At 38.8% G+C, this 72,089-nt stretch overlaps 4 protein-coding genes across 5 annotated transcripts; 1 reads left to right on the plus strand and 3 right to left on the minus strand.

Annotated features, from left to right (window-relative positions):
* Positions 1-3,334: 3,334 nt before the first annotated feature.
* gmnc (geminin coiled-coil domain containing) lies at positions 3,335-5,906 on the minus strand. The gene is made up of 5 exons (XM_057351788.1): positions 5,837-5,906; positions 5,055-5,232; positions 4,680-4,762; positions 4,471-4,587; positions 3,335-4,302 (listed from the first exon to the last, which is right to left on the minus strand). Exons 2-5 carry the CDS (start codon positions 5,224-5,226, stop codon positions 3,502-3,504), a joined length of 1,173 nt encoding a protein of 390 aa, XP_057207771.1. The 5' UTR covers positions 5,227-5,232; positions 5,837-5,906; the 3' UTR covers positions 3,335-3,501.
* Positions 5,907-29,470: 23,564 nt separating this feature from the next.
* Positions 29,471-36,928, plus strand: ostn (osteocrin). Its single transcript, XM_057351430.1, has 5 exons — positions 29,471-29,596; positions 31,358-31,456; positions 32,481-32,701; positions 33,482-33,595; positions 33,746-36,928. Exons 2-4 carry the CDS (start codon positions 31,358-31,360, stop codon positions 33,561-33,563), a joined length of 402 nt encoding a protein of 133 aa, XP_057207413.1. The 5' UTR covers positions 29,471-29,596; the 3' UTR covers positions 33,564-33,595; positions 33,746-36,928.
* A 655-nt stretch (positions 36,929-37,583) lies between these two features.
* On the minus strand, positions 37,584-49,775 carry masp1 (MBL associated serine protease 1). Of its 2 annotated transcripts, XM_057351989.1 has the most exons (12): positions 49,642-49,775; positions 49,095-49,317; positions 45,897-46,074; positions 44,743-44,874; positions 43,690-43,886; positions 42,531-42,678; positions 42,323-42,441; positions 42,143-42,221; positions 40,667-40,786; positions 40,506-40,577; positions 39,586-39,657; positions 37,584-39,455 (listed from the first exon to the last, which is right to left on the minus strand). In XM_057351989.1, exons 1-12 carry the CDS (start codon positions 49,653-49,655, stop codon positions 38,584-38,586), a joined length of 2,226 nt encoding a protein of 741 aa, XP_057207972.1. In that variant the 5' UTR covers positions 49,656-49,775; the 3' UTR covers positions 37,584-38,583. The 2 variants fall into 2 exon arrangements, with proteins under 2 accessions (XP_057207972.1, XP_057207970.1); XM_057351987.1 differs by lacking the exons at positions 37,584-39,455; positions 39,586-39,657; positions 40,506-40,577; positions 40,667-40,786 and adding an exon at positions 41,384-42,044.
* Positions 49,776-62,764: 12,989 nt separating this feature from the next.
* Positions 62,765-64,088, minus strand: sst1.1 (somatostatin 1, tandem duplicate 1). Its single transcript, XM_057351415.1, has 2 exons — positions 63,870-64,088; positions 62,765-63,261 (listed from the first exon to the last, which is right to left on the minus strand). The coding sequence occupies exons 1-2, from the start codon at positions 64,005-64,007 to the stop codon at positions 63,055-63,057; spliced, it is 345 nt and encodes a 114-aa protein (XP_057207398.1). The 5' UTR covers positions 64,008-64,088; the 3' UTR covers positions 62,765-63,054.
* Between the last annotated feature and the right edge of the window lie 8,001 nt (positions 64,089-72,089).

A 72,089-nucleotide genomic window follows, 5' to 3' on the forward strand; every position in this document is an offset into this window, starting at 1 on the left:
GCTTTTTAAACCGCTCCGCCGACGCCGTCGATTTTTCTTTTTTCACTTTCTTTCCCTGCTGAAAACAATACAAATTTGAATGGTTTCCTTTGCATCTGCCATTTTAAAACATTAAGCTGTTTGCCACTAAAACCATAGGCTATGTAGTGTTTGGGCCTTAATTCAATAGGATTTAATGGTGGTTTCCATCCGCCAAATAACATCCACTAGATCCCAACAGAACCAGTACTAGGGACCCACAGAGACCATTCTAGATTCTATTAAACTAGTACAATTCCCATTATAACCATTCATTAGAATTTTTTGCAATGGGTTTGATGCAGTTTTTCAGTATTCTTTCTTTTGCACTTAATCATTTTTGCACTAAATCAAACCAATGATAATATAATATAATATTACTCTTTTTGTTTGCAGCATTTTTGTGTGCAAAAGTTGTGTAGCCTATTATGTAAATATAACATTGACATATTTATATATTTCATGTGCATTTTAGGCAAATATTCTATTCAACAAGACTGCAAACAGGTGGCGTATTAAATTAAAACTGGATCAAAATTAAAAATGAGAAGTATAGGCTAGTTGTTGTTATTTCCAAGACTGGGTGCATGTATCTTTATCACTGAAAAACAGAGCTTTTACAGTTAGACTTTATATGGTTTATAGTGTACAGTTACTCATGCTTCACAGCTATAGACACACATTAACTATTACACCAGGCAGAGGAGCATTCCGGCATACTCTCTCCACCTTATACATGATGTATTACTGCAGACCTATTAGAGATCAAGATAACAGGGCTTCCTTAATTAGAGAGGCACACACTGCCTGTTTAAACTTTAACTTCATCTCTCTGGAGCAGTCTCCAAATGTCTAACATTTCCATAATCACACACTTTTACGCATAAAATTACCATTTATATGATTCATATTTTTTGTTTCTCATACAAAGCTATTTGGAAACTGAATTGTGTAAGCCTTTAGCCTTTTTACATTTATATTTTATGCATTTTGCCGACGCTTTTATCCAAAGCGACTTAAAGTGCATACATGTCTTATATCAGTAGGTTTTTTTTATTTTTGACTATTCTATTCTGTTAGAATCGAATCGAATAGAGAGACAGACAGGTTTTACCACATTTGTGCATGCACCATTAACTTCCGTCTCTAGAATTGTCCAACTTTTTTATTTATTTTTACATTAATGTTAATGTTTTGTTGGTTACACTAATACATTAGAATTAAAGGCACGTACAACAAAAGTCTGTTATGGCTCTGTTTAGAGATTTGTTTTAATGCCTGTTAGTTTTTTAGTGAATTTTAGGGAGTTCTGCTGTTAATGTTACACCCTCTCTAACCAGAAACAAGCTCGATGACTGTCTTCAAGAATGTGACGAAATCACTTCAATGTGACACATTATCTTTCACGTTTCTCTTATTTCTTTTAGCCCTTTGGGTGGAGCTGATTGTGTTTATCAGATGAAGCGAGTCACATATAGCATTCAGAAGAAGACTAGATCATAACTGAAAAATCACTGAAATAAATCTTTTAACACATCATTACCCTCTCTGTCTGTAAATGAACTGTGAAGATCCTACAAAAGTCTGCCTGTTGGCTTATTGTGTCAATTTCATATTGTTTGAATTTTCCATTGGGTGAGTGAAAGACACGACTGGGACAGGAGAATGCTTTTCATCTCAAAACGTGTCTTTATTTACAAGAACTATTTTGCACTTTACTACTAACACAATCCTGTCAATCACACTGCAAAAAGTGATGTGTTAAAAATGACACATGTTGTGTCAAATTTTAACACATGTAGGGAGTGTGTTCAGGGACAACACATGTTGTGTAAAATTTAATACAATATGTGTGCAAGCCATTTTAACATACAAATTGTGTCAGATAATTTAACACACAAATGTGTGTTTTTAAGCAATTAATGTGTTACCATGTAAAGTATTTTTAGTTTTAAAATTACGCCCTCCCTTCAGGAGATAACACATTTACTGTGTTAATCTTTCCAGGGGTATTTTTTTAATAAAATGCACACTATGTGTGTAGTAATCTACACAGCATGTGTCATACTATTAACACAGTGATGTGTGTTGTTTTTTAACACATCAGTTTTTGCAGTGCATTTTGTAAAAAAGCAAAAATCGTTTTATCTTTTAACACAATGACTGTAACACACACACATACATAAATATTTACATTTATGCATTTGGCAGACACTTTTATCCAAAGCGACTTACATTGCTTTATCCTATACATTTATACATAGGCATGTGCAATCCCTGGGATCGAACCCACAACCTTGCGTTGTTAACCCTCTTACCACTGAGCTACACGAAAGCTATAAATATATATACACAGGCTACAAAACCACACACACAAATATTTTTGTATGTCTATATTACACACACATATGTACAGTACTTTATATATAAATTGGCAAAAAAAATGCATTTATGGCAAAACCTGTCGATTGTGTAACACATCCTGTCAAGTTTCCCTTTTCGTCTCCCCAAACAACATAATACAGTATCATCATCTTTCCTTGTTCTTTCCCCGTAACTGTATTTTTGCAGGTTCTCGTACCTCTCAAGGTGCTCTTCCCTGTCAAACTCTCAATCTGGAGGCCATCTGCAGGGGGCTTAACCGTGTCATTAAAGATAGACCACTCGCCCCGGCTTCTCCATGGCTAACTCGGGCTCCAAACTTTCCCTGCCGTCCCCAGCTCCCTGAGGGCAGAGCAATGAGCGAGAGGCTGGGCAGAGGGGTGGGATAGAGGGGTGGTAATATCCCATGTTAGACCCCCATGGGGGTGCAGCCCATCTCGGGGAGGAAGGGTCCCTCGAGACCGACCGGCCCCGTCTTTTGTTTCCCAGTGGCGGGAGAATGGAGAGATGGTGACGGAGAGAACCAGAGGGAGGGAAATAGGTAGGGAAAGGAGGGAAGGTGAGCGAGCTGTGGGAATGGCAATGATAGGTTTGGAATATCATCGTAGCAGGAGAAGATTCGGGCCGCGCGACGTTGATACTTAATGCGCCAGTTCGCAATTAAAAAGAACAGTTGTTATGCCTGGCGTTTCTGTCATGGCTGTGATTTTGAATGGAAGACATATGCAAACTGTTCCGATGGAGGTGTCATATGCGACATATGCCACGTTCATAAACTGTCGACGTGACATGAAGGAGCGGGTCATACAAGGTCATGTGAGACAGGAGCGTGAGAAATCTCATACGGGCTGAATCCACAATCAGACGGCGATGGTTTTTAAAAATAATTTATTACGACAAAACATCTGATTTTCATTCACTCAGTTGTGATCAACATCAATGACAAATCATGACGCAACACTATGTACAAGTTTCAAAAAATGTATCACAAAGCTATTGAATTATGCTTCATTAACCTGGACAGTTGTGCGTTTTGCAATTATGAGTCACAAACTCAAATAAAGATGCATTTCGTCGCAAAACATAAATAGTTATAATTCTCTATGAACATTGTTTAGGCACCCAGGTGAACTTCCACCCTCCTTGTGCATCTCTGCGTGTAAAAGCTTGTCCTTGAGGAAAACTGTGCGTCTTGACGCTGTTTTGTGGACTTAACGACATGCTAAACGCTAAGTCTGTCCTGCTACGGGACATACGAGGTGTGGAGAAAATCTGACTGTCACCCCCTGGTGGACTGGAGGACTCACAGCCCGGTGTGCGGTAATATGGGCTCACGTCGTGGGGCCGATATGGAGTTGAGGCTGCCCGTGGTGGGGTGAAGTGTTGAGCAGGTGTCATCACCGGTGAAGAGCTGACCAGTGACCCTGTGGGTGTGACAGTGTACAGAGCTGAGGGGTCAAGGGTCGTATACTCTGAAGCTAGGTTTTGGGAAGTGCTGTAGCCACTAGAGGTGTCCAGACTGCAGGGTGAGTCTATGATGCTATTGTAATCACAACGTGCATCAGCATTAGGGCTGACTGCATTGCCTATAGATGCCGTACTGTAATGGTCCTCTTTAGGCGGCGCACAGATGAGAGAGCCATTGTGGTCATTCATAGAGCTGTTGAAACTCTGCTGTGGGTCAACTGTGTTTTCATCTTGCAGGCCTAGTGTCTCCAGTATCCACGAGTCCAAAGGTGGGGTGTCCGCCAGCTCCTCTGCAGAGCAGAACTCTAAAGAAAGATTGCGACAGGTCCGCTTCCCCTCTGCACCGTGAAGCAACTGGCTCAGGTTCTGGAAATCACTGTGCGCTCTCTTTCGGTGGCTCAACCCATCGTGATCCTTGCAGTTTGAAAGAAGCTTCTACAATTGGGCAACAAAGTGGAAAACGTTCATTACAAATACTTTCAGAAAGATAAGAAAACGAAAACAAATAATTACTAAGTAAACTATTGTTTTTAGTGAAGGTTTTAGGATATTTGAAATTGTGCAGCAGCGTGAAGTTCTTAAATATATCACTTCTTTCATTACCTTACTTTTTTCCTCTAAAGACTTCACATACGATGAGTTCAAAAACTCTTTGAGTTTGTTATTCTCTTCTTGAAGTCTGGCCAGCTCCTCCTCTCTTTGAATTAGGGTGTCTTGAAGCTTTATGAAAAAAAAGACATTAATTCCTTAACAACATGTCACGAGTTTTCCGTGAATAATATAGTTAAGGATATAAAAACCTCTATAAGTACCTGTTTGTTTCGTTGAAGCTGAGGTGACAGTTGGTCTGGCCAGGTGTGATGTCCCAGTCTATGCTCAGACACAGGCATTGAATCTAAAACAAAAGGGACAATTTAAAATCGAGTCATTATCTGGATTAGTAATGCTTTAGGGATGATGTTTGTGTGAAAAGCAAGAAAAGAAAAAAACATCAATGAAATCAAAAGACTGCTTTAAAAACAAAAGAAGCAAGGCTTAAAAACACTTTGGAGGTGGCCAGATACTCCACAGCTAAGCTAACAAAACACGAAGAAAAAAGTCCCAGATGGAAAAATTCCAGTTTGTGAAGGCGCGGTGCAGCCGGGAAGGCTCTCGCGCCGCTCATCCCGGCATATTGCAGGACTTACCCCGCCGCGGTGGCTCGTGCTGGCGGGTAGCGTTGTCCAGGGGACCGGTGTCCCAGAGGGAGACGAGCGTTGCCGTGGAAACGTCAACACTGCCGTCAACTGACGTCGAGGCGGAGTACGGGCAGTCGTAGCGCTGCCCTCCTGCAAAGCTCAGATCTTGGCATGACAGCATGCTGCTCTGTACAAACACCGTTATAAGAGTGAGACATTTTGCTTTTTTAATAAGAAGTTAATTCAATTTCATATTGGTCTCAATGATTTGCTCTCTGCAACCATTTAAACTGCACAGCGAAAGAAATGTATTTTAAACATTCGAACTCAGCATTTAATGACCATTGCGCAATATCTACATTAAAGTCTTGCAAGCAACTTATCATCCAGACAGTATAACACAACTGTAAAAATCTCTATAAACTTATGCTGTTCACAACTGTTTCAACACTTACTAATAAAATTAAAACTAAAAACCATTCCACGTTATTCATTTTCACCCACCCACGTGTTGCACTGGCTGCAACAACCTGCTATTTTAATTGGCTAAATATTCTTGTCCTGGCATTACTTTTATGTGCTAACTGAGCATATCCATAAACTGTCAAAGTGTCATATTCATAATAAACATCAAGATTCACGAACTTAAATCAGAGACTCAAAACCCCAATTAACCCAGAGGTGCGCATAAAAGCGCAACCGCTATCAGGATTCCCAAGTAATTAAATGTTTTACGTACGTAAATAAGAAGGAATAATACAAATATCTATATATTTGACAAAAGTACTCACCGTTTCTTAGTGCAGGATGAAAATAGTATAGATGCGAGCTGGGGTGCGAAACCTTTGGGGTAGAGAGGCAAGTGCGCAAAACTTCATCCACACGAGCGCACCTCTTGAGAGCGCAGCAGAAACCTGATTCGGTGTGAAGCTGTCAAAATCGTGACGTGACACTTTCAACCGTTGGATCGCAGATGCGCAAAGACGGGGTGAGCGAGCAGATCGCAAAGATTTGTTCACCTCAATGAGCGTGACACAACCTTTCCAAATCAATGCACAGTGGAAAAAACACGAGGTTTGGAGATATAGATGCGCCATGCTCCTTTGCGCATCTGGCTCCAAATGGTTAATGTATAAATTGCTCAACAGATTGCTCAGAAACATGATGAATTAATTTAACCAAACGAGGTAAAAGTAGACATGTTCATGACCCCTTCTCAGAGTTAAATGAAATGTGCATACCACCGAGTGACACATTAACATACTTTTGTGCACTTCTGAAAGTCCCCAAAGATGATAATGTTGATGCTTTTGAACTTTGGACAATATTTGGAAGGCTTCAAGATTGTGTCAGGAAAGAAAGATCATTTGTTGATACTGAATAATCACAAACATTATCATAACTGGAACATAATATAATATGCAAAATTGTTAACTTTGTACAAATTAGATTTTAGCCAGTCCACTGCAACAGTGTTTCAAATTTAAAGAGTACTTTCAACTTTAAGCTCAATTTTATTTCCAGGTAGTTAATTAATTAAATTAAGTGAATAAATTGACACATGAATGGTCTGATAAGACTAATATAACATATAGTAAAATTAAAATATGTAAATTATCATTTGCATGAGAACATTGTTTTTTATTTCATCTGAATTAATATTAATCTAAATTAAATATAAAATAAATTGTTATATTATAACCAAACACAAACCTGAAGTCAACTTTGGGCCAGGCACGTGCGTCCAATGAAATCCTGTATACTGTAGGTTTGCTTGGCCATCAGCATCATGGGTTAAATTCTTAGTTAATACTTTAAAATACACCTTAAATGCACTGTATCTCTTGGCAAAATTCATAAAGGTAATCTAACTCGAAATCTGTAGAGAATGGAAGTTTATGCAGTTTGATCTCAAACTCTTAGATTCACTTTTAGTACAGCAAACAACCAAAACACATACAATACGATCAGAAGGAGAGGTGTACTGCAACAGAGCCATAAAATCAGAGCTGTCAATGAACAAAACGTCAGACCTGCGAATAAACTGCTCTGCCGACAGACAGATTGATAAACAGCCAGACCAGCTGACAGCAAGAAAAGAGGCTGTTTAATAGAGGAGGAGGAGAGTGACAAACTGCCATTCATGTCATAATGAGGCAACCTGACAACAGCTCTGCTCTTAATTACCCAAGCTGCCACCTCTGAGTGAGTTAGCACATCACACACACACAGAGCCTTTCAACACACTTTCCTCCATAGACTCGCACACATGCACTTGAACTAATAGTGTACTTACTGTAGGGCCGTATCGTTTGATGTATGGGTCCTTATATTTAGTGCACAGGTTATACTGTCCTGAGTTATGGATGCATGTTGGCGCTCCATCTTTTCATAGATTGGTCATCTGTCACTTCTGATGCAGGTCCACCTCACTCTCATGTCATTCCAAACCTGTATGACTTTCTTTCTTCTGCAGAACACAAAAGAAGAAATTTTGAAGAATGTCGGTAACCAAACAACATCGTCCCTCATTGACTTCCATTGTATGGACACAAAACCACTGAGACATTTCTCAAAAGATCTTCGGTTGTGTTCCACAAAAGAAAGAGTCATTTACAGATTGAGTTGGTCATCTGATGATCTCATCACTTTTTTCTAATATCTTCCCTGTTATGGGTGAGGGAGGTTATACAGAGGTTTCAGATTAAACGATAGAAAGCTATTAACTCTTTAATTGGCGGTTATAGTGTACCGAATAAACACTAATACTAAATCCCCCCCACCTCTTCTCCTCTCTTTGCTCCCGGAAGCCTGGACAAAGTCATTCTAAAACCCTTTAATTAGTGCCCGTGCACCCCTCACACACACAAATGCACACAAGTGTGTTTCACAATATTAGTAAGGACATCCTCCATTGTTTTCATACCAGGCTAATGATGTTTTCGATTACCTAACCCTCACTCAATCCTGCTGACATTAGATGTAAAGTAAACATGATTTGGCTGGTTTATAAGTATTTATTTGCATTTACTAAAGAGCACCACCTGAAATCTTTCACTGTATTTGTGAGGACACATTATTATTTGAAGTACTTAAAGTTTGCAGTGCTTTACCGTTATTGCAGATTAAGTTTTAAGAAGGAAATTCCTGCATGCTTGGTATACTGTAAGTACACTTGCAGTTTAGTGCGTGTAATCCATGTTTGTTAAATATATAGTTTTGTATATTTTTCCTAAATGATGGTGAGTTCTGTGAAAGAAGGCTGTCAGGGAGTTTTTGGGAGTAGGGTCACGATGATGAACACAGAGAAAGATATTTGGAAGAATGCTTGTAACCAAACACTTCTTGTCCACCATTAACTACTATATAGGAAAAATAGCTTAACATAAAAATAACACAAAAGGAGATATTTCGAAGAATGTATGAAAGCAAACAGTTCTGGGGCACTTCTGACAACCATTGTCATTTTTATGTGGTAGTCAATGTTGGCCTAGTACTGTTTGGTTACAAGCATTTTTCCAAATATCTTTCTCTGTGTTCATCAAAACAAAGAAATGTATACAGATTTGGAACAACGCGAGGGTGAGTAAATGATGACAGAATTTTTGGGTGAACTGTCCCTTTAACTTCCGGTAGACCTCCACAAAAAATCAATAACTGTTGAGTAGTTTTAATTTAATACAATGAATATGCAATAAAATATTAATCTAAATTAATATTAATATAAATTAAATATAAAATAAATTGTTATATTATAACCAAACACAAACCGGAAGTTAACTTTGGGCCAGGCGCGTGCGTCCAATGAAATCCTGTATACTGTAGGTTCTCCTTGCTTGGCCATCACCATCATGGATTCTCTTGGCAAAATTCATAAAGGTAAACTAACTCGAAATCTGTAGAGAATGGAAGTTTGAGATTCACTTTTAGTACAGCAAACCACCAAAACACTATACGATCAGAAGGAGAGGTGTACTGCAACAGAGCCATAAAATCAGAGCTGTCAACGAACAAAACGTCAGACCTGCGAATAAACTGCTCTGCCGACAGACAGATTGATAAACAGCCAGACCAGCTGACAGCAAGAAAAGAGGCTGTTTAATAGAGGAGGATAACATTTGCAGCATAGCACATTTGTACGTCTCTTTGGATAAACGTCTCTGGCAGGTTAATACATTTAAAAATATCGCCTGTTTCACACAAATATTCAACTTCATTGGAAAGCTTATTTCATGTAGATTGTTTAATGCTCTTTTAGATTCACGTAGTACAAGTTATAAATAAAAAACCATCGTGCTTTGAAGGATACGATACAAGTCACTAAAGGGTTAACTCACCATAGGAGAGAGTGATTGACGTGTGATGCGATCGCTTTTCTCTCACACATATGCAATATTAACATATCATTTTTTTTTTTTCAGAAGGTTATGATGACAGTGGGGTTCAGACAGTACACTGATAGCGTAACGCGATCGTTTTCCCTCATTCATATGCAATATAAGCATAACATTTTAGATACTTGTATTATAAATCCTTTAAATGTGCTATTGTGGTTTTGGCCAAAAAAATGGAAGTCATGGCGACTGTTAAAAACACATTAGACACCACTTACATGCTTTAAAGGTAAAAGTGTTACTCTTTCCTGTCAATCCATCTGCATTTTGACTGTAAAGAGTGCACTGTCGCTTTAATTGAGCGTGAGCAGCGCAGCAAAAATAGACCTGGCGCCGAATTGACCTCTGCACTGCTGCTTACGCCGCTTCTGCTCCGCGAGCATGTGCTGCTTACGCGTGCGGTATGCTCTCATCTGTAAACATGGGAGCCAAAAATAATATGCGCTACTTACGCGAGCGGTGTGAAACGGGCATTATACTGTATAACATGTATGGGACACAGAGTGTGTGTGGTGTGTGGGGGGTCTCCAGCTGACAGAGTGGACAGTGGGAGTGAAGAGGAGTGTCCGGGGGCCTCAAAGAGAAAAGACCCCTGCTTAATCAGACAAATCCAGAAAGTCCCGTAAAGACGGAAAGCATAAAAGTCTCTTCACCACATACACACTCAAACATCTCAAAAATCAAAATTCACATACACATTCATTCATTCACCATCTGAGCCTCCCACCCGATCCCCGTGTACACACCCCACTCTCCCTCCCTGCTTCAGCAGTTGGACAATTAATTGCCTTCTCTCCGAGTTGGCGATGACGGTACAGGTGGAGATACCTGGGCGTCTAACCCCTCTGCCCCGGGCCAGCTGTCTCTCAGTCCAGGCCTTTTTTCCTGGGCAGCCCCCCACCGAGGGCTCTAATAACCAGTCACTGCTGCTCAGGGGTTGTTGGCCAACAAACTGGACTCATGGGGGCTGGCAACCTGTTAGATATGTTAAGTGGAAGATTAGCTAGTATAAATGTGAGTGTGTGTGTTTGTGCTTGTGTACATGGTTTACGAGGACACAAATCTGTGTAATGACATGTGTATAACAACGTGTGTGTGTGTTTGTGACATGCAATGAGCCAAAGGTTATGCAAGACACTACAATAAAAAATAAACGTCATAAAACAATTAAAATGCTTAAAGGAAGGTGATAACCAAAGATATTCTTTACATTTTGCATTTGGCAGATGCTTTTACCCATGGTGAGATGCAAAGTATACGTTTGTGTGTAAAATAAAATTTTAATTTACTATGAGTAACAGAGCAGAGCTGAAGGCCTCCGGTACTCTGGAGCACGAAGGACCAATTAACTGAGAATCACACGTCGATATACAGTCAAAACAAAGTCAACGGAGCCCTTGACTTCTTCACAGGGGTTTCTCCTCCAGCCCTCCTTCCCCTCTCCACTCCACTCAATCTCATTATTAACAGCCCCCTCCCTCAGAGAAAACTGACCCCCTTCCTTCGCGATTACGCTCCATACGCGTGTCAAAGCTGACTCGGTGTGCTGTTAGCATGCTGCGATTCTAAGCCTCTTTTACCTGAACAATGATCTCCAGCAGAGCACACGCTGCCAATTAAGCCCAGGGCTCTCTCCTGCATCCCCGCGGCTGCCCGTGTTCTGGTCCAGTCTCCAACGCCCCTTCCCTCACTGCAGGCGCATGTAGGGCAGCCCTATGCAGGGGTCCCTTTGTGCGGCACGAGGATGACCATATTGGTTTCGGCGGGATATACGCGGCCTCCCTCGCAGACGGAACATGGCGCTTTGTAGATGAAATTACCACCAAGCGGCGTCCCTTTCGCTCGCTTACATCCGTTTAATGGCCCACCTTGTTTTCCCTCTGCCAGGCCTGTAATCGCTAAATGCCAGCTGACTTTATCCGTACTCAACACGGCCCCCTTTTTTTCATGTCTTGGATGTGTGGCAGATTGCTTTTATATGTGGGCTAAATGCCAGCTTTACATTTGGACAAGTACAGGACTGACAGTCAGGAGGATTAACATGAGTCGAATAAATTGAAAAAGTATACCAATTCCAAAGTGTAGTTAAAAAGTTCCAAAAGTATCAAATTATTTAAGGGTCCAGTGTATGAAATTTAGCGACATCTAGCGGTGAGGTTGCAACCAACGGCTCACTCCACCCCTCCATTTTGAAGCACTACTGTGGCTGACACAGAACTAAGATGTCGTCACATTTTCGCTTCTGTGCCAAAGGAGATAACGTATTTACGAAAAACACTCTGTAGAGCAGTTTGTCCGTTCAACCCAGCGTTATTTTATATTCAATCAAACAATGTATTCCAACAACCCAGCATTTGGGTTGAAATAACCCAACATAGGTTAATTTACAACCCAAAGGTTGGGTTTGTCCCTTTTTGACCCAATGCAGCTGTAAAAAATCTGTAAAAAAATGGGAATTTTCTGTAAACTGAAAAAACTGAAATATACCGTAAAATATTTATTTCCCTGTAAAATTATAGGATGTAAAGATATACAGTATATTCAATTGTTTTCCCCATTTTTCTTGTAAATGTGTTGTCTTGTTCTGTAATTTTATAGTATTTGACCGTATTTAAAAAATAAACTGTAAAAAAACGAAATCTTGTTTAAAAAAACAGAAATTTTCTGCAGCTGGCCACAGCTGGGGCGCCAGAAATAAACTGTAAAATAACAGGTTTTCCCTGTAAAATTACATTTCCCCCCGTTTTTCTTTTAAATTTGCGTTTTTGACCGTATTTAAAAAACAAAATCCGTTTTTTACATTTTACGTGGAAAATCTGTAAAAAATAACAGACTTTTTTACAGTGTGCATTTAAAATAACCCAGCATGTTAGAAGCTGCTTTCTATCAAAGCAGCTTATTTATGTATTTTACAGGCTCTGTAAATAAAGTGCAGCTCAAGAAATGGCCTATCAAAACTTTTGAATGCATATCTGTGGCATGCAATATCTACAGTATAGCGCTTTACTTTCCATAAAACGCTATTGCAACGTAATGTTTTGTTAAGAGTAATTCAATAATGTGACTTGTTTTGCATTCTCTAAAAACTCCTTTCATCTGGGGGTATGTTATAAAATACAACAATTTCCATATTGGAATGTGGAAGACCCAAAGAAAATTTGAGTAGACTTTAAACAACCTGTTTTGCTGGTGCGGAATTATATACTGACTTGTACTGCACGTTCTAAAGGTTTTTATCCAGACAAAGAGGTTGAAGCATGCCAATTAAATACATTTACCCTTAAAGAATCAAATTACTAATCTCAAACAAGATATATAGACATAATACAGCACCTTTCATCTCGACATAAAATTCGACGAACAAATGTTACTTCATAACGAAACACTTGTATGAAGAAATAAAAAAATAGATTTCTAAACCACAGACCACAATCATTTCATTGCATAACGTAATCGCTCAGCTTCCGGCGGGTATCGATGTGTGCAGGCTGGGTGTTTGAGTGCGGAATGTAAGGAAAGATTACCGAAACACGATCCGCCCTTGAACGCTGCCTCTGATTATATGCTTGTGTTTCAATTCATCTCTTTATTCTAATGAAACTATTAGATGATAAGTGAAAAGACAGATTACGGTGGAATGCCTAACACCCTCCCCCAGTCTGGCACCTACAACATAAACTTCAGCGAGAGCACACCTGATCTCAGGTGACACCCAGCGCCCGACAACACCTCCACTCGCCCACTCAGTTCCCCTCGAACACAATGGACCTGCCGCCTATCCGTGACCTAATCCCCTTCTCGGCTTCGGATTGGCTGCCCGGCTGATCATGTGACATGAGGGAAGTTGCAGGTTGAAATTTCTGCGAGACAAAGCGTTCTACGGGAGAAGCCGAGCGTGAGCGATAGAAAAGTTCCTGGAGGCCTGGCAGGCAGCTGAGCACGACCAAAGTGATGTCTTTGTCTTTAATCCATTTCTTGGGGTGCTTGCCAATGTGTGTGTTTAGGTTATGCTGTTCCTCATCTGGGGTCATGTTTAATTACTAGTTTTTGCCAATTTTTTGTGCTTAGTGTATTTTGAATGCAACTTCCGAAGAGAATTATTGGTTTATAATGAGCTTTTACAATTTTATTGGCAATAAAAAAGTGCCAATAATGTGCCAGTTTGGTCAGCACAATTGAGATTTGGTCATTATTTATTCATAGTTAACCTGCATGAGTGACCAAAAACTATTATCTAAAAAAACACTTATAAAAGTGCTTTTTTTCTCTGGTCATGTCATAAAATTGTTATCTCAGTTATCTTAAAGCACAAAGTGAGCCCAGACTACTGCCCCTTAAAAAATGGTGCGTGACGCCCCTGCATGTCATTTGGGCATTTAATAAATCTCCATGAAATGTCTGCAAGTCAGCCAATGATAGAAAACAAAAACTGAAGGAGCAAAATGTTCTGAATGTTTAGCACCAGAGCTCAGCTGATATAACTTATTAGAACAGGTCAACGTGAAAAATGGCCAATATCATTTCATATCACTTCACTACTCATAGTGTCATTTTATTTTGTTACATACCTGTACACACAGCTGTCCAGCCAAGTGTCGCCTCCCCACGACTCATTATTAATTCCAGAGGTGGGTAGTAACGCGCTACATTTACTTCGTTACATTTACTTGAGTAACATTTTGGAAAATATGTACTTTTTAAGTAAAATTAAAAGTGTGTACTTTTACTCTTACTTGAGTAAATTTCTCATAGAAAATCTGTACTTTTACTTCGTTACATAACTTACATTGCGTGACGTTCCTTCGTTCCTTCATTTTAAAATATGCTTTTTAAAACGCGTTGTTTATTTCAAGGTCGTCGTCTCTTTTTACGGGCATTCCCGAGTGATCGATTCTTTTGAGTCGATTCTTTTGAAAGCATTAATTGAACAATGGGCAAAACCATTTGAATAGGCTAATGAATCAGTTCAAATGATTTGTTCAGTTCGCAGCACGATCTGAATCATCTGAAGCAGGATTACTCACTCCTCGTAGCGCGAAACTTAAGAACACGCAGAACACAAACAGCGTTGGATGAAGTGGATATTAATCTATATCTATACAATCAAAACTGCAAATGTGTCATATTGTTTGCCAGCAATGATAAATGCCCGCCATATGCGCGCACCCGCGCGACCTGTTCGTCAGACACAGCAACATGCGCGTTACCTGTCAGACACAGAGACGTGGGCTTGCAGAAATATACATTTGAAGAACAGAAGGAAGAAAACTTGTTGATGGGCGTGTGGTTCACTGTTTACTGTTTGTTTACAAGTAAGAGCGTTTCACAACACACACGTGACACAACACGAGAAAACATGAGCTTTGTTCAAAAATGTGTATTTCATTTAAGAGAGCACTGCAGATGTTCTAGATCATCTTAGGAAATGCTCTGAGTTTAGTTCATGCTTTAGTTTGACATGGTCTATTATTCTAAATAAGTTGTGTAAACTACATTGACATCAGGACTGGATGAAATTACAGAAATGCTCGTCTCTTCTGTGTTTGTTTATTCTTTAGTCTCTAGTATATTGCAAAGATATCTGCTTATGATAATTAAAAATATGGATGAAAATGTAATATTAAAATATTGGCGTTAATATTAATTTTATGTAGTAGGCCTATATAATCAGATACAAAGTAACTAAGTAACTAGCTACTTGAGTTGTTTTTTCATTGCATACTTTTTACTTTTACTCAAGTAAAATTTAAAATAGTGACTTTTACTTTTACTTGAGTAAAGATTTTGGCTACTCTACCCACCTCTGATTAATTCAAACTTTGCTATTTGTTTAATTGATAAACACCAACTTAACCCTAAACTCAAAAAACTGAATTTACATTTAATACATTGACCTATTTGCAGATAAAGCGAATTCAAGGTTTTTTGTATGTTCCCTGGGAAACAAACCCACAACCCTTGTACAGAAACACACTTAAAAAGCACAATAAAGTGTTAAGTACCCTTAAAAGGACAGTTCACCCAAAAATGAAAATTCTGTCTTCATTTACTCCCCCTCAGATTGTTCAAAATCTGTCTGAATGCCTTTGTTCTGATGAACACACAGAAAGATATTTGGAAGAATGTCAGTAACCAAACAGATCTTATCCCCCCCATTGACTGCCATAGTATAGGGAAAAGAAATACCATGGGAGTCAATGGGAGATGGGATCTGCTTGACATTCTTCCAAATATCTTCCTTTGTGTTTAGCAGAACAAAGAAATGCATACAGTTTTGGAACAAATGAGAGGGTGAGTAAATGATGACAGAATTTTCATTTCTGGGTTAACTATCCCTTTAATGCTAAACTTATCTAAGCGTTTACTGTCAAGTCTTTTGCAAATATCTTTGACAACACAGTATTTAATCATTTCAAAAGTACAGTGTTTTTTCCATTCCTGAAAACAGTGAATTTGGACTTACTAGGTTTTGAGTCAGCGCTGCTTTGAGTTTTTTTATTGAGATTAACCTTTTGACAACCTTTGCCAATTATGCAACTTGTTGAAGAGTCTGTTTTTCCTGAATAGTCATGCGCTTTGCATGTGTGTGTACACTGTACGTACCATCCGAAGGGCTCCCGAGTCAATCTTCCGTCCGGGAGTGTCTCTAAGACCTAATGACAGAGAAAAAGAGAGTATTTTAAAGGAATCCTTTTACTTTTAGACGTATCAATCAGATAATCTGACATAACAAAAGCATTCAGACTACATGTGTTGAAAGTCTCAGAGCAAACATGATCCCATAATTGATAGCTTGTGAATCCCACACACTCGTACAGAACATTGAACATTAAAGGCAAACAAATGATGCAGAATGTTTCTTGACAGTGGGAGGGAGAAGGCAGGTTTAATTGTCTCGTCTTTCTAATCCTGTCTTCCAAGACCATCCATCCTGGCTCAGCTCCATCCATTTATCGCCCACTTTTTCTTTTCTTTCGAAACGTTGAACCCTCTGTACGTGCTTTAATATTTTGCACAGACGTTATGCTGGAGAAGTAGAAGTGAGGATTTCGATGTGACGTCGTGTCGGGGAAATGATCGGTGCACACTCGGCCAACCGTTAATGAACGATTTCAAAGGTCTCTGTAGGGACTCCACCCTGTTTGAAATGTAAAACTAATTCTTATATCTTAGGTTACACCCTTCATGGATCATATCTTTCAACGATTGTTGACATAACAGAATCATGTTTTGAGATGCAAAGGGCTTGGAACAAAGTTTCATACGAATGAATATTGTAGAAAATTAAAAGACCACTTCATTTTTCCTGTTTCTGTATTTCTGCATGTATTGCATGTATTTCCGTCATGTCCATTGAATCTAAAGGGAGATATTTTCAATTTTGGGTGAACTATCCCTTTAACAAAAACAAACCTCAGGAATGCCATAAAGTCACCCAACAGCAAAGTGAAAAAACCCATCATACATTTATTTTTGAATCGATCTTAAAATGTGAAAACATTAGTATTGTGTTGTTTAGACATGAAAATGAACTTCAAAATCAAAAGCTGCAAACATTGCTTCTTTTTTGTTATTTTGTCCAGTTCGTCCATATTAAATTTTCCGCAAATAAAAATATTTTCATTTGGAATTGGGGAGAAATGCTGCAACCTGTTCAGCATTTAGAATTGGTTTCTGTGCTTTGTGCCAAGAGGTCAATCTTTTTGCTCCATAAATTCGCAGGTCAGGGGTCATCAAACTTGAACTTTGGCATGCAACGGAAGACGAAACTCCTTTGCATATAATACGACTCCCCTCTCCTGCATTCATGAATAGAAGTGAAAAGAGCACAAAGTCTTCTGACCGCACCCTAATTGTTGAGACTTCAGATGGATAATGAATGCCTTGGCAGTTTAAAGTGGCCTCATTTATTGAGAGATGAAGGAGTAGATTTATCAGGGAAGTATCGCAGGTCAAGACCTTAGAAGTTTACTCACCTCTGATCACGCTATAGGATCAAACACAGCAGTGCTCAGGGTTGTATGTTTGTTTAATGTACATACAGTACATCCGCTATGTGGGTTAGTATTTGCTTTGTATAGTCCGGAGGGATCATCTTTGCCATGCTGACCTAAGGTGCCACCATTTTATAAATTTATATAAGTATGTGTGTGTATGGGGACAGAAGTATGTTGGAGATAGATTGGGAGGGATAAGGGGTGTGGAAGTTGAGAGAGTTCAAACATTTGGGGGTCTTTTGAGGGGGTCTCTACGTGCCCCTCCTCTTACCCTCTCTCTGTCCAAACACATACACACAAACAAACAAACACATAGCATTCACATAACATTCGCATATTTAGTGCAAACTAAATGTAAGTTTTGATTTCCTTTTGTTTTTAATTGTGTTTCGTGTTTGTATTTAACCCTTTAAAGAACAAGACCTAGAACAAGTGTTGATGGCGGGCTTTTATACTATCAGTGTTATTCTAAGTCATACTTACAAAACTAAAATGATATTTAGTGTGAAAGTGCCTGATTTAGAGAAATAAAGAAAGTAAGAGTGTTTGTGTGCGGCTCATCACCAGCTGTCAGCGTCGCTCGGATGGTGACCCTATTGTCCAATCAGAACTCCTGATTGTTGTGCACTTCTTCCTTCGAGGGGGCCCTGGCACGCACCCCATTACCCATGAACTAACCCCCTCTGCAGTCCATAATGAGACCCCAAACCTGTCCAAATTTCAATCAGTCTTTCCATTAAATGAAGACTAAACCTACACGCTGTCAACCCACAGAAAAAAACTGTTAATGCTTATATGTTGCTCTTTCATGGCTTGTTGTCTCAGACGTTTCTCATAAAATGCCTTGAAGAAATCGAAGAGATATGTGAGCTCAAATTAAAATGTTATATTACTTTTGATGGCAGAGTATCTTAAATCTGTACCAATCATAAGAATGTGAGATTATATGGTCTCAGGAGAAAAATCTCAAAAGCAAGAAAAGTACAAAAAGAACTTCATGCTCAGTAGCCTACAAAGGAAAAGGGGATTTTTCCTATTGGGGGGCAATATCCACTCAGCAATGCCTTCAGTTTTGTATCAGAATATTATAACAAACAGCCATTAAGTGACACCAACAACAATAAAAGTGACACAATATCAGAATCAGAAGAGCTTTTATTGCCAAGTGTGCTTGCACACACAAGGAATTTTCTTTGGTGTTGGAAGCTTCTAGTACAGACATTCAACACAATGACAATACAATATAATACGATTTACAGTCTAAAAGATATATACACAACAATTCAATGCACATTGTATACACAGCCATTTGCAATTGAATTAATACTAGAAGACCACTCTGCTCTACAAATTGGAGATGTGTGTGTATACAAGACTTGGACCACAGAGTTTGTGTGCGTGCGTGTGCGTGTGCGCGCGTGTGTGTGGAAAGAGGCCAAGCCAGAAGGGGTGACATGAGAAAGAGGAGGCGCAAAAAAAGATTCAAAAGGAGAAAGAAACCAATCCAGAAATTACAAGCTTTTTACAAACCTTATGGGAAGAGTTCCAGCACATGCTCGAGTACACACGCCCACAACATGAATGAAATGCCGTTAGTGTGCGACGGTAAGGGTACAGCGACATCTGCTGGTGGAAACCGCTCTGCGTCCAAAAGACCAGCAAAACTAGGATGAATAAATTTCAGACGTTACTTTAGTGTAAATGTTAATAATACATTAATATTCTCATTCTGTCGCCAAAATATTCAGGCATTTTAATATCCAAAGCATCTTCATGCTGTCCCAAATGCAAGGCTTTTTCGGGCTAAATAAAAACTGTTACAATAAACGTTTGCCGTATTCATTAATAAACAAAGTGCGATTTAATCGTAATGGATAACAAAATATTTCTTCAAACAGCAATACAGCATTGCAATCAGAGATGTATTATACGTATTAAATTACTTTTGAGTATTTGGACATTTATTTTCCTTAACAAAAAAGTCAAATGTAATTTGTAATTAAATATTTTGAGAGACTGTATTTTGTATTTTAAAATACTTAAATACTTTTTCAAACATGTCATTTTATTCTTGCGTACACTGACTGGAATACACTACAAGACTTTTAAAATCTGAACAGATTTTTTAAAAACTAGACACCATACACTTGCAGACTTTTTGAAAGTTTCAGATAGAAACTGATGAAATCTGCAGACCGGCACAGACTTTCTGCTACAGGTCCAGACTGAAAATCTGGGCAAAATCTGAGCAGAAGGCTTGTAGTGTATTTTAGCCTTAACTTTCATCACCAGGCAGGGGTGGCACTACTGCTCCGAAAGTGGTGGGGCAAATTTTGATACTTAAATATGTAATAAATGTGAGCTATCAATAATAATTTGAACTAAACAGCTTGTGGCACAGCAAATGCAAGCAGAACACAAATAAAAAAATATTATTAAAATTAATTTTATTAAACAGTAAAGAACGTGGAAAAGACGCGAAATGTGAATCGGGCCTTAGAAATTTTGATTGGTTTTTCAACCGAGTCAGGCCTGTCTGTTGTTAGGTTCGTCTGACTTATTCCGATGCTGCGCACGCAGACCGATCGGCGTATGACATTAATTTTCAAATTTCAAAAGCAACTTTTTCCAATCACTCTCGCGGTACTTTGATTTAAGTAAAGAAATTAAAGAAACTGCTTTTGCGCTCAAAGTGCTTTAAGGTAAAGTATCTAGTAAAATATACTATCAGATATCATTCATTGAAAGTCATAGGACAAACGATTAGCGTAAATAGCTAGAATTTATCTGCTAGCTAAAGAGTGACTTGTGTTGTCTGATGCCGGATTGCAGTTATATCCGCGAGCAGGTGGTTCAAGTAGTAAAAAATAACATTCTGATTAGTAAGTAAGTAAGTAAACTTATTTACAAAGCATAGCCTATTTACATTTAGATATTACACTGACCAAAGTGCTGTACAAATCCAACAGTAAATACAACAACTTCTAAAATTCCATAAACAGAGAGAGCAAAAAAAATGGTATATATATATATATATATATTAAACCAATTTAAAAGCCAGGAAAAGCAAGAGAATAAAAGGGCTTAAAAATAAAAACAGAAGGAGCACTCTTAATATCAGGTGGCAACTGATTCCATAAGCGTCGAGCAGCAACTGCAGAGGCTGTCACCTTTGGATCTACGACATGTAGAGAGATTTGTTAGCAGACCTAAGGGACCTAGGAGCTGAGTGCGACTGAATAAGATCAGAGATATAAGATGGTGTTGTTCCATTAAGAGCTTTAAAAACAATAAGTAAAATCTTAAATTGAATTCTAAAAGAGACAGGGAGCCAATGAAGGGACGCAAGGATAGGAGTATGGTCACTTTTTTTGGTGCTAGTTAAAAGTCTAGCCGCCGCATTTTGTACCATCTGCAGTCGTGAAAAGAAATGTTATAGTTCCTTATGATATTACCAAGCGGGAGCATATACATGTTAAAAAGTAATGGGGCCAAAATGGATCCTTGAGGAACCCCACAGAGAAGAGAAACAGATCAAGAGAGAAACTGGCCAACAGACACTGTAAAATATATATAGATATGACTCAAACCAACGAAGTGCTGTACTCTTAATGCCCACCCATTGATTAAGACGTGACAAAAGGATATTATGATCTACCGTATCAAAAGCGGCGCTCAAATCTGATCAAACCAAAACTGCATTATCCCCACACTCTAAAAATGGCTGGGTTATTTTTTTTAACCCATAACGCTGCGTTGAGTCCGTTGGGTTGTTTTGTTGGGTTATTTTTTGGGGGTAGTTTTAGTTTTCCAGGTGTTGGGTTAAACTCGCTGGGTTAATGTGCTGGGTTGTTTGAAGAGGCTCACGCGCTTCCCGCCCTGAAGACGCTGAGTGTACTACGCAACTTTCATTTTTATAAAGAACAAAGGGGCAAAGCCACTGCTTGGAGCAATTTAAAGGTACGTTTTTTACGTCTTAAGTGAATATTTATGATGTGTTTTTCTTCTTTATAGATTGGAACAAACATGGTGGAATTTCTTCACCGGACAGAATTAACAAAGCCCTTTCCTTTTGTCCTCGCTATGGGAAACATCCGGCATATATCTCAGGCTTTTGTCATTTTTAATGGACAAGCTCTGAAACAAACCACGCTGCTTTCAGCTGTTGATGTATGTTTCAAAGCATTTTATGTGTTTGATGTTAACTTTCCCAGACAATGCGCTTCTACCTGGGAATTTTTCAAATGGAGGGGAATGAATCATCTGCTATTCGATTTCTTCGCTGCTCTTTGCTTGCTGAAGAATAACTTGTATTTTTTTGTATTATATTTTGTTGATAATGTTTTGACATTTTTATTTATTATAATTTAACTATTTTCTTTTATTTAAGCAAATCTATGACAATGAAGCACAGGAGAAATTAAGAATAACCCAGCAAGAATAACCCAGAATTAAACACATGAATAGTTAAAATGACTACATTTTGGGTTTTTTCAATAACCCAGCATGCTGGGTTAAAATGTGTAACCTAGTGTGCTGGGTTACTTTAACCCAGCATGTGTTCTGTCCAATATTTACCCAGCGCTGGGTTGCCAATTGGGTTGTTTTTAACCCAGCCATTTTTAGAGTGCAGAGTCAACCGCCAATAACAAATCATTTATTACTTTCAACAGTGCTGTTTCAGTACTATGATGGGGAGTAAAACCTGATTGAATAGGTTCAAGTATATGATTTGAGTTCAAAAAAGGGACCAACTGTGACAGGACAACTCTTTCCAAGACTTTTGAGAGGAATGGAAGTTGTGAAATATAATTATTCAAACAGTTAACAGCAGCATTTGGTTTTTTAAGCAATGGCTGGACAACTGCATGAAAACACAGGGACAATGCTGGAAACTAGGCAGGAATTAATAATTGTTTGAATACTAGGACCAAAAGTCTCAAAAGCCTCTTTAAAGAAGCCAGGAGGAACAACATCATGAGGGGAAGTTGAAGAATTTGTCTGTAACACAAAGTCCTTTAACTCAGAAAGTGAAACCAGCTGAAAACTTTGCAAGGTGGCAGTATTAACTGGGCAGTCAACCAGAAAAACAGAGCAAAGAGGAGCAAAAGAAGATCGAATATCATCGATTTTTTCAATAAAAAAGGTCACAAATCTCTCACAAATATCAGGAGATGGTTCAACTTCCTAGGAGACTTATGGGTTAATTATCGAATTTATAGTGCTAAATGGAATTTTTGGAGTATGAGAATGTTTACTGATGATATCAGAGAAATAATTAGCTCTGCCGTTTTTTGCTGCCTTCTGAAATTTCACAAGGGAGTTTTTAAAGATTTCAAAAGAAACAGTGAGGAGGTCTTTCTCCCATCGCCGCTCTGCTTTCCGGCAGATCTGTCTAAGTGAATGAGTGGAATCATCAAGCCATGGTTGTGATTTCAATTTTGGACACTTATATTTAAGAGGTGCTATAGAATCCAGAATGTCTGAACATGAAGAGTTAAAAAGTGAAATTAAATCATCTGGACTTGAGGAATGCTCAGCAACAGCTGAAATGACTGTTGACACTTCATTACTTTGGAACATATCAGAAAATGTATTAATTGCGGGTGGGTCGCGGGAGGATGAGATAAATCAATGATGATGATAATATTAAAATGACGTGAGGCCTACATGTGTATGTACAGTAAGTGTGTTGCTAAAATCTGTGCGTGCGTTTGATAGACTGCCGTTTAATGGCTGGAATACACTACAAGACTTTTACAATCTGAACAGATTTTTTTTAAACTAGACACCATGCACTTGCAGACTTTTTGAAAGTTTCAGATAGAAACACACTAACTGATGAAATCTGCAGACTGGCAGACTTTCTGCAACAAGTCCAGACTGCAAATCTGGGCAAAATCTGAGCAAAAGTCCTGTAGTGTATTTTAGCCTTAAAACGTTTCTCTCTTTCTTCTGTGTGTCTAATTCCACTGTTACAGCTGATTCTAAGCAGACGGTTGATTCGCGTTGTGTCATGGGAAATATGAGTGGTGTACACTCAAAATCAGAATGCATTGTGGGTAAAAAGTTCTGCACAAATGTAAGGAATGAGTTGTTTACTCAGAATTCGGACAACACTACAAAATGGCGGACACCCGATGTAGTGCACTATATAGGAGATAGGGGGCGAATTCAGACACAGCCTATAGTCTTAATTTAGCGGATATGTTTATGCAACTGGCCCTAATAAAAAAGCGGTTTACATCTGATTGTGGCTGAGATTCTGAGTGCTGCCCTGAAGCCTCTCTGGTTGCAACGCAAATCAATTTCGTGACAAGGAAGTGAACTCATACTGTAGATCATGCTGATGCACGTTTATGACAGGTTAAGTCAAATGTTCAATCATTTATAAAAATATTCTGGAAAACAATTGTATTAAATAAATCTATAAAAAATCGCTTGAAATGAAATGAAATAAGGATCTATTATTAATTAAATATTACGATCGATTGTCTCATTCAGTTCTGTTTGCAAGAATCTCCATAAATCACTTCTTAATATGGTGTCATAATCTCACAGCTCATATCATAATAGGTTTGCCTGTTATAATCTCTGTTATCCTTCTCAAATGTAATCAGTCCGTCATGATCCCATCTGCTGTTATCTGTATTTCCTGTCATTAGTTTGGCAAACAACAAAGCTCTGAAATTCCACACCTCATTTTTCTATACAGCATGTTGTATAAACTGTTGATGTTGTTTCCTACAGTAGATCACTACATCTTTATCGTAGACTTTTACTCATAATTTCTCTCACACATGCTGAGCAGGGCCATTGGCTCTGTAGCCACACACGCTGCGATCCGTCAGTGTTTTTCTGAGGAGCCCCAGTGGGCTTCTGGGAAAGAGGAAGCGTTCGTGTTTTCCTTGTCAGCCGATGTTTACTCAACAATGAGCGCAATCACATGCCTCACTGGCTCTACGATCCTCAGCCCACACCTTAGCTCTCTCTCGCTCTCTCTCTCTTTTCGTTCTTTGACTCTAGAGTCATTAAACCCTTTTCAGGTAAATATGGTGATTTTAAAAGTAAAAAATTATAAATTATAGCATCATGTTGCCTTCAGCAGGGTGACAGGGTTGCAGTTTATTTTCTTTACTATATAAACCAGCAAGGTGCATCTTATTTCTACAAGTAGTCACTTTTAAATCATAACTATTTGAAATGATGAGAAATCATAAACTTTTTTTGCTTTTTTATACTTTTTCATGTGCTTTTCAGCTTTTTCATAAACTTAAAGCCTTTGTCATGAACATTTATGTTTGTATAGAGTTGGCATTAATTGAATCTAATCATTGTTAAAGTAATTTTTTTTCACATTTATATATGAGGAACACAAATTTCACTCTTTGCACATTAATGTCATCTGTTTTTTCACCCTTTCATTTTTGTTTTCTAGTCTTTTCTCTGTCGTTCTCTCAGTAACCTGAGGGACTCCTCTGGGTTTGCTTCTTTCTCAGAATAAATGTGGGGAAACTTTAGATTTGGCCCGCTGGTGGGAGCGTAACCCCAATTTCCTCCCAGAGAGGCAGGGAGAGAAGCCGGGAGGTGGGTGGAAAGGAAGTTTACCTTAAACTGGGGTAACCACTGCCCGTTTCCAAGGTGACGACTGTCATCATCATTTTTCTCATGCTCTCGTTCGTTTCTCTCTCTCTCTCTCTTTGCAAGGTGGTCCCAGAGCAAGTGATTATGGGTTCAGAATGGGAAAAAGTGTGTCATGCTAATCGCTTTGTTCTTTTTGTGTTTCTAGCAATGTCACACCGTTTACAGCTTTTCCCCTTTGTCCTTTCCTAGATACTGTCCCAAAACTATCTGTTGTCAATTACTCACCCTCAGGTTGTTCCAAACCTGTCTAAATGTCTGTGTTCTGCTCAACCCAAATGAAGATATTTGCAAGAATGTCAGTAACTAAACAGATCTCATCCCCCATTTACTGCCATAGTAGGGAAAATAAATATATGGGAGTCAGTAGGCATGAGATCTATTTGGTTATTTGACATTCTTCCAAATATCTTCATTTGTGTTTAGCAGAACAACGACATTTTTACAGGTTTGGAACAATCTGAGGGTAACTAAATGAGTGAACCGTCGCTTTAAAGCCTCTAGCCCCACCAGTTCATAATATTGTGTGCATGTTAGCTCTTCATTTGAATTTCCTAAAAACATTCTTTCCCTGATTCCTTTTTTTTACCACTTATGGCATTCATATTTATTATCAAGCATCCACAGACAGGTGCACAGATGCCTGTAACCTGCTAAATACATGTAATACAACTGTAATGACAAATACAAAAAGCATTAGGCAGAGAGGATATGCTACTTCTCAGGGTTTCTCGGACAAAGATGGAAAACCGCACACATGGTTTTTCTCTCAGTGGCTAAAACAACAGCCTGAGAAAACTATCTCACTGTATCTGCAGACTGAAAAAAGCCTTCGGTCTCTCCTTTTCTGCACCCATATGTTTCGTCTTCGGTCCGAACTTCTCATCCGATCAAGTTTCCCTCTTAGTGTCTTGGAGCTCCGCACAGCTGCAGACCCCTTTAATCCACCTCTCACCATCCTTTCACGCACACACCTCTAGTGTCACTTTTTTGAAAAGCGTTACTGGGAAAACATGGAGGAAAATAGCATAATTTAGAAAGAATCCCATAAATGCAATCCAGGATTTTTAAAAACTCCATTTGAACTGGCCTCCATGGGCGGAATAAACGAACAGTTTTAAACATCCTGTCAATTTCCACAATTACAAACTAAACTGTATAAGAAATCTGCTTTGAAACATGACTCAAATATACCAAAGCTGCGCTGAGTCCTTTCTTACGTGTTTTCTAAATGGTGGATCCAAGTGACAGACTTCTAATAGGTGAGGTCGCCCGCGAGGTTATGGCAGAATGTGTCCGGCTATGCTATCAAGCATGACACATGAAACGTAATGACACGCCGTCAGGAAACTAAATATAGATGGTGTTTTGATTACGCGAAAATTGGCACTTCAAAAGAGATTAGGATCAGGCCGCTAAATCAACACGGCGAAGAGCCGCAGGGCGCACGCTAGGTGAGAGAGAGCCAGCTACCTTTACACGCCCAGCATTGTACGTAACCGGGCATGCGGGGCACATGCTGTAAATCACTCTCGGTTTTTCCAGGCTACCGTATGTTTGTGTGTGCAGGAAGAACATCACTCCAGCTTGGCTGCTCTTTGCCTCTCTTTCACGCGATGGCTAAGTGGTTGACCCCGTGACCCCCGTCTCCTTGGAGCTCGCGGATGTCCTTGCTTTGCAATGGCAGTTGGACGGATGACATCATCAGGGGAGAGAGTCCCATTCATGACGAGCACGGGGATTGAATGCGTTGTCTGTATTTTCCGACATTATTCTGACATTACATCGACTTTATTGTTGCATTAGTAGGGTCATTACTAGGCCAGGTGTGTTTTCACAGTGAGAAAACCCTTAGCTGCTCTGAATGGACACAACGTGAGCCAAGATCGAAATGGGACGGGGTGCTGGATAGCGGTTAGAATGTCTTCGTCACGCAAACAGCCGTCACGAACACGCAACGGTTCAAACGGAGTGCACGGATGCAACATCTATGATGTGCAGATAGGCTATACAAATGCATTTAAAGGGATACCTCACCCAAAAATAACATTTCTGTCATGTATTCACCCTTATGTCCGTGTATATGACTGTTTCATGTGTGGAGTACAAAAGAAGATATTTTGAGAAATGTCTCAGTGGTACAATGGGTGCTTGAACGTTCCTCAAATAATCTTCTTTTGTGCTCTGCACGAGAAAGAAAGTCATACAATTTTGGAATGACATTTTTGGGGTGAACTTTAAGAATCTGTTCTGGTGCACATCGGTGTCCCAATCTATAATGTATTATATTCATTTGCTAATCTTCATGCCTTAAACTGTTCGTCATTCTTTCAAATACAATTTGTCTAACAAAATGAATGTCGGGTTTTTCTACAGCGAACACTCGATGCAATGCCTGGATCACTGTGAAAGCTATCATGTTCAAGAGAGCATGGGGATCCTAACAGCTCGGGCCAGACATGACGGTCTTCCTCTTTTAAAAGAGCATCGTCATGGAGACGTTTCCGACACCACACAACGTTAAATTGCTGAGATATCCAGTTGCACGCACACACGCAACGCCAAAGACTCGCAATTAAAAAGATCTTCATTTCATGTCCACCTGGACGTATCGCACAGTCTCAACAAGATCCCTGCCAACAGATGGACTTGTAGATAAGCAATAAAAAACCGAGATAGAATCTTGCGCGCACACACACACCTTCACGCCTGATTATAGTTAAATAGGGTTGTGTTGAGTCTGGTCGCTATACACACAGATCTGGCCTCACCCTGAGGATTTTGGGTAACGGAACTGTGCAGATCCACATCTCAATAAGTGTAGAAACAGGTTTCCTTTCTCGCCCTATTTTCTCACAGCATACTGCATTTTGCTTTCTCATCTTCCTCTTGTAAAAAAGGAAATGAGATCTCTTTAATGTCTCAATAATTTCTCATTTAAAGGAGAGCAGTTGGAGACTTTTGTTTAAATTATTTATTTATATGATTTGAATAGTCTGTATTTCCTTCTGCTGCTGGTCTCTGTGAGCTGCAAAACCAATTCCGTTGTATTATTACAATGACAATAAAGTATCTCGCTGTTTTTTTGTTTATATTCAGCTTCTCAGATTTTCACCACAGCTTTGAAAGATCTCAACATTTTAGACTATGAATCACATTCTCAGAATACCAAAATCTACAATCAAATGCTTACAAGGCGATGTAAGATTCTGCATGTTATTCACACTTCTACTTGAATTTAGTAGCTCGTAGCTCCATAATGCATTCTACTGCATGTTAACAAATGTCACATTTGTTTCTAATTTTGCAAAAAGAACAATCCATAAATGACACGTGACAACTTTAAGTCTCCCGAGCCACGAAAGAGCAACATTTAAGCAATCAAGTTTTTTTAGGCATGCCACAGAGTTATCGATTTAAATCAGAATTTTATCTGTACGAGCCTCATTTGTCTCATCTGCACAGAGGACAAGAGGCATAGAGGGAGATGGGGGATCATCGTAGGGACATTTTAGTGAGGTGGGCAGGCTCTTTATTTAACAGAGATGGCTTCTGTGTGCAGATAAATATAGTGCGAGAACAGACAGGCTGCTTGGGAGCTTTGCACAACATAATGTTTCCTATCCGTGGCAGAGAGAAAAGCAGAAAGAGATGAACTGTTTATCCAGTTAAGACTTGATGAGTGAATTATGAGATGGATAACGTTTATGGCTTCATTTACTGTCATCGGAACCATCAGCCTCCGTCTTGATGTGATAACGCGCACACTCCGTTATTGACTTTAAATGACAACTTACAATATGGTTCATACCACATGAGAGAGTGGATATTGATAGAGACGTGATTCTCCTGCTCAGCGATTGTGCTTTCATTGTTCAGTTGTTTGAGCTTTGTTTCAGATGTTTCTCTTTAAAGTCCTGAATAGAAATACAAATGAGACTATTGTTAACAAACAGTAAGATTATAGCCTGCAGTCTAAAAATCACATGGATCAGACTTTAGGTCTTGAATTTGATGGGAAATGCTCTTCATTATGAAATCTTAAACCTTTGCACATTGGCAAATTTGGAAACAGTTGAAGTCTCCATCTGGAAAGACATGGAGATAAATGTGAGTCATTTCTTCCAGTATTGATAAAGACATCATGTCAATGTCCTTTTCTATGTGGTTGTGGTAAAGAGCGACACAAAGAAGGACCGAGAGAGAAGTAGAAACAAATGTTAGACAGAGGTGACCCGCACACACACACAGAGACTTGTTCGGCTGATCCCATGGGTTGCTATTAGTTTGTAATCGTAATGAGGATGAGAGAGCAGCTCCAGGGTGAGCCACAGTGGAAAACCTGCAGAGATGATGTCAGAGGAATCGTGACCACCGATTGGAGTGGAGATTCCCGGCGAGAGCCTATAAAACGGGGAAAGACAACAGCAGGAACCAGCAAAGGCAGAGAACGTGAGAAATTCCAGGAACTGCGCCGTGTCCATCCGTCCCGTGTGACTGAAACCAAATCAGATTAAGGGTAAGGAACCTCGCGGAGAGAGAGGCAGATCTACCTGCATGTTCCTGCAGGGCTGTGTGTGCGTGTGTTTGGGTGGAAAGGTGACCCGGCAGGTGTTGGGGATGTATTTAAAGGAACTTGAAGGTTGTTTGGGGTCCCAAAAATGCACTCAAACAAGGGTGGCTGCAGTTTTTTAATAGTTCATTTAATAGTATCATCAGCTTGTTTGAACTACACGTTTATAGATGTAGAAGTTTTTGAAACATCTTGTTGATGTTGCATCGTTGCAATAGTGACACAGAGGTGTGAAATCATGTGTGATATCAGAGAAGTGTCGAGAGCGTGTCTCTGAACGTGTGTGTGTGACAGAGAAGGTGTCCTGTGAAGCGTATGTGGGCAATGGGAGATGGTTGGAGTTGTTTATTTTTGGGGACGGAAAATGCTAAAGTTAGCCCATGTTGCTGGACAATGCATTTCCCCGGTCGTGGGGCAGGAGAGAAACTGCATCTCAGTGCACCAGACCTGAGCGCTAGATACAGATATAAACACTCGTGCTCAAATGACTGATGTGAAAAGTTCAATTGACATTTGAGAACCACAGAATGATACAGGCTTCAAGTCACATATAATTTTTTGTTATTGTTGATCGTTGAGAGAATGTTTAGACCTAAATCTGCAGTAACGTGTAAGGATATGTGATAAGAAGTTTGTCTAAATGACGTTTTTAAGGGAACTAAACAATACTATAGTTGTATACTTGGTATGCAATATAAATAGCATGTATTATTAAAAAAAACATGAACTCATAATAATAAATAAGTTCTGACTTAAAAATCTTATATTATCTGCCTACATTAAGTAGCCTACATTGTAAAATGTATTCATTGCACATCATTTTATTTTTGTTTTACGTTGCCTGGCAACATTATAAAACATGGTGCAGATTGCAGTCTCCTATAACGTATATCCACTGCGAATATTTCAATTAAGTATATTAATATATATTTAAGATGACATATATTTGTTTTATTACTAATTTAATTCTCACAAATTTCATTGATGTAAATGGGATTTCTAAACGATGTTGCGCGTGCGCTGTAATTCCACAAATCTGCCAACAGATGGCAGTCACAGTGTAGCGCTAACGTGGTGTTAATCTGATTTAAATCGAGTGTAAAATTAACCTTAAAAACTACAGAGGAATGAGACGAAGGTGGTGTCTCGTATGTATAATATAATTATATAATTTAAATTCTAGGGTAAAATACAATACTGTGAAATATTTTCTTTAATGTATTGTAGAATCATACCTTGAGGATGTTTTTTTTGTGTGGTACAGTGTTTTGGGGACACACAGGTAGGGGTGCAGGTCAGAGTTTGTGTTTTGGCTGAGTTCATGTGTTTGTGTAGAGGGTGTGTGTTAAAAGCATTCTCACACTCTCACGGCTGCCGGACCGCCCAGTCAGAGTGTATTTTCACAGATGGAGTCTGAATGAATATAAACACCACCCTGTATCACAGTAACTCAACACGGTGCTGAAGCTGATGTGCGTGTATGTGCTCAACTGATAATACACTTGGACTTGATAATACACTTTGAAAGGAGTGGGTTTTAGCTGTCTTGGAGTTTAAACAGTAAGCTAAACATATTCTGAAAAAATAAAAAGATCTACAAGCCCTATGCCATTTTTTAGCATTTTAAAAATGTATACATATGTCATTTGTTTGTGTATAACTGTGCAGCACTTTAGTTAGTCAGTAATCATATTGCTTGTATTGTAGATGTTGGGTTGTGGATGCGTGCTGCTGTCGGGTCTGTTAACATTGACCTTGTTCCACTGCAGTACTGAAAGTCTTCACATACCCCAGGAAAGACCAGAGGTGAGTCCAGGTTATAAGGGGACTGACATATACAGTACACACATATACATGGTAGGGTGTAAATATGACTTATGAGAAAGAGAGAGCCAGATGGTGAGGCACATACAGGCTGCCTTTAGAAACACAATATAACCGCAAACTTTACAAGCTATTTTAACTTATTAAATTTTACCTAATTTCAACAGAATTAAAAATTATAAGTGGAATAGCAGTTTAGTTGTACTTTATTGTTCAAGGGATAGTTCACCCAAAAATGAAAATTCTTTCATCATTTACTCACCCTCATGTCATTCCAATCCTGTATTACACTGAAAAAAGGATTCACATCTAAATTTTATAACTTGAGCCAATTAAAAATATATACCTTTTCTTTATTATTTTTCATTGGCTTAAGTTAAAATATAGATGTGATCCTTACCCTAAAATGTTTTAATTGGTTGAATGAAACCCTTTTTTCAGTGTACTTCCTTTCTTCTGCAGAACACAAAACAAATATTTTGAGGAGAGCGTTGACATTGACCCCCATAGACTTCCATTGTATAAACACAAAACCACTTAAACGTTTCTCAAAATATCTTCTTTTGTGTTCCACAGAAGAAAACGTCACATACGGGTTTTAAACGATGTGAGAGTAAATAAAACATGACAAAATTTCCATTCTTGGATGAACTGTCCCTTTAATATAAGGCAGCAAAATATTTTACAATGTATTTTCTAGGCTTTACTTTGCTCTCCTCTATACAGAAATTGTATAAATAAAAAACTGTGTAAACTAGCTTAAATGTGATACTGCAGAGTATAAATAAACGATACTGTGAATAATGCTTTCTAAAGCAAATCCTTGACCAACTTGAACCTAACCCTTAAAACCAACTCAGAAGGTTTCATCTAATCTTCTATTATGGACAGTTTTTAGGAAAGGGACAAATTTGGGAAAGATTGTGATTTTTCTCTCATACTATACCTGAAAACCAACAGACATGTAGCATGCACTCAAACCTATTTCCACCTCTTTCTGCTACAGCATGTGGAACCATCTGCTGCGGAGGACCGGCGTGTCCAGCGAGGTCAAACCGAGCAGAAGACCTCAGGAGCCGTGAACGCAAAACTGCTCCTGCTTGACCAGCTTGTCAGACTGGAGAACGATGTCATTGAGACCAAAAGAAAACGCAGCTTCCCCGGATCCAACACGCCACTTGACCGGCTGTCAATCAGCACCATGGATCCCAAGAGCAACAAGCAAAGGTAAAGAGAGAAAGAGATCAATGTTCTGACATTCTCATTCTACATGACTTGAAAATTCGCAGTAACAGTTAAGATTGAATTCTCAGAAATCTAAAACACTTGTTATTTGCTATAATCCAGAACTGAAGATGAACCCAACCGTAGGCTTTGATATGATGTGGCTCAAACACACAGTATGTTTATATTGGCCGAAGTGTGTCACGCACAGCTTGATAACTTTGCATGTGCGTGTTTGTGTGTTTCTAAGTTCACAAAGTGCAAATTAATGTTTTGTCTGTAGCCCACGGTTAAAGTGCCTTATATTACCTGGGTGTGGATTGCGGTTTTGTCTGACATAACAAGCGCCAGATACTGATTTACGGGCAGGAACAGTCCAACTGTGATGACTGGAGCACTGGACTTCCAGTCAATGGTTCTCATTTGATCTCCGTGAATGATTTCGATCTCCCCTGCTGGACGGAGCACACGGTGTCACTCAGCATGGCCCGAGGCTCGGACGCAGCTGTTATCTAAATGATCTTAAGCACTCGATAAGACCAGGATAGAAGCCAAAATCAACAGTATGAGCACTGTGTCATGCATTATCAAATCTGGACACTAAAATCTATCCGTTCTGATAAACACATGAAAGCTCACGAAACTGCTCCATCACCACGTGACTCTTCCATAGACTTAATAAAGGCCAATGTTGGATTCTGTAAATGGATTTTATGTTGTGCATCTTTGAGTTATTGAATATGTAGTCATTTTAAGCTGTTTTTTTTTACTTTGTGGCAACAGGAAAGCTGAGTTGCCGCGACGGCGAGTTAGCGTTCCAATCGACCGGATCGGAGTGGGCCGTCTTCCCAACAGCCGAGGATAGACTCCGCCCTCTGACCACACCCTGACAAACAGGTTGGTAAGATGGGCGTATCCTTAGTATATTCTAAAATATATACATTTGATGAAAATATACAGCACATTTTCTTAAATTGAGCTAAACATATGAAGGAAAAAATGTTAATGTAAAACATATGTCCGAACATCGATGTTTTTCTTTTACAGAAGGGGGATGTCACAGGTAGAAGATATGCATAAAGCACACCAGCCATCCCACATCACTAACCATTGAACGATCTTCACTTTTACAGCCCTCGCCGCCTCTGAAGTTATCTTCCTTAAAGATTAACCTTCAATCTCTGACCACACGCTGTCTATTTCTTGTCCTAATTCTCCATTTAAGCCGCATATCGTCGCTGTCGGGCGGAAACCTCCTATGTCCAAATTTGGTCAATTTCATATTTTTTCACAAATCGATGCTATTTGTCAGTCCCCATGTGGGTCTGTCATTTTTACACATTATTAACCAATCTAAATCTAAAGTGTTGAAAATAGCTTGAGAGCAAATCTCTTAACTCCATTGGACACTTCAACTGTCTGAGAAGTCTCGTAACTCCACCTCTTCTTCACTCCGCGGGAGCTTCTCGGCATTACCGATTGAATGTTTTTTTAGACAATAACGAGTGAAAATAGTTAGGTTAGATACATTTGAGTAGGTCTGTTTTGTTAAAAATCGATAGCTGTAATGCTTCGGTGCAGAAGGAAGCCCGTGAGCCACGAAGGTAAATTTGCGAGCAGATTCGGCTAATTTCCGCCTATTAGACAGCCTAGTCAGCTCATCGTTTTTTGTATTACATCACTTATAGTTCTTAAACCTTTAAAATAGAGTTTAGAAAGATGTATGTAACCACAGTCGTTAGCTTTGGTTAACGATTGAAGCCTTTTCTCTTGTCAAGAGGCTCAACGCGACCGCCGACTTTATTTGCGTGCAGATTAATTTCCGCCTATATTAGACAGCCTGTTTAACGTTTTATTTTGGTATTGCATCACTCATAGCTCTAACGTTTAAAATAGAGTTTAGGATGATGTATGTAACCACAATCATTAGCTTTCATTAGCTCTTAAAGCCTCGTCTCTTGTCAAAAGGCTCAACGCGACCTCAGACTTTGATTAGTGATGTTTCGTTCGTGAACGAATCGTTCGTTTTGAACGAATCTTTTAAGTGAACGAATCGTTCTCGTTCACGAAATGCGATGACTCATATTTCTCGTTCACTGAAATCTCTCCCTCGAGCACAGAGCGTCTTGTCTTAAAAGAGTGTCTAAAGCACGAGCCAATGGCGTTCGAGAGTGAGCTTTGACAAAGCATATGATTGGTTGAATGTACTGAACGAATACGCCCTTCACTGAACGAGCCTCTGTTTGAGTCTGAACGAGACCCGCTGATTCTCGTTCGTGAACGAGCTGTTACTTCTGCCTCGTAAACGAAATGAAAGATGAGGTCTCTTGTTCAACAAGTACAGCAACGGACACAATGTAAAGATCCTTACGAAAATAATTCAATAATGCAAGCTGATGGTTAAATGTAACAAAGACAAATTAACATTGTCATTTTTATTGCATGGAAAATGTCAAGCCCTGTTTACTCGGTTATTGTACTGCAAGCACAGGTGTTTTGTGTGCATTTTGTATCATTTATTGTTCTTTCAAATAAAAACGACTTCATTGCGTTTAATTCATGTCACACTTCTCTAAAAACTGTAAAACAAAAATGTATTGGTTAGCTCTCATTCGCGTCACGTCAGCCAATAGCATTCCAGTTCCGGCTTTGAAGGGACGTGTAATTGGTTAGATCTTCCATTGAACGAATACGCCCACACTGACCAAGTCTCTGTTGAGTCTGAACGAGAGAGAGAGATCTCGTTCTTGAACGAATTGAACGAACTGGTACATGTCGTTCATGAACGAATTGAACGAGAGTGTACAGTACACTGTACGTCGGTCATTTAGCATGTGAGTCTCGTTCAGCAGCCAGCAGAAAGCGGACGCAAAGCGCAGTTACAGGTAGGCTACTTTGCACGCTTGTTTATTTAAAATACATAAACTTTACGTTTAACATAATCCCAGATTTATGAATGTGTAAATGACCAAACAATTAACTTTTTAATTATGCAGAAAAACCTTAGAGACACACATTTTAATAAAGCCTGTAATCAGTTTATACGTCGTTAATACATACGTTGATGTATGTATTACATCAACTCTTTTTCGCCACCTGCTGGCGTATTATAGAAATGGTCATTGAACGAATCAGTGAACGAATCGTTTTGGTGAACGAACTGAAAAAGAACGAATCACTCAAATGAATCATAATTCCCATCACTAACTTTGATGAACACTGCTGGCAGCAGCGGCGTCTGTGTCCGTACCATACTTATCAATGACAGCGTAATCTCGTATCTCCCTGCTCCCAAGTCATAAACCTTGTATCTCCGATTAAACATGGTTTTGGGTAAATGTTGTGTTAACAACATTGTTGGTACACAACAGTATATGATAGCAATATAAGGTATGATACCAACTTTAACGATACAATGTTTAATAACTCAAAAAATATGTAGTTTTTTTAATTTCCTGAAAAATAATGGTTTTGGAGATGCGAGGATTCGGCCCGACAGCGACGATATGTTCTTTGAAATGAAGTGGCCGTTCTACATCCTTTATGATGTAATCAGAGCCGTTAGCCAATCATCGCAGAATCTGCTCGTAGCTTTTATTGCACGTGTTATTATTATTTACTCTAGTGTCCCGGCTCTCGCTTGCTGTAATGTTGTAGTGTTTTCTTACTTTGACTGGAGGTCGAACGGGTTAAGTTCAGCCTTGACAATAAAAACGATGAAACTTTCTTTAATGTTTCAACTGTTTTCTTTGGTTGGAAAAGAACTGTAAGATTGTAAAAAAGTACTTAAACATTTGTCATTTTCGTTGTGCATGTATTTTCCAATGTGTGTGTCATTTAAAACACAATAGAGTGCCTCAGAGATGACGCATTTTTGTAGGCTAACCTGGAAGTTAGCACCGTGCTGGTTCCCTCCACCGAAAGCCTATGCATTTTTCCCATAGACAAAGGATAAGGAATAGTCGGTTTTAGCAACTTGTTAGCAACCGCCACTTTTAAGACACAATAAAAGTTTAAACAATCATAAACAGGTTATAACTGGTGTGTTTTATGTCAGATTAAAACCTGAAAATATTTTGAGGTTTTGTTAGCCACAGACCTCATTTCAGGCGATTTACCAAAAACCCATTCAAAAAACCCATTGACTTTGGGGCAATGGAACCGGAAGTCCTAAAATGCTAACTCTCTTTGCGGGGTTTGCTTACAAAAACTTCTCTGCTGCACTCTATAAAGAAATATTGTCAATTGTCAATAATATTACGTCATCAAAATAAAGTCACTGAAAGATTCTGGCAATTTTCAAAGTGTAGTTATATGTGTTATATTATCAATTTGGCAAAAAAGTGTAGACTGCTTTGTACTAGTAGATTACTTACAGACCAGAGGGGTGAAGGAGCCGCCCGTCAGGATGAAGCTATCAACATAAATTTATAAATTATAATTCAACAAGCTCAACAAGATTAAAGTCCCAATGCATTCGATTATTTTATCACGTAAAACTCATCTTAGATGATTTGAATGTTTGAATGCTTGAATTGCTTTATTTAGTATACACGGATGAGTATGCAAATTAGTCCACGCCTCCATTCAATCGCACAAGCTCGGACCATCGATTATAGATGCCTCATTCAACGTGTGAGCAGCGCATGCTCATGTCAGTTTCAAGTCTATGCACCATCCTTACACATCTATGGCACAAATCTGTTAACGTGATTGGTTAGGGTTATGAATGATGTCATAAACAGAGGCAGTTTCAAAACTTCAAATTTTTTTATCTGTCTTTGGTGAATTGCAGTGTTACGGAGAAAATACTCTACAATGGGTTAAAATGATACATTTGCACATGTTTTTTTTTAAAACATATTAAAAACACTACATAGACATAAAAACAATCAAAACTTGATTTTCACCACAGGGGACCTTAATGTAGCAAGAATTGATCGAATATTTATTTGATTAAAAATACATTCATATATGTGCAAATACAACATAAAACTAAACATGCTTTATGGCTTTTAATAAGAATGTGAGATTCATAGTATAACATTACAATTTGAAATCTTGCTAATAGGCTTTATGTAGTATAAAGGAAATCCACGTCTTTCAGTGGTGTACATGATCTATAATATGATCCTGTGTTATTGGAATATAACAGGCATATACACGATATGATTGTTGCTTATATAGTATCATTTGGATTAAACACTGTCTTCGTAGGTTAAACCTCTTAACCAGTACTGAACCAGATAATCCACTGTTTAGATGACAGAAGATAATGAGCACATGTAAGTGAAGTGAGTACAAACCTCTTTGCCTTGCCTCGAAAATATAAGTTTGATAGGTTGATTCAGGCGGCCTGCGCAAATCATACCGCGTCTAGAGTAAAACTGTAGATAATAACATGATGAAATAAAATACAGAAAAGTCCTGAGTCTTACCAAAATGAAGAATTAGCACTACATGCAGTAATTCTAGCCGGACAGATGTTCTTTTGAACAAAGATAAAAATGACAATAGAAACGACTTTAAAGGGCCATTATAAAAACATTGCACCAAAAGAAGACTAACAAGAAAAAAATACATTAAAGTGATAGTCCACCCAAAAATGATAACTCTGTCATCATTTACTCACCCTCTTGTCATTTCAAACCTGCATTTCTTTATTTCTTCTGCAGAACACTAAATATTGGAATATTGGCAACTGAACAACGGCGGCACCCATTGACTTGTGCAGACACAAAACCAATGCAAGTCAATGGACATTCTTCGAAATATCTTCTTCTGTGTTCTGCAGAAAAAATAAAGTCTTACAGTTTTGAAATGACAAGAGAGTGAGTAAATGATGATATATTTTTCACTCCAGCTCCAGTGTACCTCCTACTCCCTCACCACCAGCGATCTATGTTCATCTCAGTATGCAACCAGTGGACGTAGTTTGCCACCCGGGTGTACACCCCATACACCCTCTGACTGCCACACTCCTCTGGGCCACTCCAGGAAACAAGTCCTTGTGCCACCCATCTTCCACTGCGGGCGTCCTGGGTCACAAAGGCCCCCCCGCTGTCCCCTAAACAGGTGTCCTGACCGCCTTCATAAAATCCTGCGCAGAACATATTGCTGGTGATTTTATAGTTAACAGAGCGTGAAGCATAACTGGCTTCACATTCGTCCTGCGGCACAACGGGGAGCTTCACGTACTGAAGCAGCTCTGAGACCGAATCCGAGGACAAACCGCTGGTGGATGCTGAAGCGTTAGCTGTGTTGATACCCCAACCTGCGACCACACCCAGTGTGTTGGGCAGAGGCATCAGTGCATTACCTTCTGCGCCAGGCTTTGGAAGACAAACGGGTCGCACAACCCCCGACAGCGCCACCTCCTGGCTGAGTTTCACAAGCGCAATGTCATTATTATAATTTTGGGGGTCGAACTGTGGATGAAGGATGACCTTCTCTACAGAACGATTGGTGGCTGCGTGCTTTTCCCGAACGTCCGTCAGGCCCAAGTGGGCCCGGATGTGTTCAGGAGCGATGGGGACGACGGAAAGGTCACGACGGTGAGAACGCAGGACGTGGGCGGCCGTGAGAACCCAGGATGGGGTGAGGAGAGCTCCGCTGCCAAACCAGCGATCCTCCGGCACACGTGAAGCATCTTCTACTGAGAGAAGAACCTGCCAGGGGAAGAGTCCGGGAGATGCTGTTCTCCCACCGACAATTCGCTTCTGATGTGCTGGGAAGAGCTGTGACTGTTCACCACACACTTAAAAGCACAAGCAAGGGCAAATTAATCAATGCAGCAATGCAGACGCACAAAACAGATTCTGGATACGGACACACACAATTCAACTCAACTCAGAAGATTTGATAACAAAGTGAAGTTTAGGGCTTACCGATTGGAGTGCTGGCTAGTGGAGTGGGAAGCTGGAGTTCAGGATTTGCACTTGAGATACTTTCATATTCACCTACAGTAAACATAATAAATTATACGTTGGTTCATTTTAAACCCTATGGGGCGTTTTCCCGGACAGGGACTAAGGACTAAACCTGGACATTTTTACAAACATGTCTTACAAATAAGCATTACTTATGTAATTTCTGAGACAAAACAATGACACCGATGTATTTTAAGATATGTCAGTGCAAGCTTTTCTCAGTTGACCTCTAACATTATTTTGAGTCCAGGACTAGCCTCAATCCCTGTCCAGGAAAACGCCCCAATATGTTGGAAGAGACGCCTTACCCTAAAATATTTGATCACTTATTCATCCTAATGTTGTTCTGAACTCTAATTTCTATGCAACACAGATGGGGATGTTTGTGACTGAGCTCCAGTCCCCATCCACCTCCACTGTATAATAAAAGCATCAACATTTCAAAAAATGAATCCTTGTGTGTCCCAATGAAGAAAGAAATGCTGACAGGTTTGGAACATGAGGTTGAATTACTGAGGACAAATGCTTCGTTTTTGGGTGAACTGGCCCTATAAGATAACGCTTACAGTATAGCAAAACTGTTAAAGGAAAGTTTAAGCCGTTTTGGGTCACCATTGACTCCCATGGATGGTAGTGCAAAAGTTACAAACTTTCATTAAAATATCTTCATTTGTGTTCAGCACAACAATGAAACGTATACAGGTTTGTAACAACTGGAGGGCGAGCAAATGATGACAAAATGTTTATTTTGGGGTGAACTATTCACCCCAAACAACAAAATCTCTTGATATAGTAAAACGCTAGATAAAAGATGCAACATGACTATATAGACTAGAAGGTTTAAATATAGGTGACTTAATTTCTGTAACACACCTTACCTGGTGAACAGGTGGGCAGTGATGTCCCGTCTTGACTCACCCACTGTCCGCTCTGATGACAGATGTAAGTGTCTGTAAGACCGATGATAAAGTCATGAGATTCTCAAGATTCTCAATACGGCACCAGTCAAATAAATGACTCACAGTGTTGAAATACTTACTGTTGATCTGGGGAGAGTCGTTACAGCTGTACTGAATTCTTGATCCAAACAGAGTTTTGTTTTCAGAGTTCTCAAAAACCACACCACCCAGAACTAAATCTACTGGACCACAGTCGACCACTAAAGAAGAGACAACGAGAGAGAGAAGAGGTGAGAGAAGAGTGTAATTCTTTACATTAAGATCTGAATATACACTTTCATAAATCATTTTGAATGAGTTTTTAAAATATACATTTTTAATAATAGTGAAAAAAGAACTCTTAGCTTTGAAAGTATAAAAGTATTATAAAATGAAATTAAGACATGATTTGTTTGAGGAATTAGATGGAAGAGGTTATTCAAACAGAGCGAGAGGAACAGTACAACGTACAAAATAAAAAAAGAGCATTTATAAATTGTGAAACGTGATTGGTGGATTTTGCAGTTATTGCGAGATGATTTTTGACAGGTGGAATCTAAGATGAGGAACCAATCAAAATGTAAATCATACCAAACTCTCAGTGTCCATCTTCCAAACGAGGTGTTGGTTTCCAACAGATTAGGCCTTTCTGTCCTGTCTTGAAAATCTAAGCGCATTTTGCTTTCTCATCAAATTAAGATAAGATATGTAATATTCTGCAATCTGCACACATTACAATTTCTACCAGTAGAGGGAGACAATATCTTAAAATTGTGTTGTAGTCATTTAAATACTTATTTGAGTAAATAATCGACACGTTTTTTTATTGAAATCGTATATTTTTATTAGTTAAGGGTTAACTGTAATGTTGGATAGGCTTAAGCTCATTTGTACCATATCACAAATCCTGTTTAGTCCAGTACTAGGCTCAAAATGTTTCCTTATAAACACAAGCAATCTAACTAAAATTCTGAAATATGAAAATGCATCTTTGTCGATCTTCATCGACTTAATATATTTCACTCAATAATATATTTCATTTTGAGTCAAAAACGAAAATGCATTCATCTTTACAGAAAAAGATATTTTGAAGAATCGGCCCTCGGTGACTTCCATTGTTGGACACAAAACCACTTATCCATTTGTCTGAATATCTTCTTTTGTGTTCCACAGAAGAAAGAGTCACATACATGTTTCGAATGACATGAGGGGTTACAAATGATAACAGATTTTTATTTTTGGGTGAACTATTCCTTTAAATCAGAACAGCATGTGCATTAAGAATGATGCTAAACCAATACTGTGCAGTAACAGACCCATGAACACAGTTTAGGTAAAGCTGTGTATCCAATACTGCAATGCACTATGGGTTGAAATTTGATGTAGACAGTGTTTGGCTACCAACCACTATGGTTTAACTCGGTATCTGATTGGTTAAAATACTTGGAAGGGAACGACGACTCCTTTGAGGTTCCTTCTCTGGTGCCAGCAACAAAAAAGTAGAAGAAAAGAGAGAAATGACAAGTGAGAGACCGTAGGAAGAAAAAAAGAGTGTGTGCTGTTATAGTAAGACTTACTTTTACACAGTGGGGTCTCGCTGCTCCATGTTCCATCTCTCTGGCAGTCAATCTGATAATGCTCAAATTCTTTCTCACCCTGTGACAGACGGCGTGTTGTGTGACAGATGTGGGTGAAAACCCCAATAAGTTCAGTTAGCTGGTATTACATTCAAAAGTGAGTGATAACCTTTGCCTGACCTGTCTGAGTGAGTATCCAGGGTCACAGGTCACTGTAATGTGGTCTTTGAATATGTAATTGGACTGCATAGGCTCTAGCTGACCATTAAGCGGCGATGCAGGAGGAGGACATTGAGAACCTGAAAGCAACAACGTTTAGCATCTCTATTCTCTACAGCACTTTACGCACGATAGTCAGATGTACCATCAGATTCCCTATTCTGCTGACCTGTGGAGGTATAGGTGACTTTCCAGCCTATATTCTCCCCTGAGTTGTCACTGTGAAACAGGATGTTGACCGTGTTGTTTCCTGTCAGGATTCTTCCTGGTGATCGGTCACCACAAAACGGGCCAAACTCCTTGTCTCCAGCCTGAATCTTTGGATAGAATATGAATATAGTATTTATGTAAAATACTATAATCATTTTTATTTGTATATTTTACTCTGTCGTATATGTCTTGCTGTTGTATGTGTGTTGATGTGTGTAGTGGAAACTTCAATTGCCAAAAATTATTGTGCACACTCTGCAACAATTAAAGGGATAGTTCACCCAAAAATGAAAATTCTGTCATCGTTTACTCATCCTTAGGTTGTTTTAAACCAATATACATTTCTTTGTTCCATTAAACACATCGAAAGAAATTTGTAAGAATGTTAGCAATTTTCAATTTTGTGACATCATCCACTACCATAGTAGGAAAAAAATATTGAATATTTTGTTGTTCTGTTGAACACAGAGTGAGATATTCTGAAGAATTTAGGAACGCAAACAGTTCTGGGGCACCTTTGACTACCATTTAATTTTTCCTACTATGGCAGTCAATGATGTCACAATATTGAAAACATTCTTCCAAATATCTTTCTCTGTGTTCATCAGAACAAAGTAATTTATACAGGTATGAAATGACATGAGGGTGAGCAAACGATGACAGAATTTTAATTTTTGGGTGAACTTTGCCCAGGGCTTAAAAGTGCTATTGAAGTTTAGGGTCTTTTCTCCTGTCTGTGTTTTAATGTCTCCTTTTTTTCTATTACATTTTGGTGCTTTATAGTGTATATACCTTTACGTTTTAATGTATATTTTAGTAACGTTACACGGACAAGTGCTGTTGGTTTTTTTCTGTACTTTATCAAATTAAATTAAAATCAATGAATTTGAATATTAAAATAATCAAATTAAATGTGCTTTACATTTTTGTCAGTGTATGCTTTAAGTCAATTTTTAATGTGACATTTTGTGTAAAAAAACAATATCTCTTATTATCTGTGTGTGTCTATATAACAATGTCTATATAACAATTCTTTGTCAGATCAATCTGATATTTTGTCTCTTTGCGGATGTTTGAGATGTAAAAATGTAAAATTCTACAAGTTGCAAAATTCTCACGTTGATTGAGTCATAGGGGCAGGTGACCTCAGGGTGGCTTTCGATGTCAAAGGTGTCATCAAACTCCAGAGTAATTTGAAAGCCCTCCTCTAGCTCAATGCGGTACACGCACTCTGAACTTTTGGGGTACGGTTTAGGGAAATCTGCGCTGGTGATCTCTCCGGACCGCTCCGTAAACACGCTTTCATTACACTCAACTGCAACACATAAACACATATCCTTTAATATCATTCGGTGTTCAAATGAATCTATGAAGAACACACACGAACAGTGATGACAGAACAAAGACACTAAATCTCCTGTTTAAAATCTTTCAGTTATGAGAATTTCATGCGTGTATAGAAATGCATGTAAGCTTCTTGCTACGGCTCTAATGGTGTGTTTGAAGTTCACCAGTTTATCCACATCTAACTGACTGCTGAAATGTAAATATTTAGCGTTCAGCGCTCGGCTACAATCAGATGGGCAGAGGGCAAAGGCTAGACATGAAACAGACCTGGAAACACTCGAGCATACATAACTATAGCAACCCTTTGCAGGAACATAAATCCTGATAATGTTAACAGATTGAACAATGTCCAAGTCAAGCCTTCTTAAATATGTTGTAATTACTTCATTTGACTTGTACAACGAAGACTCAGATGACCCTGCTACAGGATTGCTTCTAATATACGGCTTTATAATTATAAATTCCAGCCACTAATCCCAGATAATCCGGAAGATTTATTCTATGTGAAGTATGCAGTTTAGAGCCAAGAGCATTTGGCCAGCCAAGAGTTTGCCAAGAACATAAATGTGGACACGGCCATGTACACACGCACACACAAATGACATTTCTAGTGACAGGAACTTAACCGACTAATCAACATTCTTCAGATTTTACCGCTTATATGATTTTCCTTATCAAGCCACATAAATATTGCTTACACAATGACACATTTGGCACCACTTAGATATGAGTCGGAGGGTCAAGTGCTTTTGTTGAGGTGGACTGCAACGGGTAACTGTTTTGACCGCTGTCAGGGCGTCATTTCCGGTATTTCAAAACGCTACCTTTGCACGTTCTGTTATCAGAATGAAGCAGGTATCCATAGCGGCAGGAACAGTAGAAGCCACCGATGTAGTTGTGACAGAAATGATCACAGACGAGATCTTCATCATTTCTGTCTCTGCACTCATCAACATCTGCCGAAAGAAAAAAGGGTTTGACAGATTATATTTAGTTTAAAGAACGATGCTTAAAGGAACATCTTAAAATAGGTTTGACGTCACGCAACATCAAATGTCACAACGTCACACCTGCGCCAAAGGCACAATTAACACAGCGGGGGCCTCATTTGTAGAATGTTGTGTAGAAACCGTCCTATAATTTGATTTTACGATATTTTCTCAAAGTGTGATTCATAGAACGAACGTACGCACAGAAATCGCGTGTACGCCCCTCTATCAGATGTATCAAATGACCGTGAAATTGCGCGCAGCTAACAGTTTCAGATCTCTGCCTTTTAATGATGTGTTAATAATGTCATTGATATATGAAAGAGCACCTATCAACGTCCAAATCCTTTACGAGCGGCAAGAGTGAGTTATATTTCCAAAAACCTGCAGCGCTCGGACAAGCAAAAGTGCGTACGTCTGCTCAGACCATGACTTGTCGCTAAGCACTTTTCCACGTCAAAGACCGTTTTTATTCATATGAACGTTGCCGTGGATTTTTGCGCACACTTTACGATCAAATCTGTGCGTACGCAGGTTTTATAAATGAGGCCCCGGAAGATTGCCGGTGAAATAAAGATGAATTCAAGTCTGTTCATCACAAACTTACGGAATGACTTCACAGGTTGACATGGACTACAGTAATAATACCTTACTAGGTTAGAAAACCTATTAAGTCGCTAAATGGAAAAGACATGTGCATGTGAAGGTTTTTTTCAGGATTTTTTATGCATGGCAAACATAAAAGCATGCAGGTTTGGACGGACATAAATTAAGAAAATAGTTATTTATGAACTATTCCTTTAAGAAAAAAGGCATGAATATTTACTTTAACAATTAATTCCCAATAGTTAACAATATAAACACATACATCAATGGAAAGCTTATAGATTTCAAATGATGTATACATCTCAATTTAAAAATTGACCCTTATGACCGGCTTTGTGGTCGAGGGTCAGAAATATATATTTTTTCTTACTCTCCACACTTACCAACTGCACTATAGTGTGCTTCGAACCCCCAGTAGCGCTCCTCATTGGAGAAGTCTGAACGGAAAGCCACACTGAGCACGCTCCGGGGGGACGTGATGACATCATCAGCGGGCACCTGTTCTGTGTCTGTTTTCTCTCTACCACAAAACACAGCCAGCTCCTCGCTTTCCGAGTACAACTGTGTGAACGATAACAAAATACACAACAAAAAATAAATTAAAAATATACTCACGGTACACACAAGTGTCCAGACACTTATCACAATACTGTACAGAGAAAGTAATACTTCATACAAAAATGTATATTATGACATCATGACTTTGCACACCCGTTCAATTTATTGAATGTTTTTCATGCAGTGTGTAATGTTGGCGTGTTTGAAAGTAAGCAGTCTGCCAAGTTGTAAATCCGAAGGTGAATGAATAAGAAAGTTATGGGCTTGGAAAAAAGGGAGTCGACGCTGAATCACGCAAACGAGTCGTCCCTAGTCCGATTCGCGAACTGCCGCGGATTTACGTCACTACATATAGTCCCGCCTACGTTTTGCTAGGACTGCCCTCGAAAACTTCACTCTTCTCCCCCAAACACTGTAGCTCGTGAGCCTCATTCGCGGTAGACCAATCACAGCAGACTAGACCATCTGACCAATCACATCAGACTAGGCTAGCGGAAAGGAGGGGATTAGACAGATGAATCGCGGAACGAATCATTTGAGAGTCAGTCGAGAAGTGAGGTAAGAATAACTGCCTATTATTACAAAATAATAGTGTTTTTACACCATAAACTTGTTGTTGGACACTCCATAAACCAAAGTAGGACCTAAAAATCCATAGTTATGTACTTTAAAGTCGGGAATTTTCATGTCTTATTAGATATAGAGTGTGTTACATTCATTTTCATTACAGTAGCGCACATATCAGATCAGCTGACTAACGAGACACCTCAACATGACAAATATGCTTATTCTGAAATCTAATTACAGATAAATACAGACTGTTCTTTAAATCATGAAGCTTTATTTCTAAACATGTACACATGTGCCATTACAACAGTGTGCAATACACACCTTCTAGACATTGATTTCTACACGTCGCTATTCTGCCCAAAATAAACATAAACATTGGAAAAAACATCAGAAGTAACAATTCATTTAAACACACATGTGAACTAAAAACGTATCGTGCGCCTAATACGCTGAAAACGGGTTATTTTAGATCGTCAATTTGACTGTAAGTCAATGGCGCTCTCTGTCAGTTGGGCATACCAAGATGGCGGCGCGATCGCTGTCCTTTATATAGATGAGTGGATCTATCCCTTTAAATACTCCGGACTTTTACAAAACACACATAACCCAACCAGACGACTGACATTTCGGCAATTTCTCAAATTTATGCTTGCATGAACAGATATAAAAAGTCACAGACAGACACATAATTTAATACGAACACTCCCAAATTCTCAAGCTCTGAGTGTAATCACACAAATTACACAGGAAGAACACTGCCAATCCTCAATTTAAGAAAATACCTGCGCAGAAACAGGCATGCACATTAGTGCAATTAGATGCGGCTCACCGCCAAGCCATCAATCAAACGCACAGCCTCACATCCAAACATTTCAGACTGATAAAACAGCCAAGCCGTCATCATGCTTCCACAAATACACACACACACACACTCACAAACATGTCTCTTATCTGGCTCCCAGCTTGCGTGTTTACTTTACCCGTGTCGATGAACGGTGTGTAACTCACGATTACCCACCAGAGGCAATTCATTCCTGAGCACTATGATACACAATAACACATTTGAAAATATCCTACGATTAAAATGTCTTAAAAAGAATACAAACTGTGCAAACACACCTCTAGAGACAAGTGTCTAGAAACTAATGTCCGCATGTAGTCATATTCTTTTTAAATAGCAGTGTCTTACACAACACAAAGAGAAGTCTATATTTGATTCCCTGTGGGCATTTATATTTGTGTGTGCGACTGTCATCATGCAAGTCTTTGCCCTTTGTGTCTGGCAGAAGCTCGTGGTCTTGCGCCAAAGCTTGTTACCATAGCAGGTTGCTGTGGCACCCGCTGGGGTATTTGAATATGAATATGCCCCCCTTTGGTGTGGGCAGTACATTGGCTCTTGGGAAAAAAATGCTTTTAACTCCATCAGGGTACCCGGGCATCTGGGAGACCTGTCCGTCAAACACTCGCAGGCCCCTTTTACTAACTTGTACAATAGCACTCTGAGACTGGCAATGGGGTGCTTGTAAGCAAAGCTGCAAAAGGCTGTCGGGACAGATTCGACAGCTCTTTATGATGATAACAGCTTTTGAAAATGAATACCAAATACCATAATTTACACTTTAATAACACTAATCAGAAGTGCAACGATTGTATCTTTGGACTTGGAAATGACATGCACCATGAACACCGTTCTCATTTCTAATGGTTTCCATTGCAAATACCACAATGAACCATGAGCTGTTGGTTACAAACCTAAGTCAGCTATTATTATCATTATTAATAGGATTTAGTGGTGTTCTTTTGGGTTCTCGTACGCCAAGTAACAACCCAACAGAACACAACATATACTGTAGAGTAGCAGAGACCCACAGGGGACAATACAGTTCCCATGAACCATTAAATGAAATCCAATAGAAATAGAATTTCTCTTATGGTCGCTATTGCTTTTTCAGCAGAGTTTTTGGAGGGGGCATACTGTATGGTATTATCAATATACCATGATACCACCAGAATGTTTAGCGGAGTCTTCTTAAAGGAATAGTTCACATTCAAAATGAAAATTATGTTATTATTTACACACCCTCTTGTCATTTCAAGCCTGTATGGCTTTTTCTTCTATAAAGCACAAAAGAAGATATTATGAAAAATGTTGGTAACAGAAAACCGTTGGTCCCCATTGACTTGCATTGGTTTTGTGTCTACTCAATAGAAGTCAAAGGGGATCAACGTTTTTTGGTTACCAACATTTTTCATAATATCTTCTTTTGTGTTTTGTAGAAGAAAGAAAATCACACAGGTTTATAATGACAACAGTGTGATTAAATGATGACAGAATTTTTTATTTTGAAGGTGATCTATTCCTTTACCTAATCTATGACTATAGTCATTTTATTATTAACATTTTTGGGTGGCAGAAAAGTGTTTGGAAATTAAAAACATTCATATTTACTTACCCTAACGTAGTCGTACTCACATAAGTATGAGGGCTCTATGTCAAAGTGCATAAAATAAAGTCGTATTTGATATCCGTCAGGCACAGTTACGTTCCACTGAAGATCGGCCTCTTTCGGATACGACTCGGGAAAGTTCGGCGACTGGATGCTCCCGTACATTTCCGTGAGGTGGATGACTCTTGTCCACAGGGGCCACACGAACTGGGCCAAGATCACAAGAACACTGCGTATAGATATTTTATATTTAATTGGGCATTTAAATGGTTAAACCACAAGCTTAAACAAGGTGTGCCTGCTTGACATTTTGCATAGTGTTTAATTTAGCAGAATAAATCCCTGCAGAGAAGTAAATCCCAGCTCACCAAATAGGCTAACATTAATCCTCAATCATTATTTTTGTAATTTGTAAACAAAAAAACAGTCTTTTCGATAAATAGGCCTAAGTTCAAATGTGACTATAGAAAGTTCACGATTGGTTCAGACCACTGAAGCGCAATCTCTGTTTTAATGAAGAACAGAAAGTTTTCAACAAAGTTTATGTTCTTACCGCGTGAGCTTCATGATTTCTCTGTCAGACGAAACGATTTTGTTTTCCCGTCAAAAGATGTTGTTTTCCTACACGCATCACATCGTAACTGTTTTCAGAAAGCGGTCTCCCCCACGGTCTGTGAGAGAGTGTCGGGGCGGGGTGAGACTTTTTCTTTTCCCACGCAGTTTATGGTCTGTCCACAACGGACGTAAAGCAGTATTTCAATATAATAAACAACAGGTGAATGCTATTTTAACGATGCAATTTACATATGAAGAGTAAATAACAATTTCATATACATGGATTTAAATACTTCTACAGTAAATAAATACGATACATGCACAAATAAATGCAAAAATAAAAAGTTGGGTACTAAATGACATGCACAGATAACCTTTTCACCGATGTACATGTGTGAGGAAGAGAGCATATTTTAAGTGCAAATTTAGGGTATTGTTTTTAGTTATGTATTTATTTTAGGTCATTTTCTTAGCCCTGCTGTGTGAGCAATTATTTTAATTAAATGAGGTATATTTGTCCTGCTTTGCATATTTCTAAAACTTTCTAACCTCTATGATGTTTGCTCTGCCATGAGATTAGTCTTGAACAATATACAACAATGCATAAGGCATTACACAAAAATACAAAAACAACCAAAGAAACGTAATTAGGTCAGTTGGTAAAATAATTATGTCCTAGCTCTTAAAACACTGTGTTCTTGTTCAAGGTCACACCTGTGGATGCATGTTATTCAGATCTGTCTGATCTCTGTGGGTTATGAGGGCTGATTAATGTATTCCTCAAAAGGTCTTTAATTTCAGAAAGATCCATATCCCACTGTTTTCTCTCTCAGTATGAGGGAGTGAGGGATAATTGGACAGTGCCACAGTCGACAGGTGGGTAATGAGCTCTGTGTAAATTAAAGAAAAAAATAGTGTGAGTTTGTGAGAAATAAAAGGAAAATGCAAAAGTGCACAGGTTATAGAAACACAACCGGACATACAAACATGACCATTATGAAAGCACCACCTATGGTGAAACCTCAAGGCTATTAGTAAATGTAGAACATGGAGTTGACTGGTCTCAGGTCATGGTTGCACAAATACTGCTAAATAACTTCGATTGAAAGTCCGCATTATTATCACCGTTGTAGCCTTTGTTGAGTTGTGGTAGAAGGGTGACAGTTAGTAGAATTGGGTGTTATTTGCCTTTTGACCTCTAGAGGGGGTTGCCGACCACCCCTTAACTGAGTCGGAAGGAGCTAAGGTCACTTTCTTGTCTCCTTGCTGTTTGCCTCCAAATGATAAATACATTGTCGCATGCTCCTGCAGAGAACTCACCAATCATATTATGTGACAGCTTGTTTTAATTAGTTTAAACTCGTAAAGCAAGGTAAGCACTGCACGGTTAATATTATGACCTACCAGTTATAAAAGTTTAGAAGGATAGAGAGATTATAAAAACATCACACAGTGGTAACAATATGAAGCTTTGTATGTTTTTATGTGCCACGTTTTCTAAATAGGCAAAGCCTGTGAAGTTTTAAAACCTTCTGTGTACTCCCGCTGGATTTACACACACTTCACAAAGTATTGTATATTCACATGAAATATTGAGTATATAGTATGAACTGTGCAAAAATGTTAATAAAAAAAGTTTGAATAAAACACTCACTTATTGGCAGGGCTGGGAAGGTTACTTTTAAAATGTATTTCACCACAGATTACAAAATAAATGCTTTAAAAGGTAATTTGTAACGTATTTCGTTAGATTACACAAATTCTGTAACTTAATCTAAATACTTTAGAATACTTTGGAATACTGATAAGGTACATAACACAAAGGGATCACCACACAGAGGACTTGGTTTTCCTCTGCATTTTATTTTAAACAACATTAGTTTTCCACAATATATCTTAAAGCAAAAAAGCACACAATCTTAGAAAAAGAAAAGGAAAAATGCTGATGCTCAAAAAGGCAGCACAATGCATTAAGAGCTGGGGTGTAAACTTTTTTGAATTGGAGGCCAAATCTACTTATTTTGTCTTCTGGGAAACGTGTGGTTATACATGCTTAATGTGAAGAGAAGAACTAAATGAAAAAAATATGATCTATAAACAAAATAAAAAATCTTTACACATCCTGTTTAAACATTTTCACCCCCCTTCTCTGAATGCTGCATTGTGTTTCATGGAAACTTTTTTTTCAGAATTATGAGATTTAAACTCGCAGTTGCAAGTTATGAAATCAGAATTGCATGAAAAACTCACAATTGCGAGGTCTCGCAATTTTGACATTGTATGATGTTTATTTCATGCAATTCTGCCTTTATAACTTTATAACAATTCAGATTTTTTTTCTCAAGCTCGCAATTCTGAGAAAGAAGTCAGTGTTTTTTCTTTCATTGGACTGACAGATGAAACTGTGAGTGTATATCTCTCACAATTCTAAGAAAATAAATCAGGTTTGTGAGTTATAAACTCGCAATTGTGAGAAAAAGTCAGAACTGTGAGATAAAAGTTGCAATACCTAAACAAATTACTTAAACAACGGACTCGCAAAACATGAAACCATGTGATCATTCAGGTAACCACAGACATTAAACAGTCAAGGGTATGTCAATTCTTGTATGTGGCAATTTGTATAAATTGGCTCAAATTGTGTAATGGAGTATATGAAAACTTCATATAAAGTTTAATATAAAGTTTTAATGAAATAAATGCCATTGAAATTCCAAGTAATCACTTTGGTAATCTAAAATACTTTTCTGATGTAACTGTAATTTGATTACCACCATTTAAAAAGTAACTGTAATGAAATAGTTACTCATATTTTGTATTTTAAATACGTAACTAAGTTACATGTATTTCGTTACTCCCCAGGCCTGGTGTGCTTGGGGTGAATATTTGCTATGATTGTCCCTACAGTGTTTATCCTTCAAGCTTGTGTGCTTTCACAAGTGGAATTTAACTAGGCTGCATACTCTGAACGTCTTTCAAACAAAAGCATCTTGTTGAAATGCTAATATCTGTATTCTGTAAGCTTTCATTGGTGCGTTTTGATGCGTTTTCGGTGCAGGAGGGTTTCCTACATTGACGCTAGCTAGCATTGTGCTATTAACTTTTTTGTATGTAGCCTATTTCCAAACCTTTTCTATCCAGAGTCCTCACACAATCTGTACATTTCTTAGTATTATTAATCTGTTTCAAAACGTTATTGGCGAACTGTATAATGTAAGATAATTATACATATTACAGCGCTTAAGTTAAATTGCTTTTAATGAGCTGTGTGCACAGGTCTAGAGATCTTTAATCTCTTTCACCACAGATTAAACTAACACTGTTTGCCTCCGAAACATAATACTTAATCAATACATATCCAAGATAAATGAATCCACATCAAGCCAACACACACACACACAAAGAGAGAGAAAGACAGAGAGATAGAGAGAGTAAACAGTTCGGCTCAATATTCCACTCATTTTGAGTCATGGCTGACTTTATGAAATGAATCAGACATTAGTCACATATTTAGGCCTGTCCAATACTGCCAGTCAGGTGATATTTCAGCATCTGGGTGTGTGTGTGTGTGTGTGTGTGCGTGTGTGTGTGTGTGTGTGTGTGTGTAAGTGCCTCAGTGAGTGAGAAAAACAGGTATAGTCTTTTCTAATCGACTGAGTAAACTTTTGTTTTGTTTGTGAATGATGATTGCTTTGCCCACTGACCATGAAAACGGTGGGCTTTTGAATAACTTTCTTCAGGTTTTTGGCGACACTGCAGCCTCAGTTTCTTTATAGCCCTAAACAGAATGATTGGCATACAAACATAATTGTATTTGAAGCAATTCAAATAAGAAGAAGTTTGTACGCTTGCCATATGATAAAGCATGAATTGATATATGGATTAAGCGTATGATGTGATTTGTTTGTTAGAACATGTCTATGTGTTCTTGTTGTAGTTGATGGATGTGCACATGTGCGTTATGTTTGCTGTTTTGTGTTTTGATTGCGTGTCTGTGTGGGAGGCGTCAGGGTTAAAGAACTGTTCTATCAGCGGGCACCTTGCAGTGGTGTCTGCATTGTCTGTTTCAATGCCTGTATTAAAGGACTTTGTGTCCTTTGTCAGGGTAATAGCCTCCTTCGCACAGACAGCACAACAATGGAGACTGAGCGGAGGATCCCCCACTCCCCCCTTTTTCCTCCTTCCCTCATTTGTCTTTCACACTTCTCCTCATCATTGTTAGCCTTGAGGGGAACATGGCATCCCCCAATGCTTGTTTGTTGAGTTATATCTTTTGCTGTTCAAAATAGGTAGTAGGTTTTATTTTGTGAATCTTTCCATTTATTCATTCATTGGTTTGTTGTTTGCATTGAAACATGAATTCAATAGTTGCCGCATTAGTTCGTTCATACCAAAGTTGCATGTCAACAGAATCCAGCAGAATGGCCCTCAACCTGTTCCTAGTTGTCTTCTGTTTATTTTAAAAGGTCTCATGTGAATTTTAGTGTGCGCCGGTGGAGATGTTCACCTCTATTACCCTCTCTAGCATCTCTGCAAGATGCTTTAATTCTGTCAAGGACAAGAACACTGCCTGATGTTTGAGGTAAAACACAGTATGCGTAGAGGAAGATGATCATGATAAGTTTGAGGAAGAATATCTGATGATCTCACCTCTGTGCAACTTTAGATAAAGTCATGGACGTCCTGCCTGATCTCTATCTACTCCCATAATGCTTTTCACCAATCATCTCTGTAGGCATCAGAGACAATCATCTTCAGACAGATCCTGGATAAGCCAGTTGACTTTGATTGGCTTTGTGTTTGTGGATGCTGAGAGATGTGCATTTTGTGCCATTTTTAGTTCAGGTATTCCACAAAGCTTTTACATTTACATTTACATTCATGCATTTGGCAGACGCTTTAATCCAAAGCGATTTACACTGCATTGTCTTTTTACATTTACATTTTAAGTTCACATTATGTATTTTAGTTTCTTGAGTTAAATGGCGAGTGTGTTAATGTATATCAGAGAGGGGTTCCACTGTCTACGTCAGTAATTTCCTGAAGTTAATTATTTGCCGGAGAGGATATTACTGCGAATAGGAAAGTCATTATTTCAGCGAAACCCCACAAAATCATCTCAATTTTTGTTTAACAAATCGGTTAGGCACACAACAAATGCCATTGCTTTCCTCTTTATCAGTTAAACACACACTGTGCGAAAATGAGGATCTCCAGCGTGGCGCTGCTGCTGTCTATTACCCACAATGCAGTTCAAGTCAGCTGTGATAATGGATATGCAAATGATATGTAAATAAAGCTAATGGACGTGCTTCATTTCACTTCTTTTCCAAGATTTTTGATAAGATGGGGAAACACCATAGTTGGACAGATGTTTAAAATGTTGCAACAGCATGCATTGCAATTCTTTTAACTATTAAGTAACAAAAATCCTAATCTAAAAGACTATAGAAAATAAATGATTAAATTAAATTTATTTATATAGCGCTTTTCACAATGTGCATTGTTCCAAAGCAGCTTTACAGGAGCAAATAAGAAAAACAGAACACACAGAAAGGTAAAACACAGCACAGTGCATGGTGTTTATAGACCAAGCAAGATCATTCTAATAAATGAAAAAAAAAACCTCGGGAGAAACCAGGCTCAGCCGGGAGGGCCAGATCTCCTCTGACATGTCATAGCTGCACTCAGTGACCCCGACCAAAAGCCACCGAGCAAACGTCCACGAAGAACAGGGAGAGCCCACCAGCCGCGACCGAGGAAGCCCCACCCGCTGAAACCGTGCAGGTCCAACCCGGTCCCATTCCGTGATCAACAACAGACAACAGAGTGTCTTTTGTCTGACATCGACCACAAAACAAGACCAAACCAGACCCACACAGCCCCAACAAATGAAACCCCCCAAACCACAATCAACGACCCCCCCCACTCCCCACAAACACCCACCCAGCAACATCCAATCAAAGTCACTGAGTGCAGCCATAACTTCAAACTTCTGTCATGTGACGTAAGTTTAGCATTAAATATCAAGTATTGTAAATTTAGCATTAATGTGACAAGTAGTCCGTCTTTGCTCTTGGGTGGTGATGGAATTGCCTGAGATGGGGCTGGGATGGTCAGTCAGTCCGCAGGCTCTCGTAGGAGGATGGCACAGGATTTTCACAGAATGTTCTACTTTTTCACTGAACTTTTCATTCCCTCGTCGGAAGGTAGGAAGCGGCCGTGATACGATGATCCTCGCCGTGGGCGATGCGTTGCTCGCAGCCGTGCCTGCTTCTCTAGTAAATCCTGTATCTGCTTCTCCACAGCCTCCAGTTCCGACTGAAGTGCGAAGAACGTTTCCTCATCTGCACGTCTGAAACATTAGCCATTAGTGATGTTATAATGAGAACCGTGTGTTAAGCAGTTATGCGATCGAAACACCAGTTTCAAAGTCTCTTTCAGCTGAGGTCAACACTCCGTCGTCCCTCTTCACAATGCGCAAACCGTCTCAGTTCGCAAAGACACCGGCAGGCCGCCAGCGAGATTCACAGTCACTCAAACTTATACCAGCTCTACAGCTATGCTTGTCCAGCAATAACTCGTGTGCGTTCTCTCTGATATCCTCGAGTCAAACTTAATGCACAGTTTTACATAAAAAAGTTACATTTTCTCATGTTCTCCCCTTTTTTCTTCTTCTCCCGCCTACCCCAGCGCCTGATTGGCCATGCCCTGAAGTACCCAATCATGTTTTTGGAAAATGAAAAATGACAACTACAAGCAGTTCGGCTTACATATGAACACATGTTTAAACACTACATTACAATCTAACTTTACTTAACTTTGAATGCTCAAACTGTATTTAAAACAAAGAACAATTTCCCATTCGGGCTACATTAGGAATAAGTTTGAAGAAGCAAAAACCGGCTCAAACCACGCGCTCTCAGCAAACAGGAAGTGACGAATCTGTGACCGAAGCTCATTGACACTCTGATCACAGAGTGATCAAAGTCTACGTTGATATGGTCTACGTTCATGCTAAATCATAATGGCTCAAATTTGAAACAATTTTAGGACAGTCTTTAAAGGTTCAGTGTATGACATTTAGTGGCATCTAGTGGTGAGGTTGCAAAGTGCAGCCATCGGCTCACTCCACCCCTCCCTTTCAAACCACTACGCCGGCTCTCACAGGACTAAGATGTCGTCACGTTTTCGCTTCTTTGCCGAATGAGATAACGTATTGACGAAATGCGCTCTGTAGAGCAGTTTGTCCGTTTAGGGCCACTGTAGAAACGACATGGTGAATTCCATGTAAGGGGACCCGCAATGTATGTAGATAGAAATAGCTCATAAAAACATAACGCTTCATCATGTAAGGTCTTTATACACCTCTGAAGACATTTCTGTCAAAAGACCCTCCAAAAAATGGCACACAGCATCTTTAACTTCTCTCTTACCTTTGGTATGAATATGTATTGGTTTTGTGAAAAATAAGTAGGTGAAGATGAACATTGTGAAAAGAACTGACTTTAAGGTTTACATTCACACTAGAGAGAGAGAGAGAGATTTAATACATTTTAAGGGAAAGTGTGCCATTATTCTAAGCACAAGTGCTGATATGCCATCAGCACACACACACCCTGAGGGCCACTGCCCCCCTGAGAGCTGCTAATGATGGAGAAGAACGCAGACAGGCAGACCTGTTCACATTTGCAAAAACTACACATGCACACACGCATGCTGAGGGTGTGATTGAGTTTCTCAGTAGACATCATTACTAACTCATCATAGATTTGCATTCTCAGGATTGCACGTGTCTATTTGTGTGGCCTAGAAAGCGAGAGAGTCAATTATCACTTTTTATTATTAAAGCAAACAGAAAAAAGTATGTTTCCGAGTTGTTTGTGAGTTCTGCGTTTGGATGGATTCCTCTCTATAGAAGATAGAATCTTGAATAGAAATGCGAGTTATGTCTTCACACCTGCATCCAATTATTCTGGTTTTCAGAGTGTCGATCCCCAAGACAGATTTGAATCACTTCGATCCCCAAAAGAGTTATGAAACTGAGCTTCGGGTTGAATGTGAAAAATGACAGTTTTAAAGTGATAGTTCATGAAAATTCAGTCATCACTTACTCACCCTCTTGTAATCTCAAACGTGTATGACTTTCTTTCTTCGGCAGAACACAAAAAACATATTTTGAAGAATGTTGTTAACTGGCTCCCATTCCCTTGCATTGGTTTTGTGTCCATACAATAGAAGTGAATGGGTGCCGGGTACCAACTTTCTTGAAAATATCTTGTTTTGGTAGAAAAAGTCTTACAGGTTTTAAATGACATGAGGATGAATAAATGATGACGCATTTTTCATTTTTGGTTGAACAATAGCCTATCACTTTAAGCTTTTACTAATATTTATGATTTTGGCTTATCTCCTGGTAGGGTTAAAAAATGCTTGTGATGCTTTGAGATAGCATTTTGTAAAATGCAATGCAAAATAAATCAAAATCAAATTGTCTGTTTAACTTCTTAAGTAAAGTTATTATATTATCATACATTTGTCAGTATTTAGACTGGCACGGACTCCACAAGTTTGTACAGAAACTGATGGTTCATGTTGTGCCAGAATGGTTTGGGAATATGCTAAAAGCATCTTACGCTTGGTTGTAAACGGAACGTAGTAAGAGCGAATTGAGAAACAAGTAAATGGGATCAATTAACATGCTAATGTCTTTGTTTACTCAACAAAATGATCATCGTGTTCAAGTATAAAATCAAAACACACACATATTACAGATCACACAGTGTGGTTTATCATTTCAATATGGACAATTACAACAAAAAACGCGTAATGAAGGCACATTGTTTACGCAACAGAGAATATTGAAGCTTCTGAAGAACCACTGGGGGCTAATAGACCCCGAGCTATATGACATCATTAAAGGAATATTGACTTTGCTCTTGTGCAGTTATTGTGAATCTCCAACAGGGTATAGAGTTTTAATCAAATAAACATAACTAAATTTCATGTTTTTTTAATTTCACAGGATTTCTTGCATGGAGATAAAAAAATGGTTTAATCGTCATCACTTTCAGATATTCTTCATTTTATGCTGCTGTCTACAGCTTTATTTCTATACAGTGCATGTACAAACACACAGTTTTAAATGATGAGACACATAGCACATTCACACAAATACACACATAGCACAACCCTGAATACCCACAAGCTTCTTTCTTAATGTCAGAGTAAGGTATCATTAAGCAGGGAAATGAGTAGGCGCCACTAGAATTAAAAGGCGTCTTTTAATTCCGTCACAGGAAATATTAAACACGAAGAAAGAACAACCAAAAGTCACATCATGCACACGACCCCCCCAAACCCCATCCCAAATTTGGTGCTTAAACCTACGATATTGCCACTCATAGATTGAATTAAATGCGGCAAAATCTTTTTAAGAAATCTTTTGAAATCTTCAATTAGCTCTAATAAATAAGAGATGCTGCAGAGTGTCGCATTTTAATCGTTTTGAAAGCTCTGAGGCAGATGGGATTGGTGTGACGCATGGCATGAAAAAATGAGCCGTTTAAAAGAATTGTTTGTCTTTGTGTGCATTTGTGTAAGTATTGACGTCTTGAGACATTATATGTGGGTGGGTAGATATGAACCCCTGTTAAAGATTATGTGGGGTGTGTGTTGACACACACACACACGCGCACATATACGCACACACAAATATAGGCATATATATAGGAACAGGAACTGACTAATTATGTTTTTATGTGTTTATGATAATGACTATAATATTTATTAAAATTCAAAACGTATAAGCTTTCAGAGGTGGATGAAGTACACAACTTCCTTACTTGAGTGAAAGCACAGATACTACTGGTCAAAGATTACTCCACTACAAGTAAAAGTTGTAAAGACTCTTAGTAAAAGTACAGAAGTACGTGCTTTTAAAAGTACTCAAGTATTAAAAGTACATTTCCTTTATGTCAGTTGTGCATTGTTTTATTGTCGTATACCTTATGCCTCTGAAGCAACCTACTGAATACACGCTCACAGTATCAGTGGTATTAAAGGAGTAGTTCACTTCAAAATTTGCCCAAATTGACTTTCCATAGTAGTTTTTATTCCTACTATGGAAAGTCAATGGGGGCAAATTTTGCAGTGAGCAACTCCTTTAAGAGCTTTATATGTTTAGCACATATATGTTTAGTTTAGATATAATCCTGTATGATCATTTAGCCTAATTATCCTCATTAACCCCCTAGGCCTATATGTATTTATGAGCAGTGTTCTTTTTTTTTGTATATTCCCTTTACCAGTTTTAGCAGCAATTTACCAGTAAGTAGTAAGGTTCTTGTAAATAGTAAAGTGTAGAAGCCATGTGTTTGTTGGATTTATTACCATTTGTATTACCGTAATTTAACTACAAACATAAACTATAGCTACTATAATGAAACTATGGTATTTTTAGTTGCTGTGGTTTTACTAAAGATTATTAATTGGAGTATGGTTCCTATACTGCAAATACCAGCCCTGCTGAAAAAAAAACAATGCACTTTTTTATTAGAATGAGATTTTTAAATTAAATTCCTCTTTGTAGTGTGTTTTGGGTTTTATTCCAATAGGATTTACCATCCCACCAATAGAATCCATCACATACAACTAACGTAGACAACAAGTATCCATAGTACAATTCCCATTATAACCATTACATCCATTACATTTTATGTTGTATTTTGGGCAGGGTTCTATAGTTTTTATTTCAACAGGAATACTTCAACTATAGTTACTTCAGTAAAAACATCATTCATTTTCCAAATCGCTTTAAATGATACAGCAGCAGATCAGAAGTTAACAAGCACGTGTAGCTCTGATGCTTATTTACCGTTTAGCCGTTATGCCGATCATTTTCATGACAATGTTTCTACGATCTTTGACTGATTGTAACCCACAGATGATTACACCACACTTTAACATGTGCCTTTTTGTCTTTTATTGTTCTATTTGCCTTTTTAGAGCGCTATCAACGGTGTAGCAGCGCCTACGTTTAAATTAGTTTAGCGGGAAGATCCCAGAGTTGCCAGATTTGCATTTAAAAAATCTGACAAATGGCCATTCAAAGCTTACCGGAAAACCGCGAGTTTAGAAAAACTGAAATACTTGGCAACAGTATAAGGTCCTGGCAGATCGCAAGCCAGATAAATTGCGCACACAGGAAACCCCGCTGCATAGAAACCATTTTCTACTTTTGGACCTTTTTATAAATGTAGTGGAGTAAAAAGTATGATATTTGTCTTTCAAATGTAGTGAAGTTAAAGTACAAGTACTCTGAAAAAATAATACTCAAGTAAAGTACAGATACTCAAAAAGTGTACTTAAGTACAGTACTCAGGTAAATTTACTTCGTTACTGTCCACCTCTGAAAGCTTTATACAAGATGCACATTTCAAGCATGCATAAAGTGTAAAGTTAGGAAATAACTCCATTAAGAATTTCAATATCTGTAATTTGTTCTATGGTTTTATTGAATAAAAACAAGAATACACCAGCTTTCTGCAAGAGGGACTAAAAATGAAAGCAAATAACATTTCTAGATTTTGGATGGTTGGAACAGCTGCCCAAGTTCTTATTGAATTTGTTCAGAACCAATTATGGTTTTAACTAATTTTAAGAACCTATTTCGGTTATCTTAACCTTTAACTGGAGGAAGTTGCATTCTTTAATATTGGCATTCAATGTTAGACTTGCCATGGCAAGTACTAAGCATGTACTCAGTTTTGTTTCATTATTCCTGTATGTGCTTCCACGTACTGAGGGAAATCATAAATATAATCCATTAGGTGGATGGCACATGGTTACCCACAAATTGTAAGATTGACAGAGACTATGCAAAATCAGTGAATGCACTCCATAAATGCAATCTTTGACATTCAATTTATGACATTCCTACATCCCAAACACAGCTACAACTAATAGAATTGGGTGTGCAAGGTTTAAAGTGTGCGTGCAAATAATCAAACATTGACAATACTCGATTGTATTGGGGTCACAGTGGGACCCCCAAATAAAATTCTGCTTAGGGCCCCGTAAAGGCTTGGGCCGGCCCTGGGTGGATGGCACATGGTTACCCACAAATTGTAAGATTGACAGAGACTATGCAAAATCAGTGAATGCACTCCATAAATGCAATCTTTGACATTCAACAGTCATGTTGTTTTATTTTTTAATTTTCAAAGAGATGTCTGGAATCGCAGAGGAGGGGCCCAGAGGATGAAAGTAACAGAAACGGCTGTAAAACGACCACAGATTGTACAGCACATACTGTGTTTCAGGTTCTTACTTCAGTAAATGTCAGAGATAATGATGTTTTAAACGTAACTGCACATACCCAAAATGAGGGCATTAAGAGCAGAGGCCAGATATTTGTCATATAAAAAAACACTGAACTTGGCACATTCGTATTAAAGAACACAGGTCCATCTCTACTGGCTGGCACGGGCCAGTCTGGTAATTCTCCTCTGCCTGTCAATCTCACATTCTGTATTGCACCTCAGACCAAGCTGTGCAGAGAGATAACGCATTCACAGAACACGCACACACAGGGTGGGCAAAGGACCTGTCAACTGGCAGGAGGAAATATGCACAAGCGTTCTCGTAATTGTTTGAGAGCTTTTCTAAATGAATCTCTCATGCTGAAGAAAAGGTTATTAAGAGGCTTTCTGATTCACGAGCCATATAGGTCTCTCACTGTTTCTCTCAAACACACACTCCCTCATCTCCACCACTTTCTATTTGGCGTTCTTTATCTGAAGGGTTTGCGGGTCATCATGAAATTAAATCTTATTGAGAATTTGCCAAGCTCACACCTGCCTCCACTTTATCATTTACCTGTTTAGTAAAACACTTTGTTGATTTATTGATTAGATCTTTGTAAAAATCCATGTGCTCTCCAGAAAAAAAATGCATAAGTGCAAAGTAGTATAAATCTTATATTTAATGGCTTGTTATAAACTGTTTCAACTAAAGTTTTTGTGCTTTTATGTGTTTTGACAGACTGTTCGAGTAATGTTGTATAAAGTTATCTGTGTGCGTTTCTGAAGTAATGTGATAAAGTTGAATTATGCATTGGCTCTGAAACATATATTTTATTCAAACAAACAATCAAAAATAGTGATATCTGCTATAATACGTAAAGTACAGTTAAAAGCAGATTTGCACACATTTGTAAAACATTCTTTCCGATGACACATCGACAGCCTCGAGATGAGTCAATGAGAACTATCATCGTTGTTAAACGACAAATATAACAGCTGTTATCTTTTATAAACAGTTTGAATGTGATGAATGATTAAAAGACGGGAAAAGAAATATGAAAGAGTAAAAAAATAAGAACTCAAAACCAGACAACGGCGTTGAGCGATTAACACGACGTGAAAGTTTTCCAGAAAAAGTTCTTGCATCCGGCTTTGCGCTCGCGGGGTGCGAGCATGGGACCAGCGGCGCGCTCCAGCTCCAGACGGACGTCATCTTTCTCCACAGCACGAGACAGATCCTCGGGCTCGAGCGCTTCGTTTTCTGCTTGCGCGAGCTCTGACAGCAAGTCTGCAAGTGTGTATCTGGCGAGGTCCTGAAAGTACAATGAAAAAAAAGAGAAAAGTTATTTTCAATCTTAATGATCGTGGGAAATTTACGCATCACTTGTTGCCAAAGTGCGTCTAGTATAGACTAAAGAAAATGCGTAAAGGTTATTTGTCCTAACGTTCGAATGTAATTGTATATCGTGTTTTTCTTAGCGCGTTCTTTCGTGATGAATAAATCAACGATTCTGCACGTTTTTCTTTTTTCAGGTTGTTAAAGAGATTTCAGAACCATGGACAGCGCACGGTTTTGACCCATTCCTTATTTTAACATCTAAACAAGATTGTTGTCAATAACAAAATCAAAACATTAAAGTATTTATTTTATCCAGAATGAATGGATGTAAAAGTATTTATATGGCAATACAGATAAAGCTGGACCTTTGGTAAAATAGGACACTAATAATCGTTCTCATTATTTGTCTATTCTGTCATTACAAACAAATCAGCTTTTTTTCGTAATTCTGTACACTAGTACAAGTTAATGCTGATTTATAGTAATTAAAGAATATACACGCAGAAGTAAAAATGTATGTTTCACTAAATTCGTAGCTATTTAACCCCGTGTTGTTTGCCTACTGTGTAGATGTTTGTTTACCTGTTTTCCAGCCGGGTTAAAGAGAGATCTTTGTAGAAGTTGACGGAGTTTGGCGTCTGTTGGTGCCGCCGAGATGCTGCTGACGGCGAGCGCGAGGGAAAGGAGCGCCAAAGCGCACTGAATGCGCGTGGAGAGCATCTTTGAAAGTATTGATTTGGAGGGTAGGAATATAAAGGAAAGAGATGCGTCGATTGCCTCTTCTATCTCTTTGGCTCCTTCTGTTGCACCTCATTCTTCCAAACTTGCCTTTTAAACGATCCGCCTGACGTCAGGAGGCAAGGGGGGTTTCCTTCGCGTGCGCTTGAGTGATGCTGAGTGACAGAGATGGCACCGATTAGGGGCGTGAATTCTTCTAGAGGTAAAAGGGATTAATGATCGATTTAACCTGCATCCGTCACTCCAAACCCTGACCACACACACAAACAAAGTGTCTGATATTCGGCGTGGTTTTGGCTCTGCTTAAGAAACCTTTTCCATGTTTCCCTTTTATCCATTTTCAGGATTTTTGTTACGAGGCCAATTTGAAAAATGTAATAAATACTATAAAACAAACCAAACTGTATACAAATAAGAAATAAGATCTTTTTTCACATTTTTATGTTTATACGTGGAGTAAACATTGTTTGGCATAATGTGTTATGGATGTAGTCGTTTACATTTCTTGTAATTTATTTATTGAAGTCATAAAGTGTAAATCTGGTTAACCTTTTTTTCTATTATATCTAAAACAAAACATGACGTCAGGTCATCACACAAACGTTTATGTTAACGTGACCTTTTGACTTTGTGCGTCAAGGGAAAATGGCCAAGAATCAAGCTATATTTAAATTTTGTTAATCTGCATTAAATTAAGAATGTAATGAACGAAAACATATTCCAGGATTCCAGCATTGGTTCCAGTTGGGTACAGATGGGTCATCTAATGATCTGTTTGGCCAGGGCTGAATTCAGACCCCCTTTGATTGATGGCTTTGGGTTGCACTGTCTCATGCGCACATTGACGTCAAATTTTCCGAGAAGAAAACTGCTTATTTCTCCGGGGTGGGCGGATTGGATGTGTTTGCCTCTTCCCTCCGTGGGGGTTCTCGGTCCCCTCTGTTCCTCCACTCAGGACGCGAGCTCCGATTAAGTGATGTTAATGGCCAGGCATGATACGCGCGGTGCGCGCCGTCTAATCCGTGATGTGGTAGAAGAGAACTCAAACTAATTCCCTTGAACCCGTGGAGATGGTGTGTCTGTCGCACCCGCTCCTGGGTTGCGAACCCGCTGACCGACGCGTCCGAAGCGCCATTATTTGCGTAGTTTCTATTTTTTGCTTGCCGGTTTTCCGCGCAGTGTGTTAAGTGCCCGGCTAACACTTAGAGACACTATTTTTCACAGCCTCAAATGCTAATTGCAGTTATGCGTGACTCAAGCACATTTGCCCTTGGCGATTTGAGAATAACATATTTAGACACATATGGTTGATGGCACTGATATCTATTAAGGCTATGGAGTTTGGCAGAGGACACCAAGCTGCAGCAAGGCCTATTGACAACTGAGACAGTTCTCACAAATAAGTATCTTATTGAGATTAAAATGTGCAACTTGAAATTTAAAATGCAAGTCCAGTGAAATGTCATCAAATTCTGATTGTCAAACTTAGTAGAACATGCCCATACTATATGATTATTGTGATGCACACATGTGATTACTCAATGACCTTCGGACCAGTTGCTTGGGAAGAATCAACTCCTAGAAGATGCAGACGCCACTTGGTTTGATATTTTTTAACACGTTTGTTTTTGACTTAAGTGTGGCTTATGTGATGAAGCCATTCTATGGGGCCGTTGACTTAGGCACTTAAAGAAATGCACTTACACATTCCTACCGAGCGCTCTCAAAGCATTTTAATTAAAGCCTCTCTTTATTGAAGAGAGTTTACGATCTAATTTCCTCTCTCTCTCATTCCTTTTCTCTCTGTAAAATGGATGTAGGCCTTTTCTCATTATAATGCGAGTGTCGATTGGAGTTTGAATTGAGTGATTGAAATCCTACACTGAAGCAAGAACATTACCGTTAAAGAAAATGGCTTTCTGATTAACCGCACCAAAACCAGAGAATCCAGTTTTCTTAATTTTCTTCTTAATAAGGTGCATCTCTAATCGGAGTTTGCCTTTGGACAGCAGTCAGTCCACAGAACCTCGCATTTTCTGTATGATCAACCCCAAATGTTCAGGTCTTGAGAAACTTTAACTGTTTGATTGTCAATGGTGTGTATGTAAACTTTTCATCTTGGGGTTGCCAAGATGTGCACTTAATTTTGTTCAAATCCCTAATCCAAATGACCTAACCTTGCCTTTGCAAGCACGATGAAGTGGGATGAGGAACTGGTAATGGTTGAAATATGTGTAGCTGATAGATAATCCATCCCCGTCACAGGTGTGGCATATCAAGATGCTGATTAGACAGCATGATTATTGCACAGGTGTGCCTTAGGCTGGCCACAATAAAAGGCCACTCTAAAATGTGCAGTTTTACTGTATTGGGGGGGGTCCGGGGGGTCCGAAAACCAGACAGTATCTGGTGTGACCACCATTTGCCTCACGCAGTGCAACACATCTCCTACGCATAAAGTTGATCAGGTTGTTAGAAAAACCATAGAAAAAGTCTTAGATCTTTGAATTGAGCTCATGAAAAATGGGGGCGTTTATAAATTTGTTCAGTGTATATATATATATATATATATACACTGAACAAATTTATAAACGCCCCAGTATATACAGTATATATATATTCGATCATCATCTTTTGCATTATGTGTGTGTATATATATGTAGTATATACACACACACACATTTACACAATACAAAAAAATGATGATGACATCTCTAATGTCAATCTGGTGCAGAATAACGTGTGTGTCGGGTGGAAATAGGATGTGTCACGGTTTGTATATGAGTAGGGTTTGGGGAAGCGGATTGTATGCTCCATTAATTTAAAGTTCCTTTCCTCTCTTTTACTGTAGCTCTTTTTCGTAACCCTTGCTCTCATCACTTCCATCTTGTCGTCACACTGTATTCTTTCTCCGCCTTCCCTCATCTCATCCTTCTATCAATATCTTAGCACGGTGTTGCATTCATCACTTCTTTCTTTATGCATGGGTCGATTTATAATCATAACTGAAAAATTAGGAGAGACAGAAAGAGAGAGAGGATAAGATGCAGATCAGCGATATAAGCGCTATGATTTGAGTTGCATGTGCTTAAATTTGTCTGTCAGATTCGGGGCTCATCAGAGACTCTTCCTCCTCTGCTGCCATTTTCTCCTTCCTCACTTTCTCTCTCTCTCTCTCTCTCTCTCTCTCTCTCTCTCTCTCTCTCTCTCTCTCTCTCACACACACACACACACACACACACACACATAAAGCGTGTAAATTTGTGTGTGAAACTGTGAAATGACTTGCAGCACATATACTCAGAGCATTAAGTGAGAAGACCTTCCATTCATTCTTTTTGCAAACACACACATACACATATAAAGGCGTTTTTACTCTCTAACACAATGAAATGCATTTACAAAAATTAAACATAAAATTGCATCTACATGAGCACAAACTAGATTTTTACCATTTTTAACTTGTTTACCGGCCCAAGGGAAAAGAACCCACCAGTAAGTATCTAGGACATGTAGGTCCCTAGATTCAACCCAGGCCCACTTCAATTGCAAGTGTGTGGGATCGTGAGATAAAATCAAATAGAAACAAGTGTGATTACACAAACAAGTAATAGAACGTCTTTCTTCAATAAGCTAAACCAGTTTCTGATCCTTAAGATCCTTTCTGTTTGCCTTGGTTCTTGGTTGATGAAATGAATCATCTGAAATCATCTATGTTTCTTCTTATGATGATTACGTCATCCATTCCTATCATATGTGTCACCATCAAGAGATTTTTATAAACCACCAGCTAACTGCAGGAAACGACACAAAGATGTGCAAAATTAAAATGAATTTAGCACGAGAAATGTGAGCCGTTAATATGCTTTTCAAACAGGAAACAATCCAATAAGTCTTTTTAATTATGATAAAGGTCAACCTTCTGTTTTAAGCCTTCGTCTCGTTTCTGTTTTAGCATTTCTAGCTGTTCGTACTTACAGTAGCTTCCAGCAGACTTGAATTTCTGTATATTTGGTCAGACACTAAATATTTTTCTCAGTATTGATATTTTTCTATATTTTTGAATAACCTCAAACAGCATACATAGGATAATAGACTATTTAGAAGACTGTTTATTTTGATAATTGTATATAATAAATATACACCACTGGGGGGGCAAGCTGGATCGGGGGGGGACTTTTTTGTAGCATTTAATGAAAAATAGAAATTTTACATAAATTTTGTGCAATCAATCAGCAAAATTTAAGTCCACCAATCAAAAGAATTGAGGTTCCAGCATTGTATAATTGAACGTGTTTTTGTTTATTTAAAATAAAAAGTTTATGCTTATAAGTTTTTATTTGGGTGGCCACAAAGAGATGCAACCTACACAAAAGGGGCCATTTGAGAACCCCTGATATACACTATAAGAAATGCTGGGTTGTTTTCAAATCAGCAGTGGGTCAAAAAGGGCCAATACATGAACATAATTTGGATTGTTTTAACCCATGGTTGGGTCAAATATAAACCTTTTTTGAGTTCATTTAAGCCTACTGCTGGATTCGTCCATTTTTGACCCAGCGCTGGGTTGAAAATAACCCAGCATTTTTTAGAGTTTACCTATTTATTAAACATTAGAGCGGTTTGCTTTACTGTATATCATGTCAAAGAACACAATGTCTCTTTTGGCATATCATTTTAGTTGTACATGTGAGTGTCTATCCAGGGGTAAAAAGATGTATGTGTGCTATAACTCCACTTACACCATTCTGAATACTTAGGAGATCACATTGCATTCAAACTGGTGATGCTTCCTGTAAACCACACAGCACCATTCAGAATCCAGTAGCCTATGTGGAGAGTATGATTCAGCGTTTTGTGCATTGAAATCGTGAGCCTCGGGCACCTGTCCGATGATACAACTGTATTTCTCACCAGACTCAAGCAAGCATACTCACACACACTCAAACAAATGGTGCTTCTGTGAAAAGTTACACCCCGGTGTGTGTCCTCTGGTGTGTGTAATAGCAGAATCAATGGTATTTAGCAATAGATCAGTCAGGCAGAGGCAAGAGAAAAGAGCACCTGCAGAATCATTCAGCATTGATATTTAAACACATCCCTACTCGAACCCGCCCCACGCCGCTAATCAGCTCTTCAACACACTCTCAAGTCTGTGTGTGTGTGTGTGTGTGTGTGTGCGTGCGTGCGTGCGTGCGTGCGTGCGTGCGTGTGTGTGTGTGTGTGTGTGTGTGAATGTCAAAACCATCTCCTGAGCGTCTCGAAAGAAAATGCTTTTGAAACTTCTCATCTCCGTTTTCGCAACAAAGTATCGGCTGCGATTTACACGCCACGATTCCTTTATGGAGCTTAAATAACATCAAATCTCATTTTCCCTCGTGTCAGGAATATGGAAATGCAACAAATTTAGAGAGCCATTCATGCATATGCAGAATTCACGCTAATCAAGCACCAGCCCAGGAACTTTGCTTGTTGAACAAATCACACAATTATCGATTTTTCCGTCGACCGGCCATCACATTTTTTAATTGCATAATTTGTTTAGTTTCTTTTGAAGCTGTCAGTACGATCAGACACGGTTGGCTGTGATGTCATTTCGAACTGCTACCTTCGTGCAATTTACATATTCATAAACATTCAGGAGTTTTAGAACAATGATTTGCGAGAGGACTGTGAAATGTCATGGTGACATCATCCTGCATTCCATTTCCTGTTCGTTACAGCCACATCAAAAAGTACCAAAGCCCCATTTACCACATGAAATAGCAGGAGCACCAGGGACAGTCCAAAATTTCATTTCAGCCGTCTCTGCTTTCAAACTTACATCTCAAAATATATAATCTCCGCTTTTTAATGTAGACCTTATTTAAACTGTATTTGCAATGGTTTGAAGGTGTAAAGGTAATTATGTAATTATGTTCTGCAGAACACAAAAGAAGATATTTTGAAGAACGTTGGTAACCAGAGGTCGGTAGTAATGTGTTACATTTACTTCCTTACATTTACTTGAGTAACATTTTGGAAAATATGTACTTTTAAAGTCAAAATAAAAATGGGTACTTTTACTCTTATATTTCTAATAAAAAATCTGTACTTTTAAGTCGTTACATTGCGTGGCATTCCTTCGTTCCTTCATTTGAATATATGCATTTTAAAATGCGTAGTTTATTTCAAGGTTGGCCCTGTCCCAAATGGCACACTCCGGTCTTGTGGACCTCCTCTGAGTCCACACTTGGTGACGTCAGGAAGTGCAGATCTATAGGGCACTAGGCACGAGTCCACAAGGGTACATGGGAGTGCATTTTGGGACAGACTTGAGGTCATCACGCCGGAAAGAGCAAACGGTGCTTTCTAATCACTCTCGCGGTACTTCGTTGTCATACGCTGATCAGTCTTTGCAGCACCGTGTGAAGTCGACCACACTTGTTGTCCCATTGTTGTTATTTGGGACAGGAGCTGCTGGTTTTTATAGTTCTGTATTTCATGTGTTGATATGCCTCCCGAGCATTATGCAATAGATACTTATGTTTGTTGTGCCACTGCTTATGTGTATTTATTTATGTATGCATATATGTTGTTATTCAATATTTCTCTATAATACAGAAGCTGTGTTGTTCAGCAGAGCCCAGATACAAATAAATATAAATCTACAACAAAACATCAGAGATTATTAGGCCTACCTTAAGAAAGAAAATGCACTGCATTAAAAGTTTTTATTCTTGAATAGCTGGTTTAATAGAAAATAAATAAACAATAATGTGAATACGAAACTATTTTTATTTCAAATTTTATCAAAACATACATTTAAAAAAGTATCCGTCATGTTTACGTGTCTGACATCCACGACACTCCTCCCATCCGTCCTGTGATTGGGCGTTCGCAAGGATTCCTGGGTAGGTAAGACTTGTGTGGATAATGCACGGCCCCATGTTGCAAGGATCTGTACACAATTCCTGGAAGCTGAAAACATCCCAGTTCTTGCATGGCCAGCATACTCACCGGACATGTCACCCATTGAGCATGTTTGGGATGCTCTGGATCGGCGTATACGACTGTGTTCCAGTTCCTGCCAATATCCAGCAACTTCGCACAGCCATTGAAGAGGAGTGAACCAACATTCCAAAGGCCACAATCAACAACCTGATCAACTCTATGCGAAGGAGATGTCTTGCACTGCGTGAAGCAAATGGTGGTCACACCAGATACTGACCCCCCCAATACAGTAAAACTGCACATTTTAGAGTGGCCTTTTATTGTGGCCAGCCTAAGGCACCTTGATATGCCACACCTGTGAGGTGGATGGATTATCTCCGCAAAGGATTTAGACAGATTTGTGAACAATATTTGAGAGAAATGGGCTTTTTGTGTACATAGAAAAAGTCTTAGATCTTTGAGTTCAGCTCATGAAAAATGGGGACAAAAACAAAAGTGTTGCATTTATAATTTTGTTCAGTGTATTTTAGAAGGTGGCTCATTCGTGTGAATTCCTATTTCCTACGATCTCATTGGTATGTTTTGTTATGATTTGACTTTTCCCCTATGACGTTAGGTTTAGGGGAGCCATTTATCATTGTTTTGCCACCTCGTGAAACTCGCATTTTTAGCAAAATTAGCCTTTGAGGCTGCACTGTAAAAAATCCAACTTGCAAAAAGTTGTAAAAACTATTATCTATTAGTTAACTGAACAATAAAACTATAAAAAGTTGACTTAACAAGAGGAAATAAGTTGGTTAAAAAATTGTCTGACCAACTTAATTTAAACTGTTGACTGGATGTGCACATGCAAGTTTACAAGCACACATGTTGGTTTGGTGGTTGGAGCATGCGCGCTGTAACATGATATGCCATTTTGATCCTCAGTCAAACGTGCAGCACGAGATCACGACAAACTTCATCTTTTCAAACATCATTGTTTAAAGTAAGTATCGTTATTCATTTTATTATATTTATTATATTGTTAAAATGTTTGTAAAACATTACACATTGTGATCATTAAGCATATTGTTCGCGACATGCAAATATCTAACGTTACCGTTAGAGTTTAGAATGCCAGTAAAATGTACG

Source organism: Triplophysa rosa, linkage group LG14 (assembly GCF_024868665.1).
Source record: "Triplophysa rosa linkage group LG14, Trosa_1v2, whole genome shotgun sequence".
Taxonomy (NCBI): Eukaryota; Metazoa; Chordata; class Actinopteri; order Cypriniformes; family Nemacheilidae; genus Triplophysa; species Triplophysa rosa.

What these genes read in the sequence shown, in the direction of transcription:
- sst1.1 (XM_057351415.1), bottom strand. Translation starts at nt 64,007, where the DNA reads ATGCTCTCCACGCGCATTCAGTGCGCTTTGGCGCTCCTTTCCCTCGCG. An exon ending in TTAACCCGGCTGGAAAACAG is followed by an intron (nt 63,262 to 63,869) that starts GTAAACAAACAT and finishes TTGTACTTTCAG; the next exon opens with GACCTCGCCAGATACACACT.
- masp1 (XM_057351989.1), bottom strand. An exon ending in CTGGATACTCACTCAGACAG is followed by an intron (nt 42,222 to 42,322) that starts GTCAGGCAAAGG and finishes CGTCTGTCACAG; the next exon opens with GGTGAGAAAGAATTTGAGCA. An exon ending in ACTAGCCAGCACTCCAATCG is followed by an intron (nt 39,456 to 39,585) that starts GTAAGCCCTAAA and finishes TGTGCTTTTAAG; the next exon opens with TGTGTGGTGAACAGTCACAG.
- ostn (XM_057351430.1), top strand. Translation starts at nt 31,358, where the DNA reads ATGTTGGGTTGTGGATGCGTGCTGCTGTCGGGTCTGTTAACATTGACC. An exon ending in TACCCCAGGAAAGACCAGAG is followed by an intron (nt 31,457 to 32,480) that starts GTGAGTCCAGGT and finishes TTTCTGCTACAG; the next exon opens with CATGTGGAACCATCTGCTGC. An exon ending in CCCAAGAGCAACAAGCAAAG is followed by an intron (nt 32,702 to 33,481) that starts GTAAAGAGAGAA and finishes TTGTGGCAACAG; the next exon opens with GAAAGCTGAGTTGCCGCGAC.
- gmnc (XM_057351788.1), bottom strand. Translation starts at nt 5,226, where the DNA reads ATGCTGTCATGCCAAGATCTGAGCTTTGCAGGAGGGCAGCGCTACGAC. An exon ending in GCACGAGCCACCGCGGCGGG is followed by an intron (nt 4,763 to 5,054) that starts GTAAGTCCTGCA and finishes CTTTTGTTTTAG; the next exon opens with ATTCAATGCCTGTGTCTGAG. An exon ending in AGCTTCAACGAAACAAACAG is followed by an intron (nt 4,588 to 4,679) that starts GTACTTATAGAG and finishes TTTTTCATAAAG; the next exon opens with CTTCAAGACACCCTAATTCA.